Consider the following 67,163-nt stretch of genomic DNA (forward strand, 5'->3'; position numbering starts at 1 on the left):
CTGCAGAGACGCAGCCCACGGATGCCCTTCCCTGCCCGAACAGAGCCGCAAGGTGGCGACAGCTGGTGGGGGCCTGCTGCCCAGGGTGCCCTGCTCCCCCCACAGCGCCAGCCCCGGGCGCTGTTCAGCGGGGCTCCGGGCAGTCGGGGGAGCGCTGGGTCTGAGGGGCCCCGCTCAGCACCAGGGACCCCCAGCGGGTGACAGCCCCGGGCACAGGGGTGGCACCGCCGTTAAAGGCTGAATTTATGCTGCTAAATCACCCATCACCTGCTGGTCCACCTTCCACCATGGTAATTTATTTCTAGTGTTGGCATCTCCCCTCCCCCATTGACCCACCCCCAGCCCACTGGCTCCCCCCAGCCACCCTTCTCCAGTGCACACCTGGGGGGGCTCTTAGGGGGCGAATCCCCTTTGCCCTGGGGGGGGGGAATCCCGGCGGAGCCGCAAAGGGCAGTTTTGCACTTTGTCCCTGTTAATTTATAGCCACCTGCTGCCCCCCATGTATTTATTGGCCCTCGGCGCCAGCCGGGCCCGGGGGTCGGAGGCGGGACGAGGGCCCCGGCCTGGAGGCTTTGTTTGAACTGTGGAGAGGAAATAAAAAAGTTGAATTCGTCCCGGGGGCGGGGAGCCCGGTGTCAGCCTCGTGTGTGAGCATGGGGGGGCTCAGCGCCGCCTGCCCCAGCACCAACTGGGGGGAGCCGAGCCTGGGCCGCCCCCGCCTGGGCTGAAGGGATCTGCCATGGTGGACGTGCGGAGAGGCTGGGGATCCGGGCCCCACACGGCCCCTGCTGGGGGGTCGGCCCAGGGCCCTTCAGCCTGAGCGGCTGTGCCACCAGGCCCCTTAGGGCCCGTCCTGCCAGGGGACGCGGCTGCCCAGGCTTCCTCCGCGGCCCATTGGCTGGCCCAGGGGCGCCCCCTCCTGGCTCAGCACGATGCTGCTGCCCTTGCCCCTGAGGCCCCAACCCCACGGGGGCCGAGCTCTGCCCCCTGCTGGGGGGGTTACGCTCAATGGGGCTGACGCCCAGCCCAGCAGGCCGACCAAGCCAGTGCCCCCGAGTGGGGACGATGGGGCTTTACCCACAGGCCAAATGAGGCCTGGTGGAGGTTGGGCCTGGGTGTGGGGAACAGGCCAGCAAGGGGCACTTGCCCCCCCCATGCACAGCGAGGCAGAGGGCTGGGGGGTGGGGTGGGCAACAGGACTCAGGGCCAGGCCCATGGGCAGCGGGCACCAGCCAAGAGCTGAGTGACAGCGGAACAGGCCAGGTGCACACACTGAGCCATCCCCCATGCCCGGCCACCCCAATATACCCCCCCCATGCACCTGCAATAGCCACCCCCCACACCCAGCCACCCCAATATACCCCTCCCCATGCACCTGCAATAGCCACCCTCCCACCAGGCACCCGCTCACCTCCCCCCCGCGCACGTCCACTCACCCATCCCCCCCCACGTGCACCCACTCACCAGCCCCCCATCCCATGCACCCATCCCCCCAGCACCCACCCACCCATCCCCCTCGCCCCACATGCACCTACTCACCCCCCTATACACCCATCCCCCTCGCCCCACATGCAGCCACTCACCCATCTCCCCTCCCCCCGCAGCCATCGCAATGCAGCCCAGCTGGGACGGCCCACGCTGCCAGCCCCACGCAGGGAGCTGACGCTGGGGAAGAACTGGGCTAGCAGGGGGCTGTGGGTCAGGAGGGGCACCGGCAGGGCTGGGATAGCCAGGGGCTGCAGGTTGGGAGTGAGGGGCACCAGCAGGGCTGGGCTGGGAGGGGCACCGGCAGCACTGGAGGAGGGGAGGGGGCCCAGGACAGACGTTGCCCAGAGCCGTTTCACCCAGGGGCCTGGCCGAACTCCAGCTCCGCTCAAGGCCCCCATGGCTTCAAACGCACCCAGACATTTTCACTGTCATTTTCACCGGCAGGTCATGTCGCTCTGTGAGTTACAGCAGCTGCCGTCTCCCACCCCAGAGGTGGCTGCACCTCAGTGGCCGGGGAAGAGAACCCTACGTATTTTCCTACCACTTGTGTCTAGCCAGCGATGGGCCCGGTGGGGCCCGGTCTTGGTTGCTGTGTGGTGCCCGGCCTGACGGGGCCCTGATCTCGGTCACTGTGTGTCTGGGCAGCGCCCGGCCTGACGCGGCCCTGATCTCGGTCACTGTGTGTCTGGGCAGCGCCCGGCCTGACGGGGCCCTGATCTCGATCACTGTGTCTGGGCAGCGCCCGGCCTGACGGGGCCCTGATCTCGATTGCTGTGTGTCTGGGCAGCGCCTGGCCTGACGGGGCCCTGATCTCGGTCACTGTGTGTCTGGCCAGCGCCCAGCTCGACGGGGCCCTGATCTCAGTCACTGTGTCTGTTTAGTATCCAGCCCAAGGGGCCCTGCTCCTGGTTGGCACCTGGCTTACAAAGGGAATTATTTTACATAGCCAGGTGGTCAGCTGGGCCCAGCCGGCCCCGCCTTGGTACCACGAGAGGAGCTGGGGCTGGCCCTGGCCCTGTCCTAGCCCCATGGGCAGCGCAGTCACAGCTGCAGGCGCAGACAGAGCGGAGGCAGGGGGCAGTGCTGTGAAAATTGTTTCTTTAGTATAAATAAGAACTTGCAGAACCGCAGCTCCATAACTTAGACATTCAGCCACAAGGGGAACAGGCGGCAGAGGGGTCCCACTCCCTGCGGGCCCTGCCTCCCACGTGGGGGGGGACAAGGGGCATCAGCTGCTGGGGGGCATCCAGTGGGCAGGCGCCCCAGGGCCAGCAGTAGTAGGGCCACACGGTGCCCGCACAGAGCCCCAGAGGGCTGCCAGTGGGGGAGGGGGCTGCAGGGCGCAGGTGAGTGGCCATGGGGGGGGACACACCAAAGCTAATACTGTTCTTTGTGCTGCCCAGGCTCTCCCAGTGCCCAGGCTGGGTGTACGGCGAGCAGGGGCGAGGACAAGCCAAGCCGCACAGATTCACAGGGTGTTTGGTTCAGCTCCCGGGGGGGTCGGGGTCACCTGCTTCAGTGGTGGGGAGTTCCCCAGGCCCGGCCCAGCGAAAGGTGCATCTCCTCCCAGCCTTCCCACAGCGGGGAGTCCCCACAACGTTCCCCCCCCCCCCCCCGTGATTCTACATGAGCCCAGGGGGGCCATTCCTGGGGACAGGAACTCAGCAGAGCACACAGGCAACCCCAGCTGGAGCTCGGGGCCAAGGCTTTAGAGTCAGGGGGCTAGTCGTAGCCAGGCAGCGCCGTGAGCACCCCCAGCTCCAGGGAGGCCAGCGAGAGTCAAGGTGCGTGGCAGTGCCCTTGCCCGTGGGGAGGCCGGCTCCCCGCTCTGCCCCGGCACAGCGCAGATGCCCAGAGCGGGTACAACGCAGGGTGTTGGCACAGCAGCCTGGGAGTTTCTCCAGCTCTTTGGAGGTCACTCACACGGAGGGGAGGAGGCGACATTTGCCAACCTGCTGCCCTCTGGGCACCTTTCCACTCAGCCCTGCCGCCTCGGGGCCCAGGGATCAGTAGTAGCAGCCGGCGCAGAAGCCCTGCGGGGTGAGGACAGACAGACAGACAGACAGGCAGGCTCCCCTCACCTCAGCCACCAGAGCGAGGGCTGGCTCAGGGCAAAGCCCAGCTTGCCCGCAAGGGATCTGGGAGAGCGGCACATGGTGCCAGGGACGCCGGCGGTAGCTTGTGGCCACGTGGGGGCAGGGTACCAGGTCTCCAGGACTGTGTATGCTCCAGGGTGGGCGTGCCTTGGGAGAGGAAGAGCAGGTAGTGCCGGCCTGTAGGGGCCCTTCTGACCACTCCAGAGTGTTCTGGGGAAACTGAGGCAGCAGAAAGCACACACCCCCGCCCCCCCGCAGCCCTGGGCAGCTCCAGCACTCCAGGCTGTTGTGCAAAGTGAGGGCTTTGGGGAGACCGGCTCTGCTCCCATCACTCCAGGGCTGAAGTTCCACAAAGCTTTAAACAGGGGGCTATTAATACGTTAAGGGAGGGGGTGGGCCGGGCCAGCGGAGGGGCCTGTGCTCTGTAGACGGGGATCTATATATTAAACCTCTGTTAGCGGCTCACAACCATGGGAAGCGTCTGGTCACACAGTGTCAATTAGCGTTAAATAACGAGGGCCCGGAGTCTGGGCAGTGCCAGGCAGCCAAGCTGGCACCGAGTCGGGGGCGGGCGCTCCCCGGGTTATACCACAGTGCCGCTGGGCGAGCTGCCGTTCTGAGAGGTGAGGGTCTGAAAGGGAAGGGGAAGATGGTTAGAACAGGGGGGGACAGACACACCCCACAACAACAGACAGGGACGAAAGGCCACAAAGGGGGCAAACCCAGCCCCACAAGTCAGGACTTTGCACCTCCCCAGTCCCAGGACTCCAGGCCGATGCCCTGTCGCCAGGGACTGAAACCTGGGCACGGACCAGGGCCCAGCCCGGCAAAGGGATCGAGGTCCCAAACTCCACCCAGACTAACGGCAACTAGGCACCAAACCACCCTGGAGGATCTGGGCCCAACCTTTTTGCAGCGGCCAGAGCCAGAGGGGCCCGGTCCCTGTGCCTGATTCCTGGCCCAGAAGAGCAGACATCTGCCAGCCCAGCCCATCACAGACCCGCTCCCCTTCCCCCCACCCTCCAACGTGGGGGCGGTGGCCAGGTGAACAAACTTTGTTTGTTCCAGCTGTGAGCTCTTTGGGGTGGGGACTGTCTGTCCCTGCACCCCACAGAACCCCCCTGTACACACACACACCCCGATCTCTGTCTGGGTCTACACAGCACCCGGCACAATGCTGCCCCTCCCCCTCCGAACATCCACCTCAAAGAGCTTTATGAAGGTCAGTGTCATTAGCCCCACTGCACAGGTGGGGAAACTGAGGCACAGGCACCCAGCAGCAAAACCCAGAGCCCCCATCCAGGGGTGTATCCATCGAAGGCGGCGGGGGCCGTGCAGGCAGCAGCGCGGCCCTGACGCAGGGGGCAGAACCTCCGTTGCTGGAGACGACAGGTGGGACCGAGAGAGCCCCGCTCCCCTCGCCGAGCCCCGGAGCAGCTGTCAGGGCTGGCGACGCGTATCAGCTCCCATTGCTTGCCTTAGTTCGCGAGCCCATCTGGAGTCCCGGCACAGCTAGGGACCGGCCGGCCGCAGGGGGGTGGGGCGCTACGAGGTGTGGGGCTGGATGGAAACGTCCAGCAGAAGAGCTTTGCCTCTGGAAGGCAAAGCCCCCCCCTCCGGTCCCAGACACCCCAAAGCCACTGGAAGCGCCTCTACCGGGGAGGCAGCGGACGCGCCAGCAGCTGTGGCATCTGGGTGAAATCAGGGCTGAGTTGGCAGCTGTGAAGCCCTTGTTGTATTCCCAGGGCAGGGCTCACCAGCCCCCCTCCCCATCCTGCTAAGGGGGCTCAGTCCCCCAGGCTGCCCTGCGCACCCAAAGCTTTCTAGCCACAGGCTCCTGTTGGCACAAGATGTGGGGAGAAGCCAACGACCCCACAGCACCGAGGGGCCAGGCGGCTCCAGAGAGAAGCGGCTGCAGCCCATGGGATTCAGAGCGCTAATGGGAGTCCACACGACACCCCCCGCCTGCCTGATTCAGAGCCGGCGACTGTCTCCTGGACACAGGGCGCCAGGCTCCGGGGGGGGGGGGGGTGGGTCCCAAGGCTCGGGCTGGGGGATGACAAGGAACTGCTTAAGAACTTCAAGAAGGGCAGCTGAGGGGCCGGGTGCCCCTGGGATCACGCAGCCCCGATGCCCTCACTTACAGCGGGCAGAGCTGGGCCGCACAGGCGGGTCCTGCTGGGTTTTAAGCGCATCACTCACCGGTCCTGTTTCGTGGCAAAGCTGGTGACGGGCCAGCAGCCTGGTGTGTGAACCCTTCGCTCGCAGGCTACAACCGCCATGGAGATGGGTGGAAAGGGGCAGCCCCTCCCACACCAGCAGCAGGACCCAGAGGGGAACACGCTACGCCAGGCTGACTTCCACACGACTGGAGCTAGCGGGCTCACGCCCAGCACTGCGCAGGCTGCGGCTCCGGCAGTGATTTGGGCCGGCCAGGAGGTCGGGAGGGCCTGAGTCTCCGCCGGGGCTGCAACCTCCACACGGCGCGAGTGTCAGTCCGGGCTGGGAGGCTCACTGCCAGCTGCAGTCCGGACGTACCCAAAGGCACGCCCCCCCATTGGTCTCTGCTTCTCTCCCACGCCCGGGACCTGGTTGGTTCTGGACTAGCCGCGTCTCGGGGCCGCTCCTGAAATCGGCTGCAGGGGGCAGCGGGAGGGCTGCGAGGATGGTTTGTCTCAGGCCCGACAGCCTGGGATGCAAGAGAGGGGATATTGCATGGATCGGCTCAGAGCAAGCAGCACAAAGTGTGTGAAGGGGGGGGAGCACCCCAATGGCAGCTCGAGGATGAGCGCTGTAGGCATCCCCGATTTCACACCTCTGTGCTCCAAGGCAGCACTTAAAGGGTGGGGGGAAGGGCGGAGATGTGCCTCTCCAACTGGGGAGACAGGGAAGGGCCAAGTTAACCCCAGGTGCTCAGAAATCAGGAACCTGCCTCCCCAAAATCACAAGATTCGCTTCAAACTCGTGAGATTTTTTTAAATAATCGGAGGGGGGGGAGGGGTCATTAGCCTCCTGGTGTCTGAGCCTTTGGGGGTCCCCTGCTTCACGGTTGCAACTTTTTCTTCCCAACCACAAGGGTGAGAAACTTACTTTTGTTTTTGAAATGTGATTCTCAGGTCACCAGGAGACGCCGGCAGCCGGGGCTTTAAGAGCGGTTTTAAATCAGGACTAACAGACCTGCTCTAGCTCCCGCAGGAGCTAATGCTCCTACGGCCTGTGTTACACAGGAGGTCAGGCTAGATGACAGCGCTGGTCCCTTGTGGCCTCAGAATCTATGAAAAGAGGAGATATGGCGAGAGTTGGCACCACGGAGGGGGCACTGCCTGACGCACAGAAAGGCCTGAGAAGACTGCAGAAGAGGGAGGTTCATATTACACCTGAGAATGGGGGGGTAGGACCTTCCCCAGCAGGCTGGGGAAGGCAGAGGGCCCCACTTGTTGGCATGCAAGAAAAGCAGGAAGCGAAACTGACTAGACACAGAGGGAAACTGACCAGTGTTAGCTGCAGAGCTAGGTGATAGGCAAAAAGCCAGCCAACCCAGGGGAGCTGGCATAGGTGAGGCAGGGAAGTCGATTGGTGATGGGGCTAGGGCGACATGCGGCAGATCTCAGAAACCTGCACCCGAAAAGTCATGAAGCTCGTCACCCCGCCCCCCTGCTCCCTCATCAAAAGATCCCTGCCAAGCACGAGTGAAATCACAGCCCTGCCGGGGCTCGATTTGCAGAGAGCTGTGTCTGCCGATGTCCTCCAGACCCCAAGACACACGCAGAGGGGGCGTCACTGCTCTGATAGAACAGGGCATGGAGGAAAGCAGCAGCGAGCGGGAGGGCTGAAGGTGAGAGAAGTGGAAGCCAAAAGTCTCTCCCAGCGCCCCACGGCTGGAGAGCCTTTGGACAGAGGGTCTCAAAGCGGGTGGCACCCAGCACTCCAAAACAGAGTCAATCCAGAGGCAGATGAAGTGATTTGCACCCAGGGTTGGAAACCAAACCAGCAAGTCAGCGGCAGAGACAGGAGTCACCCGGAGCTGCAGCATCCCTAGAGCTAAGTCTGAGACTTGCTAACAGCTGATTTTGCTAAGAGCTCTAAAATCCACTTGCTCACTCGGTCTGTCTGGAAGATGACTGGGCCCCGTGCAGGGGACGTGCCCAACAGAATCCCCTGGATGAAGGCCGGGGGAGCAGCATCCGGGGTGGTCTGGGCAGCATAGGCGAGTCCAGCCCCGGCGTAGCTGGTGGCCATAAGCCAGTCCTAAATATGACTATTCCCCTAGTGAGGACACGCTCAGACAGCTTCCTGCTGCCCCGTGTGCAGCGTCCCCACCTCACTGGGTACCGTCGGGAAGGGCAGAGTGGAGGGGTGGAGAGCAGAGTTCGAGCTGGGGGGCCGAGCTGGCCCGTTGGCAGAGGTTTATGTCTAGGCACTCGGCCTGTAGCAGCAGCCAGCCGCGCTCTGGGTGAAAAAGTTTGGGGCAGTGAATAGCTAGAGCCAGATGCTCAGTCCCTGTTCCAGTAGCCAGTCCCCACTCACCTCCCAGAGCCGGGACTAGACCCCAGGGGTCCCGACACCTGGTCCCTCCCAGCAGAGACTGCCGGTCCCCGCTCCCCTCCTGACCCGGGACTAGACCCCAGGGGTCCCGACACCTGGTCCCTCCCAGCAGAGACTGCCGGTCCCCGCTCGGGAGCCGGGACTAGACCCCAGGGGTCCTGACACCTGGCCCCTCCCCGCAGTGACGTCCGGTCCCCGCTCCCGTCCCAGAGCCGGGACTAGACCCCAGGGGTCCCGACCCCACTCCCTAATTTCTTAGCTGCTGCGCCAAATGCCCTCCTGAGTACAACAGCCTTTCCCACTTCCCTCCCCTATGCCCCACCTCTGCTCAGAGCGCTGCCCCTGGGTGGTCCCCCAGCCATTCCCCACGGGCTGCAGGGCTCCAGTGGCTTTGGAGGAGCCTGACAGAGGGGAAGCAGAAGCCTTGGCCGCTCTGGGATCAGTACGTGCAGGCCTCCCACTTCCCAGGGCAGCCCTGCAATCCCCGGCAGCTGTACTTACGGCTTTGCCGGGCCTGGCCCAGGTGCAGATGAGCCCCTCCTGGCAGGCGGTGATGATGCAGTCCTCCAGGAAGAGCAGCACCGTCAGCCGCTCGTGGGCGATCTTCTTGCAGACCAGGGGCTCCAGCAGGGGCACTTCGTTGATGCGGGGGCAGAGGGCCGTGCCCAGGACCTTGGCCGTGTCCAGCTTGCTCCGGGGCGCCCCGTTGAGCTTGTCGTTGCTCTTGCTGATGTTGCCCAGGCTGTGGTAGCGCTTGTGCTCCTTCTCAGCGGTCTTGTCCCGGCGCTCCTGCAGGGTGAGCGTGGCGAACTTGCCGATGCTGAAGGGCACGGCGCTGTCCGTCACGTGGCTCTTGGCGGCACCGGTGACGGCCGGGTGGGGCAGGCTGTTGGAGCGCGAGAGCGAGCGGGGCAGGATGGACCCGCCGCTGCTGCCCCCCGGCTCCCCAGCCAGGTTGCTCCCACCGCTCACCGAGGAGGGGATGCCGGTGCTGAAGGTGTTGGTGAGAGTCCGGGCCCGGGAGAGCGGGTGGTGGGGGTACAGCACGTCCTCCGTCAGGTCCCACAGGCAGAACTGAGTGTCCTGCCCGGCCGAGCCGAAGCGGTAGGTCACCGAGGGGGAGCTCTTGGCGCTGTGCTTGGAGAGGCGGGACAGAGTGCTGCTAGTCCGCACCCGGCCAAAGTGGGCTGGCTCCTGGGGCTCCTCGTCGCTGCCGCTCAGCTCCGGCGGCTCCTCCTCCTCCACGCTGCTGGTGTAGGGGTCGAAGGCCACCGCGTTGACCCAGGACTTGTGCCCGTGCCCCCTGGCGATGACCCGGCCCTCGGCAAAGGACCAGACAGTCACCAGGTCGTCCTCGCCGCCGGTGACGATGTAGCGCCCGTCGGGGCTCCAGCAGACGCACAGCAGCCCCCCGAAGTAGCTCTTCATCATGCCCTGCAGCAGCATGGAGTCGAAGTGGAAGACGCGGAGGCAGCCGTCCTGGCTGACGCAGGCCAGGTAGCGGCCGTCGGGCGAGAAGGCGAACTCGTTGAGGGCCCCCTCGCCCACCGCCCACTTCACCAGCGGGTTGCGGGCGCTTTTGCTCTTGCAGGCGTAGACGGCAAAGCCCTCGCCCTGCTTGAGGAGGGTGTACTGGGGTGAGGTGGAGCCACAAGGGTGCTCCACGTTGTACAGGTACAGGTGCCCACTGGCGTGGGAGGCCAGGAAGAGGCTCTCTGTCTCCGGGATCCACTTCAGGTAGGTCACCTTCGTCTTGTCGATGAGCCGCTGGGGCAATGGGAAACAGAGAGCAGGGATCAGACTGAGAAGACCTTCCCCAGGGCAGAGAGGGGAATTCAGGTCTGGGGCTGGTCCAGTCCTTGACTGTTCCACTGGGGCTGGTTGGGACAGTGGCTTGTGCCGTGGCCTGCTGGGCCCTAGACTGAGAACTCCCCCAACTTGTTGCATACAGACCAAGGGACAGATGGCAACTGCGTCCCACACTGGGCTGGACCTGAACCAGGAACCTCCAGGGCCTGTAGCCTGCTCCCAGCCCTCTGCCTCACCATTAACCCTTCCCCGCGCAAACCGCAGCCTCGTTTGAAAACCCCTGCAGCTAAAAAAGAAACAGCTACGGCAGGAAGCCTTTAGCAGGCCCAGGCCGCAGCAGGGGAGTGTTTTGCTAGCTGAGAGTCAGGCACAAACCCCCACAGCAAAGTACATCACCCATGCAAACAAGAGCAGCTGTGAAGTCCCGCTCTGGTCGCTGCTGCTACCGGGGTTATTTCAGGTAACGGACAGAACGTTAACGCCCTCAGAGGATGGTTTATAATGACAGGCTCCCCATGAGCGCCCGGTGACCCCTAGAAACACACAGGGCTCAGTAACCAATCAGAGGGAAGAGAACTGCCTAACAGAGCCTCCCCCAAACTCTGGCCCAGCCAGACCCTGCTTAGCTTGTGAAATGTGACATGGTGCCAGGAGCGTGGGAAACCTTGCACTGCTGTCTGGCGTCCCCTAGCGGCCAATCTGGAGACTAGCACAGCGGGGCTCTGAACAGGATGGTGGGGAGTCACAAGACCCATCGGCTCCGGGGGGGCTGAATGAAATCCTGCCCGGGTTAATGAGGGAGCAAAAGGCTCGTTAGCAGCGGGGATCTCACCTCCTCATTGAACAACTTGCTGGTGTCCTTCTTGATGAGATCCAGGTACTGGACCTGGCCGGCGGAGAAGCCCACCAGCAGCGAAATGCTGTCAGTGGCGGCCGTGAACTGGTTGAAGTCATGGCAGGTGGGCTGCGTGCCTTTGTAGATGCGCTTGTCGATGGGCTTGTTCAGATCGAGGGACTGGAATTCAACAACACCAGGAGGGGTGAGAAGCCGCTGGCTTTGAAAGAGGAAATGTCAGTTACATCCCCCCCGTAACCCTACACGCTTTGCAGGAGTGGATCTCGAGCAGGGGTTCGGGGCCACCTGGGGGACCGCTAGCAGATTTTAGGGGATCCACCAAGCAGGGCCAGCCTTAGACTCACTGGGGCCCAGAACAGAAAGCTGAAGCCCTGGGCTCTGAGCCCCGCCACCTGAAGCCTCAGCAACTTAGCTTTGCTACCCCCTAACGGCAGCCCGGACTTTTATATGCAGAAAAAGTTGTTGTGGCATAGGTGGGCTGTGGAGTTTTTATAGCATGTTGGGCTGGGGGGGGAGGGGGGGAAGAGGGCCTCAGAAAGAAAAAGGTTGAGAATCCGTGATCTAGAGAGCAACTGGGACCCTGAACCATACAGGATCCAGCACACTGCATGGAGAACACGCTGCGAGGTGCTGGCAGGAACAGGGGATATCGCTGTTGCTCTTGTTCAGGGTAGGATCCCCCAGGGAAGCAACTGAAATCAATAACCGTTCAGGACAGCTAATCCCCTCCCTCCTGCAGCGCCCTACTGCCAAGGGACTCAGAGGGTGGACAGACATTGTTTACTGAGGCCCAGCCACTACCTCCCGGGTCAGTACCATCCGGCTGATTTTACAGATGAGGAAATTCAGGCAAAGAAGGGAAGTGATTTTTCTCAGTGTCAAGAAGTGACAGAGCCAGTAACAGAACCCAGAAATCCCAACGCTCAGCCCCTTCCTGCTCTAACCACTAGGCCCCTCTCCCCTCCCAGAGCTGGGGGATGGAACCCAGGAATCCCAATTCTCGGCTTCTTCCTGCTCTAAGCACTAGACCCCGCTTTCCTGCCCAATCATGACCACTTTTGACGTGCCTGCGACAGGGATTACGACCAGCTTTGCCTAACTTTAACACACGTCCCCTTCCCAGTCAGCCGTTCAGTCTGCCTTAAGCGGCCAATTGCTCTCACGCCATTTCCATCTGCATCTCCAGTGATGTTATCACATTGCAGTAAAGATTCGAACAGTTGCCTAACTGCTTACACAACCCCTAGAGAGGACCCCAATTACATCTAACCCCCAGAAGGCCTCTCCACAACACTTCCCGGCACCCTCTTCAACCCACACAAGATCCCAAACAAGCCTTTTAAAGAAGGCCAAACCTTTCCCCTTTCAAGCAGCTCTGCTTTCCCTTCCCCTCTCCCGGGAGAACCGAGAGAGAACTGGCACAGCGAGGGCTCTGACGTGGAAGAGCGCCAGCCATGTAAGTGCCAGTCTCCACACAGCCTCCCTCAGTTGCCCTAGGGATAGATCGAGAACCTCAGTGCTCCCAATTTCAGCTAAGATGCTAAATTCAGGTGTACAGTCATCTTGTCTGTCTGAAGCACCATGCTCGCCCACCGTCCTGTGTGAGCAGCTGGAGACCGCCCATTAACACACGCTGCAAACACCCACAAGGATGCTGCATCATTGAACGTACTTTGATTGTGGGGAAGCAGTTTTTCTCCGACAATTGGTCAGGCTCAGTAACTGATACCACAGTCTGGCCCCAACCGCCAAGATCTCTCTGGGAACGGGCGCAGTTCCCTCACATCTCCAACACCCTTACGGTCAACTAAAAGCTCAGAGGTCTAAAGTCAGCACCTCCCCCACCCCCGCCTGCAGTTTGCATCCCAATTGCTGCTGCACAAATATTTGCACTGGAGCGTATGTCAGAGAAGCGCAGTAGAAAGAATCACCGCAAGAATATCACCACTGCTAAATCTTGTGGCAACGGGGGGGACTGCAGAGCAGCGAAGCGGGACCCAGCACGGTTCGGCTGCCTGGCACCCAGCACCAACACAGAATTCGGCAGGGGTTGATTGTGTAGCTTGTTTGTGCAGCTGTTTGAAAGCAACAGCATGGGGCGGAGGCCCAAAGCGAACAGGACAGATGCCTGTGGCTGCCATGTTTGGCCTTCACTGGAGCTAAACAGCTCACTCTGTCCTAAACTCTTTCTGCCTGCATCCCTCACAGCGCACGAGCACTGGGGCCTCCAAGCACCCCCGCAGTGGAGGCGCTTCCCGCTGGCTGGAAGCCGACCCCACAACTCCCAACTGCTCTTCTGCAGGAGCTTATCCCCCTCGCCTTCCCCGGGGAAGGACCTCCCGACCCCCCCCAACCCTCCTCAGGATTCCTGGTTCCATCCCGCTCCTCTTTCTCAGGGGTTTCCCTCCAGCCTCAAGGTCCCCCTTCCAGATTCCCTCTTCACTTCGGGGGTCCCTGCGGCTCTCACTTCTGGAGGGAACCGACTCCCTTCCCTGGGGATTTGCTGATTCCAGCCCGAGTTACCAACCCCCCCCCACTCTCCCCATTACCGACTTGCTCACCTCAGGCCTCTCAGATCCCCCCAACTTGCCTGCACCCCGTGACCTAATTGCTCCCCCAATCCTTGTACCTGTTCCCCACCCACCCACCCACCCCCAGGTCCCCCTGGCATCCGCTTCCTCCCCTGCCCCTCCCTCTCCTTGACCCCTTCTTCCACCCGCCAAGAGATCGCTTCCCAGCCCCCTCTGCTCTGGGCATAACCCCACTGCCCCCCAACCCCCCGTTACCCCCTCCCCCTGGTCCTCCCTTCCCCCCCACTTCCCCAGGCCCCTCCTTCCCCGCCCCCCCATACCCTGCCCATGGGGGTGCTCCCGTCCTGCCCCCCAACACCCCGTTACCCCCTCATCCACCCTCCCCCGGGTCCTCCCTTCCCCCCACTTCCCCGTCCCCCCCGTACCCTGCCCATGGGGGTGCTCCCGTCCTGCCCCCCAACCCCCCGTTAACACCGCGCCCCCCCCCCTCACCCGCCGGCTGGCGCGGCCGCCGGGGCCCGGCCCGCAGCCCGAGTAGAAGAAGAGCTCCCGGCCCAGGTTGCAGCAGAGGCGGCTGCGCTCGGCGGGCTCGCCCGGCTCGGCGGGCTCGGGCCCCGGCCCCTCGGGCAGCAGCAGCCGCACCAGCGAGAGCCGCACCGGGGGCAGCGCGGCGGGGCCGGGCGGGGGCGCGGCCGGGGGCCCGGGCGGGGAGGGGCCCCCGGGGGGCGGCGCGGCGGGGCCCCCCCGGCTGCGGGGCTCGGGCCCCGGCGGCGCCAGGAGCCGGTAGGAGCCTTCGCGGGTCCGGAACTGGCTCTTCAGCTCGGGGAGCAGCGGGGGGGGCCCGTCCGGAGCCGCGACCGCCGCCGCCATCTTCCCGCCGGAAGCCACCTCTGACCCCGCCCCCGGAAGCGGGGCCGTAGCAACGCGGACGGGGCCCGTAGCAACCGTACACGGGCTCCGCCCCTGCCATGATCCTCCCTAGGCTCCGCCCCCAGCGGCCTTCCGCCAGACTCCACCCCTTAGCGACCCCCGACCGGGCTCCGCCCCCTCCCTAAGCTCCGCCCCTTGGCAACCTCCCCCCAGACTCCACCAGCCCCCCCCTCATCCCCCCCCACTGCCTCCTCCCCAGGCCACACCTACTGCCCCCCCATCCCTCACCCCCCCCACTGCCCCTCCCCCATTCCTCACCCCCGACAGGCCCCACCCACCCTCCCTGCCCCTCCCTAATCCCTCATCCACCCTCCCTCACGTCCCACCAGCTGCCACTCACCCCCACCTACCCTTCCTCATGCCCTACCAGGCCCCACCCACTGCCCCCTCCCCCACCTTCCCCAGGCCACACCCACTGCCCCTCCCTACTCCCTCATCCACCCTCCCTCACCCCCCACCAGCTGCCATCCACCCTCACCCCCCACCAGGCACCACCCTCTGCCCCCTTCCCGCCACACCCACTGCCCCTCCCTGATCCCTCATCTACCCTCCCTCACACCCCACCAGGCCCCACCCCCCTCTCTCACCCCCTTTCTCTCCTGGGGGAGATTGCTCTGGAGGGTCCGGGAGATGAACCCAGCTGGAGGGAGGGACGCGCCCCACGCACACAAGGAGGCAGAAGGGCCCAGGAACAGCGATTCTTTATTTAACCCAGATCCAGGCTGTTAGCTGTGCAGTTTCTGCTCCTCCCCACCCTCCCCCCAGAGTATCTTTGCCCTGCAGGGGCTGGCACTGCCCCGCCCCATCAGCTCTCTGCTTTCTGCTCCTGCTCCGCCCCAGGCTCTGGCAGCTCCTCCGGCTGGCTGACGGGCTGGGGTCCGCCGGGCACCGGCTCCTCCGGCGTGAGGCTCTCTGGCTTGCTCTCGGCTCCCTCGTCAGCGGTGCTGCTGGCTCCCGCCTCCTTGCTCTTCGCTTCCTGGTGTGGGGCAGGGAAAGGGGGCAGACGAGACGCCTCATGAATGGAGATACCCCAGCCCCACAGCCGGACAGACCAAGGGACCCATTGTTGAGCTGGCTTCTAGCTTTAACTGCTACCCCGACCCTAAAGAGGGGATCACGTCATCCCCACCTGGGATCTCTTCAACCGCCCCTCACTTATCCTGGGGCACTCCCCACCCCCCCCCCTCCAAGATCGCTACATCAGCCTCGGTTTCCCAGCCTCAGGCAGGAAGGGGAGGGGCCAAAGGCACTGGGCAGGCCCTTGGCTCCATCCTTTGGCCAATGAGACCAGTGGGGCTGGAGCAGCCCTGCCCCCAGGGCAGGGTCAGTGGCTGCACAGGGGTTCGGTGGGGGAGCCACATTGACCACCATGGGGCAGGGCCCCTGATGCTGCAGTGTTTGGAGAGGGCCCCCTCGTGGCCAGAACAGCTCTCCGTACCCGCCTCTGTGCTAGGGGACACTGGGGGCCAAGAAGTAGTAGGAAGCTTTGAGGCCAGCGAGGGGTTAATGGGACCCTGGCTGGGTGCAGCCCTGACTCCACAGACGAGCTCTGCCAAGCGCCCGTCCGCCCCCAGAACGTACCTTCGCAGGTAGGGGCCCCTCCACGCTGGAGTCCAACAGGGACCCGTCTCCGCCTGAACCCTCCTCTTCCTCCTGCATGCTGATGAAGATGGTGGGCGTTTCCACCTCGGGACCCTCCTCCCGGAAGTCCATGGGCTCCTCGGCGGGCAGCGGTGCCAGGGCGTGGGCAGGGCGCGGCTGGCTGGCCGGCTGCTTCAGTTTCTGCTCCTCCTCCAGCTGGCGTTTGAGGGCCTTCTCCTGGGCCAGCCGCAGAGCGATCATGTCTTGGGACATGCGTGGGAGGAGGGGCACCGGTTCCAGCTCCTCCTGCCCGGGGACAAAGCACGGTCAGCCAGGGAAGGGACCCCTCCCCATCCCGTCGAGTCGGGGTAGCAAAGGACTCCCCTCAGAGAGGCTGGGCTGGAGACCCCGCTCCCCTGGGCCTCTGCAGCAGAGCATTAGCCACGGGGCTGGTCTGAGAGTCCCCCCCGCAGCACCTCCCTGAGCGCATGGCTCTGTTCTGTGCCTTCGGGTACCGGCTTACTCCCTCCCCGGCCCGGTTCCCAGCCCAGGCGTCTCCGCTCACCTCCTCCAGCGGCTGGGAGTCTTTCACCTCCACTTCCTGCTTGCTGCTGGCTTCCAGGATGGTCATGGTGGAGTTGGGGACATGCGCTTGCTGTGCGGGGTGGGGAGGGGAAAGAGGGACCGGGTGAATGAGGCATGCGGGAGCACGGGTCCAGGCGCCCAGTGCCCGCTGCCCTGGGTCCGGAGCTCCAGCCTCTCCCCTGCCCTGGGAACGGCCAGCTCCCAACTAGAGAGAGAACTGGCCGGCCCGTAAGGACCTACCCTGGGACGGGGGCAGTCACTAGTCGCAGCAGGTGAGTTTAAAGCCTGAGCAAGGGCTGACAGCTGCACCTGGGGGGCTGGGGAGCGGTGTCCCCTAGGGGAGAGCTGGGAGCCCCACTGCTGGGGGGACACCGCCAAACAGGGGCAGAGCCCAGCACACTAGGGAGCAAACTTTCATCAGGCTCCAGGGGGGGCAGGAGGGTGATGGTGGGGGCACTGGAGCCTTGAGGGAAGAGGGTGAGAACAAACCCTAAAGGAAGCTGGGGCCCTGCAGTCTGTCCCTAATTATTAAAGGGAAGGGCAGCTGCCTACCCCACCATCACTTGTGTGCCCTCCCCTGCGCCTCCCCCACCCAGATTACACTCAGCCCCCGATCTCCTGCCCGACTCCCCCCTGCCCTCCAGGGGGCAGGCCAGTACCTGGTGCGGGGTGAAGGAGCGGACGTGGGCCAGCAGGGGCTCCCGCAGCTCGGGGCACTTCTCGAAGACGGCGCTGAGCTGCTGCGGAGGGAGCTGCAGGATGACCTGGAAGGACTGGGGCTTGGTGCGCTGGCAGCATTTGATGAAGCCCTCCCACACTTTAGGGTACTTCCAAACCTGGGAGGGTGAAGGGGGAGGGTTAAGAGAGGGGCCTTTCCACTATGCCCTCCCCCACACACCCACACGTGGGCACAAGGGGCAGTCAATTCAACCAGCCCTCCACGTGCCAGCGGGTCACCCTGGCTCTGGCCAGGGCTTTGCTGGGGCATGAGCCAGGCGTCCCTCTGCTGGGAAGCAGCCAGCCACCAGCTGGGGAGATGCCCACCCAGAGGCAGTGCTGAAAGCCAGGGCAACTGGCGGAGGAGCAAGGTGCACCTGGAGCGGGGCAGAGGCCTGGCGGTGTCACATGCACCTCTGGAGCCCGCACCCGAGGGGGAGCAGGGTTGAGAAATGGAGATCTGGGCTGTCTGGGGGGACAGGTGAAGAGCTGCCCCTCCCTCAGCTACTTCGGAAAAATCACTTTCCTTGGTGCTAGGATGCGGCCACCTCTGGGGAGGAACCTGGCGGCTGATCAACAGCCAGATGCCACCAGTGCATGGCAGTTTAGGACAGGAAGTGCAGACTAAGTGCAAGGAGTAGGACTGAGGGAGGCCGAAGAAAGGAGAGGGGGAATGGGCCAGGACAGTGGACTGAACAGAAGCCAGCGACGGGATCTTAGGGGGACGGCTCAGCCGGGAGATGACAATGCCAGCTCCAGAGCACCCTCGCTCCAGTACACTGGCTTAACAGGGCCTCAGCAAGAAGAGCGCCCTCTAGTGGATCATCCCCCCCCCCCCCCCACTCATAGACTCGTAGACTTTAAAGTCAGAAGGGACCATTATGATCTTCTAGTCTGACCTCCTGCACAACGCAGGCCACAGAATCTCACCCACCCTCTCCCGTATCAAACCCCTGACCTATGTCTGAGCTACTGAAGTCCTCAAATCAAGACTTCAAGGTGCAAGAATCTTCCAGCAAGTGACCTGTGCCCCACGCTGCAAAGGAAGGCGAAAACCCCCCAGGGCCTCTGCCAATCTGCCCTGGGGAAAATTCCTTCCCGACCCCAAATATGGCGATCAGCTAAACCCTGAGCATGTGGGCAAGACTCACCAGCCAGGCACCCAGGAAAGAATTCTCTGTAGTAACTCAGATCCCACCCTATCCGGTGTCCCATCACAGGCCATCGGGCATATTTACCGCTAACAGTCAAAGATCAATTAATTGCCAAAATTAGGCTATCCCATCATACCATCCCCTCCATAAACTCCTTCGAAGCCCTGGGATTTCCGGGGCTAACCCAACCCAGCTTAGCTTGTGCCGGGGTCCCAGCGCTAGGCTGCCTGGCCGGGCCGCAGGAGGCGCCGCAGGGCCGGGTTCCCACCTGCTTCATGATGAGGCGGGACAGGACGTTCATGACGAAGCCGCCTAGGCGTGGGTACATGGTCAGCGACTGGATGACCGTTCTCATGAGCAGCATGGGCAGGGGGCTCTGCTCCATCAGCTGCTGCATCACCACGGCCAGCACCTCTGACGTGTAGACGTTCCTCTCCCCGAAACACAGGTTGGTGGCTGTGGGAGGAAGAGATGACGTCAGCCGAGGCCGCCGGGGATTTGGGGGTGTGGCTGAGACACACGGAGCGGCAGGGCTCCGGCACCCCCTTACCTTTGATGATGGATTTCATGTCGCACTTGGCGGAGTCAATGTTGTGCAGGGCGATGAGCAGCTCCCCAGGGTTCAGGGGGGACACGGCCGAATTCCCTTCGCCTGCACAGGGCAAAGAGGGGGAGGCTGAGCGGGGAGGCCGGGCTGTCTGTGCAGACCCACTAGTGGGAGGCTTGTGCTGGGTGGCCTAGGGCCCTGCTGCCCAGATCGGTTTCTCCCCCAGGCTCCCCACAAGAGACACGAGATGGGGCCCCTGAAACTTCCCAGGTTCAGGCTTCTCCCTGGCTGGGCCGTGAAGCTCCTACCCCCGCCTGGAATGGACGTGGGAGGACTGACACCCCAATTGTCCTCCCACTCAGTGTCATGGCACCATTGCCCCCCGGGGTCCGTCGGCACCAGCCCATCTCCCAGCATCACGTCGGCAGCTGGCCCCTCGGCTCGGCACCTACCGTGCTGCGTCCCCAAGAGGCGGTTGAACACCTCCTTCACCACGATGGGGTTCAGCTTGATGAGCTTGGGCAGAGCCTGGATCACCTCTTTCTGGGGGAGGGAGAGGGAGAGGAAGAGCTTGGCAGATATCGGTTATGCCACACAACCCTCCGGCCTATTTAACACAGGGGAGACTGAGGCACGGCAAGGGGACAGGACGGACTCGGGGTCACACTGAGCCAGTGACAAAGCCAGGATCGGAACCCAGGTGTCCTGGCTCCCAGCCTCCCCATCCCCTTCGTTCTTATCACTAGACCCCACTCCCCCCACTCCCAATGGAACCCAGGAGTCCTGGCTCCCAGCCCTTCACCCCACTCTAACCACTAGACCCCAGGAGTCCTGGCTCCCAGCCCCCCACCCTGCTCTAACCTCTAGACCCCAGGAGCCCTGGCTCCCAGCTCCCTCCACCCATCTAATCACTAGATGCTCCCCCACCTCCCTCCCCAAGGATGGAACCCAGGAGTCATGGCTCCCAGCCCCCTACCCTGCTCTAACCACTAGACCCCACTCCCAATGGAACCCAGGAGTCCTGGCTCCCACCCCCCTCCCTGGTCTGTCCATTAGACCCCACCCCCCACTCTAACCACTCGAGCCCACTGCCTCCCATAAGAACAGTCTCCCCTAGGCAGTGGCTGTCCAGCCACTACCCCCACTCCGGCCGTGGCAGTAGCTGGGCCAGGCAAGACGCCAGGAGCCCTGCCTGGCTCAGCAGCGCCCGCCAGGCCCCACGGGGTCCTACCTTCTCCAGGCCGTTGAGGACGGGGATGAGGAACCGGACATCCGGGAGTCGCTTGTGGTAGAGATCGCGAACTCGCTTCACCAGCTCGGGAGACGGGGGCACTGCGAGAGCAAGGGCAGGTCAGCGCCGGGGGAGGGGCTGGAGAGCAGCCGGGGGAGCCCAGCGCTGGGGTGTGTGTGTGTGTGTGTGAAGAACGCTTGGGGAAGCAACATTCCCATTTGAGGGGAAACTGAGGCACAGGGCAGGACAGCCAGCCAGGGAGAAAAGCCAACAGCCCTGCTCTAGCCCTCCGAATGCCCACCCATCTAGAGGGCAGTGCCTGCTGGGGGGGGGGTAACGGTGGCAGTGTGGGGCGGGGCACTGATACCTTTATCCGTCAGGCTGTGCAGGCACCGAGTCACCAGGGTCTCAGCCCCTTTGGGGCAGTTCTCCACCAGCAGCAGCAGCTCCGGGGAGTTCATCCCCATCCCACGGATCTGGGCAAGGAGGGGGAGAGAAGGAAGACGCAGCCTCAGAGGAGAATCACCACGGATCGCGGGGGAAAGGAACCAACCGTGCCGAGTCAGCACGCGCAACACGGCCGTGCCCCACCCCCCCAGCCAGTGGAGCGCAGCCAAGTACCCCAAACCCCCACACTCCTGGGACCCCAGCAGCCGGCTAACCCGATCCGTGCAGCGCGGCCAGGTAACGCTCTTCGTTTGTACCTTCCCCGCCAGAGGCTGGAGTCTGCACGGGACGCTCCTGCTTTAGGTTCTGTTCAGAAAAGGCAACGTGGAGTGGACAGAGGCTGCAAGCAGATCACAGACCCCAGGCGGGCTGCCCACCAGAGATGGCTCTGAGCCATGGTCAGGAGCAGTCTGGAATGGCCAGCATGGATTTGTCAAGACCATTGCCTCCTCCAACAGGGGTACTGATCTCACAGGTAGGGGAAAGCAGACAGGATGCAGCTTGATTTTCGTCAGGTTTGACAGTCCCACCTGACAGTCTCAGAAGCAAACTAGGGAAACGCGCTTGACATGGAATTGCTATAAAGTGGGGGCACAAAGCGCCGCTATCAATGGTTCGCTGCCCAACTGAGAGGACGTATCTATCGGGGTCCCACAGGAGTCGGTCTTGGGGCCGCTACCCTTCAGTATTTTCATTGCTGAGCCAGAGAACAGAGTGGGATTATAAAACCTGCAACTGACACCGAGCTGGGAGGGGTGCAAGCGCTTTGGAGGAGAGGGTTAGAATTCAACTAGAGGAAATTCCATCAAGACAAGTGCAAAGTACTGCACCTAGGAAGGAAAAATCAAACTCACAGCTACAAAATGGGGAATGACTAGGGGGTCGTACTGCTGAGAAGGAGCTGGGCAGTGGAGCGGATCGCACATTGAACATGAGCCAAGAATTTGATGCAGCCGTGAAAAAGGCGAACATTGTTCTGGGTGTATTCACCAGAAGCGTCGCAGGAAAGACACGGGGCGTAACTGCCCTGCTGTACTCGGCACCGGGGAAGGCCCCAGCTGGAGAACGGGGTCCAGTTCTGGAAAGAGGTGGACAGACTGGAGGGAGTCCAGAGAAGAGCAAGAGAAACGATCCAAGGTTTCGAAAACCTGGCCAAGGAGGAAAGCTTAAAAAAAAAATTGGGCACGTTTAGCCTTGAGAAAGGAGCAGGGAGTGGAGAACAGTTGTCAAATTCGTTAAGGGCTGTATACAGAGGACGGGGATCGATCGTTCTACCTTCAGTGGACATGGAGAACAAGAAGCAATGGGCTTAATCTGCAGCGAGGGAGAGTGAGGTGAGATATTAGGACTTTCCAACTCTCAGGGGAGTTCGGCTCTGGAACAGGGTTCCCAGGGAGGCTGTGGGACCCCCGTCCAGAGAGGATTTTAAGATCAGGCTGGACGAACCCGTCAGGGCTGGTCTAGGCTTACTTGGCCCGGCCTCAGCGTAGGGGGCTGGGCTTGATGAGTTCCTGAGGCCCCTTCCAGCTGGGGATTTCTGGACTCCAGAACAGCTGATCAACCCAGTTTTAAGACAACTGTCAATCATCCATTAACCCTTTATTTCTAACCTGAACCTTAATAGAAAGTGGGACCCATCTGCCTGGATCATTATTAGGTGTATTACGGTAGCGCCTGGGAACCACAGTCGCAGCCAGGACCCCATTGTGCGAGGCACTGTACTTTTGCTTTGCTATTAGGTGTATTACGGGCGCATCTAGGAGTCCCGGTCATGGAGCAGCCCCCCATGGTGCTAGGGGCTGTACAAACAGCATGAAGATGGCCCGTGCCCCAAGAGCCTAGCTTGGAATTCAGTCTCCAGCCCTGCTTTGGGGTCGGCCTTGCAGTGGCCACAGTTCTCTGTCCCACCTGCACAGACAGCCCTGTACCGCTGCAGGGGGTCCCCGCAGAGCCTTTCCCGCCGTGCTCACCGGCTGCTCGATGACCCGCAGCACGGTGCGCTTGATGTCAGCGATGGCCTCCGTGTAGACCGACGCCAGCTCGTGGATCAGCTTGTGGTTCTGCGGCAGCAGGGCCAGGTACAGGTACAGACACTGCTTCACCGTCTCCTCGGTCCAGGGAGCAGCCACCTCTGCACGACAAGGGAGGGAGATCGGTCGCGGGGCTGCCAGCGAACGACCGCAGCGGGAGAACCAGGGGAAGCGCAGCGGCCGCCCCGACCTCCGGAGCCAGCCTGCACCCAGGGCGACAGTCCAGCAGGGAACCGAGGGATGGGCTCAGACTGCAGGAAGGGGCCAGCTGCTGGCCCCATTAACTCTAAGGAGGGTCTCTCGGATCCGCGGCTGTGGAAGCACCAGACGGCTACCAGCACAGCGGGGTTGGAGCGCTAACCACGGCAACGCCGGCTCGTGGGCAGAACCCAGCCATGGGCCTGAGATGCCCTGGAATTCCCCACGGCTACGAGCACAGGTCTCCTTCCTCTGATCACCGAGCAGGGAACAGTCACCAGCACCAGGCTGGGGGATCCCCACACGACTAGTGCCGCAGCCCAGCGCTGTAGGGGAGATCTGACCCACCAACTAGCGACAGGGAGAGCAGCCCATGTTCACTGGTCGTCCCCACCCCCCGCATGGCCCCGCCTTGTTACCTGTGTCCTTGTCGGCACCGAAAAGCACAGACGGGGGGTTGGGGTGCACCAGGAGCTGTAGGTAGTTCAGCGCAAACTTCTCCACGTACTCCCGCAGCTGGTCCTTCTCATACATGCGCTTGATGAAGAGGATCGCCTGCTGGCGGACCTGCGGGGCAGACGCGGCGTGTGAGGGGAGTGCCCACTCAGCACTGAGGGGCGGCCACCTCTGGGGCAGGGGGCAGCTGAAGACAGCTACACAGCAATGCCACACGAGCGCTCCAGGCGGGGAATCGTGGCTAGCTGCTGGGGACAGACTGGGATCTGGCTAGGACGCCACTGGGAACCCTCCGTCTCGCTCAGGACACCGGGGGAGCAGTGAGGAGCTGAGTTACGGGTCTCACTGGCAGGATTCCGGAGACTTCGCGGCCAGGGCGGCGGGTCCTTGGCCTGAGGCAGTATCTGGGGGAACGAGCCGGGCTGAATGAATGCACAGAGGGGCTGGACAATACCACAGGACACCGGCCTCCGGCTGCCTGACGCACCTTGTCCTTCTCATGGGAGCTGAGGTCCAGCAGCACGTGCAGATACTGGAACTGCCTGGACGGGCGCTTGAAGATCAGGTCCCGGAGGGTGGACATACCCAGGTAGGTGCGGCTCTGCGACAGACGACCCCAGTGAGCAGATGGTCCCCCAGGGGCTCGGCTCGGCACCCCCCACCCCCCCCGCACAGGCTTGGGACTCGGCTCCATGCATTCAGCCAGAGCAGCTTGATCTAATGCGGACAGGCAAGTGCCAGGCGAGGGACGCGGGCAGTGGGGCGGGAACCACAGGACCCTGCCCGTAGATACTGGGTGCACACACCATGTGATGGGGAGATGCCAGTCTCGCCCTGCCCCCCTGTAAGAGGGATCAGTGGGGTCGGTTAGAATCTTCTTGGGCAAGGACGGTGCCTCTTTAATAGCCGCTCTCCCCTCCCTGCTCCTCGAACCCACCTCATCCTCGCAGTACTTGCGGATCACCTCCAGGGCGCTTTCTGTGATGAGCGGGGCTTCCAGCACCACCTTGGTGAAGATCCTGCAGGGGGCACACACAGACCATCACCACTGGGCTGCAGCCCCCAGGTTCCCTTTGAAAAGGGGCCCTTCCCCTGCCCCTGAGATGCAGCCACCTCTGGGGTGGGCCAGGGCTGGAAAAGGGAGAGAACCCCTGCCCCATGACATTATCCAGGATGCTTAGGACAGGAAGTGCAGGCAGATGTCTCCAGCTGAGAGTGCCGGCTCCAGAGCCCTTGCGCCCCCCTGCTGGGATGGAGTGAGGATGCTCACTGCTGCGTGATGGGGACATCTGCCCCCTGGAAACCCTTCCTAGCATGGCGGGGCAGGCCAGGCTGGCAGTCCCACGCACGGCAGGGAGCTGGTCCCAGCAGGAGCGTTAGTTACGCTGCAGGAATCCCGGCTGGTCACGCTGATGGAGCCCTAGCTGCCGCAGACACCGCTGGGAGGAAGCTCGCAGCGCTGGAGCCCGAGCTAGGCACTGCTGGGAGGAAGCTCACAGCACTGACATCCCAGCAGGGTCGCAGCTCATGGGACAGGCTAAGCTTACCCCAAGCGTGTGTCCCTGACCCAGGCTAGTCTGGGTCCAGACCAGTGACCCAGGCCGGGAAGACTCGGCCTCTCAGCTCCTCCCCCACAGCGGGGCCACTCACCCATCCTTCTGGTCTGGCTTCTCCTGCAGGCCGGAGAGCAGGCCGATGAGGCACTCGTCGTAGCTGTCCAGGGAGCCGGACGGGTACGTGCTCAGGTAGGCGTTGTACTCCTGGTACAGCCAGGCGAAGGCCAGGTCCAGCCGGTTGCGGATGTCGTCCAGGATGAAGGCCAAGACCTCGCTCTTCAGGGGCATGTCGAAGTGGGTCACCAGGGACGAGAGGATCTTGACACGGGCCTGGGGACGAGAGAAGGGGAGGGTCAGGCACGGACGGTACCCAGGCCCTGCCCCGTTGCGGCCGAGCCGGTGCCTACCTGGGCCGCCCCGCTGCAGGCGACGGCTCTCTCTGAACACAGGATCCGCTTCACGGCTCCCAGCTTCAGCTTCTCCATCTGCACGTCCGTCAGCGGCTTGATCGCGTCGCTCAGGCGGAAAACCTTCTTGCGCCCGCCGGCGCCTGCCAGCCTGGAGCGGGGAGTTAGAGCGCGGCTCAGCGCCGGAGGCGGGCATGGTTTGTAACGCTCTCACAAACCACCCACGCCTCAGATTACCCGTTCGGCTTGGCAGCACTACCCACTGAGCAAAGCAGGAAGGGCCCAGGCGTCTGGGCAGTGGGAACGTGCCATCAAGAACTGGCTGGACTCAACATACGTCATGGGGGATTGGGAAAAATCAGCACCTGAGTGTTAACGGCAGCAGGACCAGGAATTCAACAGGGCTTGGCAGCCAGAGGACTATGGACTGGAGGGGGCAGAGAGGTGTGTTAACAATGGGGACATAGAGAGATCCCGTGAGGGGCCCCACAGGAGCCTGGCATGGCTCCCGCCAGGACAAAGTGCCATAACCTCCATGCCTCTTCGCTGACCTAAAGCCCTCCCAATGGTATTGGTGGTTCACAGTCAAACTGGAAGGGCACGTGGAGTGGAGTCCTGCAGGGATCGGTTCTGGGTCCGGTTCTGTTCCATATCTTCATCAGTGATTTAGATAACGGCATAGAGAGGACACTTATAAAGTTTGCGGACGATACCAAGCTGGGAGGGGTTGCAAGTGCTTTGGAGGAGAGGATTAAAATTCAAAATGATCTGGACAAACTGGAGAAATGGTCTGAAGGAAATAGGATGAAATTCAATAAGGACAAATGCAAAGTGCTTCACTTAGGAAGGAACAATCAGTTGCACACATACAAAATGGGAAATGAGGGCCTAGGAAGGAGTACTGCGGAAAGGGATCTGGGGCCAGAGAGTCAACAGTGTAACGCTGTTGCAAAAAAAGCGAACATTATTCTGGGATGTATTAGCAGGAGTGTTGTAAGCAAGACACGAGAAGTCATTCTTCTGCTCTACTCCGCGCTGATTACGCCTCAACTGGAGTATTGTGTCCAGTTCTGGGCAACACATTTCAGGGAAGATGTGGACAAATTGGAGAGTCCAGAGAAGAGTCACAAAAATGATGAAAGGTCTAGAAAACATGACCTATGAGGGAAGACTGAATGAACTGGGTTTGTTTAGTCTGGAGAAGAGAAGACTGAGCGGGGACATAACAGTTTCAAGTACATAAAAGGTTGTTACAAGGAGGAGGGTGAAAATTGTTCTCGTTAACCTCTCAGAATAAGACAAGAAGCAATGGGCTTGAATTGCAGCCCGGGCGGTTTAGGTCAGACATTAGGAACAAGTTCCTGTCGGGGTAGCTAAGCCCAGGGCGGGTTGGAATCTCAGTCCCTGGAGGTTTTTAAGACGAACAGCTGGCAGGGGCGGGCGAGTTATTACGTGGTCCTAGTTGCCCTCTCGAGGTCCCTCCCGGGCCTGCGATTCTATGATGCTCTGGTGCAGGGACTCAGAGCTCGCTCTTCGGCAGCACCCCCTGCTGCCCGCCGGGAGCTCTGCCCAGCCGGTCTGACGGGCAGACTCCTGCTCAGAGAGGTTTTACCCCATCGGGGATCAGTGCCTGTTAGTATCTGCAGCGCCGTCAGGCAGCCCTGGAAAGGGCGCGACCTCTTGGGGTACCTCCCGGGAGACTATAAACCCCGGGCTCAGCACAGACCCTGAGCGCCCGCCCCCGAAAAGGCCTCACCTGGGCTGGGTGGCCGGGATGATGGGCTCCGGACGCCGCTTGGCTTGGGGGGCCTCTTGCTCCAGGAGGATAGTGACGCAGCCCTGTGCCCCCAGCACGGAGATGGCCTGGCCCTGGGACAGCGAGGACAGGCGCCGTTTGATCAGCACGCTCTCGGGCTTCACCAGCTTCTCCTCCTTCGGCTCCTCCTTCAGCAGCTTGGTGTGCTCCACGCCTGGGGGACGGGGAGAGGAGCCTGTGCCAAGGAGCCGGCTCACTCACGGTGCCCACGCGAGGCCAGGCAGAGCCATTCGGCCCCCGGGCACCAGCCCCAAGGGAAGGAGAGTGGAGCCGGGAAACAAGAGCTTCAGCTACCCTCAGCTCTGCCGACGCCCCTCAATCCCAATTCACAGCCCCCTGCCAGCCTAGCCCCCCCCCCAACTCTGCCTGTGCCCCTCACTCCCGACCTGCAGCCCCCTGCTAGCCCAGCCCTCCGGTTCCATGCCCCCAGCTCTACCGGTGCCCCTCACTCCCGACCCGCAGCCCCCTGCTAGCCCAGCCCTGGGTTCCCCCCACAGCTCAGCCAGTGCCCCTCACTCCTGACCCACAGCCCCCTGCTAGCCCAGCCCTGGGTTCCCCCCACAGCTCAGCCAGTGCCCCTCACTCCTGACCCACAGCCCCCTGCTAGCCCAGCCCTGGGTTCCCCCCACAGCTCAGCCAGTGGTCCTCAATCCCGACCTTCAGCCCCCCCACCCTCTGGAAAGCACTCACCCCCAGCAGGCAGCAAGGCATCTTGTGGACGGGGAGGGCTCCTGAAGGCTGGGGAAGCAGGGGAGGTGGCACGAGTCTGAGATCTCCCCGACGTTAGCTACCCTTCCCCCAGAGCTCTACCTGTGCTACAAGGGAGCCCCCCACTTCCCCCCAGCAGACGTACCTGGCCCAAGCCCTGCGGCCGTCATCTGGGTGGCCATCAGGCGGGCGAGATGCTTGATCTGGGCGTCTGTGCCGGCCGACTCCACGGGGGTGTAGGTGGCTTGGAAAGAGGCGGGCATGGTGTCGGGCAGGTACACCATGCTGATCAGCACCTGGGGCAGGACAGGCAGGACATGGCCGTGACGCAGCCCGCCGGGGGACACCCTGCAGAGGGCTCTGCTCTTACGGGCCCCAGGCCCTGCACTCTAGGCCCAGCCCCCCCCCCCCAGCCAGCCAGCCGAGGCCAAGAGCTGTTTCCAGCAGCGAGGCCTCCCCAGCTTCCCACCAGGCCAGCAGGTTAGAGACCACACTGCAGGGAGAGCGCCCCCCGACAGCGTGTCTAAGCGTGGAGAGGGGGTGTGTGCATTTCAGGGGGCCCGGGGACCCGCCAGCACCAAGCCAGGGCCTAACCTCACCCACCAGATTGGCCACGTTGTCCGGCGTCAGCAGGGGCTGCAGGAACTCGGCCGTGATGTCCGTGTCCGAATGGGTGCTGGTCTGGGCAGAGGGCTTGGGCGGTGGCGCGGCCGCTTGCTCCAGGTCCTTATCCTCATCATCCTCCCCGAGAGCTGGCTCTGTGCCGGAGAGCCTGGGGTTAGAGTCGAGGGGCACTGCCAGCCCCAGACAGCCAGGGCTGGCGCCATCCCCATCCCAGGCCCAGCAGCGGAGGGCAGGCTCCTGGCAGATGCCGTGTGCACACAGAGCTACACCTTCCCAGCAGCCCCTGGGACCGGCACCTTAGGGTCCAAAGCTGGTAAGGCCCCAGCAGAAGGGAGGCAGCTTCCGCCCCACATGCTGCCCCCTGCCAACCTTACCCAGCCCTGGGGAGGGATTTCACTGCCTTAGAAACGACTGGCTGCTCCGCGCCTCTGGATCCCTGACTTTGCTGTGCAGGCTGCACCCCGGGGCCCAATTCAGATGACGTCTGGGATGCCAGTGCTCCCATGCCCTCACAGTGCCCCCTGCTGGGACTGGAGTAGCTGGGAGCTCCCCCCACAGCGCCCCCTGCTGGGACTGGAGTAGCTGGGAGCTCCCACCACAGCGCCCCCTGCTGGGGGAGGCTGGGACTGGAGTAACTGAGCTGTTCCCTCGATCACCTCCCTCTGGGAACTGGGACAAGCTCTCACCTGCCTGCACCCGATCTCCCAAGGCACCCCACCCCCAGGAATGCTGGCTGCTAAATGGGGCCTGCCAGCAGAGCGAGGCCCGCCCCGCCCCCCTCACCCATCTTCATCTTCTTCAGGGCCGGGTCGCTCTCGTCCCGCGGGCGCTTGCGCGGCTCCTTCAGGCTGGGCATGCTGCGGGTGATCTCGGCCTGCTGGGTGCCCAGGTCCACCAGCAGGGTGGTGATCTGCGCCTGGAACTCGAAGGACGAGGGGTGCTTCAGCACGCTCAGCAGGTGCAGCTTCAGGTTCTTGCGGACGCTGCTCACCTGGGACTTAGCCAGTGTCGGCGGCAGGTTGGCTGGCAGGAGGGCGACATGGAAGGGGCGTCAGGTACGCGGGAGGGGGGCTGCCCTAGAAGGGACCCGCTGTAGGACGGAGGCTTGGGCTAAGCCTGGGGTCTGGCTTTGGGTAGGGAGTGGGGTGCAAGGCGAGGGAGGGGCTGAGGGTCAGGACTCCTGGGTTCTCGTCCTGGCTCTGGGTAGGGAGTGGGGTGCAGGGCGAGGGAGGGGCTGAGCATCAGGACTCCTGGGTTCTCGTCCTGGCTCTGGGTAGGGAGTGGGGTGCAGGGCGAGGGAGGGGCTGAGCGTCAGGACTCCTGGGTTCTCGTCCTGGCTCTGGGTAGGGAGTGGGGTGCAGGGCGAGGGAGGGGCTGAGCGTCAGGACTCCTGGGTTCTCGTCCTGGCTCTGGGTAGGGAGTAGGGGCTTTGCGACCAGGGGCTGCTAACAGGGAGTTTCACAAGGGAGTTCTCCAGGTGAAGGAGGAGCAATACAGCACCCTTTTGGGTCTGTTTGTTTGTTTTGGTTGTTTGAAGGACCGTGTGCTGTGGCTGGCAGTTGGAAGGTTTGAAAGCTAGAAGCCTCTGGTAAGTGGCTGAGCCTTCATCAGTGGGCGGGGCATTCATACAGGCCAGGGCTTTATAAAGCAGCGCACAAGCGACCAGGGAGCTTTGCGACCAGGGGCTGCTAACAGGGAGTTTCACAAGGGAGTTTGGAAGGGGAGCAGGAAGGGGGCGAGGGTCCCTTGCTGGTTCCATCCGTTTACTCTTGATTCCCCTTAATACCTATAAAGCAACTACATTCATAACTTTTTGCTTAAACAACCCTTTCAGCTGACAGGGGGCTGCAGACGGGAGTTTGACAGAGGGAGGCTTACGATGGTTAGGAAGACCCGCAACACCTGTGCCAGCACTGCTACTGTCTCCTCCACCTGTGCCTGTAGCCAGACAGAGCGCCTGAGCATGGATGCCTCTACCCAGATCCTGGTGTGGTTTTGCAAAGACTGTAACTTGCAATTTCCACTTACTGATATCCAGGCTGGGGGGACCATCCAATGTGAGAGGTGCCTGCTGGTGGAATCTCTCAGGCAGCAGGTGGGAGAGCTACAGGAGGAGGTGGCTAGGTTGAGGAGCATCCGTATCCACGAGCAATTCCTCGACAGTGTCCATGTGGAGACAGCTGAGGTAGCTGTCCCAGTACACAGGACTGCTGATACACCACTGGTGGAGGAGGAGATGGCTCAGGGTGGACGCTGGCAGCTGGTTACTTCTGGCAGCAGGCAGTGCTCCACCCTTGCTCCGAACCCTCCTGCCGTGGTTATAGGTAACCGTTATGCTCTTCTTGATACAGGAAAGAAGGAATCACTCCCTACAGTAAAGGAGGAGAAGCCTCGTACCCCTAAGGCTGGAGAGTCTGCTGCCACCACTGCGAATAGGAAACGTAGGGTAGTGGTGGTCGGAGACTCTCTGCTGAGGGGGACGGAGGCGCCCATCTGTCGCCCTGACATTTCATCTCGGGAGGTATGCTGCCTGCCGGGGGCCCGTATCAGAGACGTTACGGAGGCATTGTCGAGGATTATCCAGCCCTCTGACTACTACCCCATGCTACTCATCCATGTGGGCACAAATGATACTGCGCGGTGTGACACTGAGCGGATCAAGAGTGACTACAGGGCTCTGGGAGTACGGGTGAAGGAGTTTGGAGCGCAGGTGGTATTCTCTTCAATTCTTCCTGTCAAAGGTAGGGGCCCGGGCAGAGACAGATGCATCATGGAGGTGAATGCCTGGCTGCGAAGATGGTGTCGCCAGGAGGGCTTTGGCTTCCTAGACCACGGGATGCTATTTGAGGAAGGACTGCTAGGCAGAGATGGCGTTCACCTTTCGAGGAGAGGAAAGACCCTATTCGGCCACAGACTGGCTAACCTAGTGAGGAGGGCTTTAAACTAGGTTCGACGGGGACAGGTGAGCAAAGCCCACAGGTAAGTGGGGAACATGGAGACCGGGGAGATGGGTCGGAAACAAGAGGGAGTATGGGCTATACTGGCAGAGAGAAAGGAGAGTCAGGACAAAACTGGGAGGAAAGATCAAACAAGTATCTTAGATGCCTATATACAAATGCGAGAAGTATGGGCAATAAGCAGGAAGAACTGGAAGTGCTAATAAATAAATACAACTATGACATTGTTGGCATCACTGAAACTTGGTGGGATAATACACATGATTGGAATGTTGGTGTGGATGGGTACAGCTTGCTCAGGAAGGATAGACAGGGGAAAAAGGGAGGAGGTGTTGCCTTATATATTAAAAATGTACACACTTGGACTGAGGTAGAGATGGACATAGGAGACGGAAGTGTTGAGAGTCTCTGGGTTAGGCTTAAAGGGGCAAAAAACAAGGGAGATGTCATGCTAGGAGTCTACTACAGGCCACCTAACCAGGGGGAAGAGGTGGATGAGGCTTTTTTCAAGCAACTAACAAAATCATCCAAAGCCCAAGAATTGGTGGTGATGGGGGACTTCAACTATCCGGATATATGTTGGGAAAATAACACAGCGGGGCACAGACTATCCAACAAATTCTTGGACTGCATTGGAGACAACTTTTTATTTCAGAAGGTTGAAAAAGCTACTAGGGGGGAAGCTGTTCTAGACTTGATTTTAACAAATAGGGAGGAACTCGTTGAGAATGTGAAAGTAGAAGGCAGCCTGGGTGAAAGTGATCATGAAATCATAGAGTTTGCAATTCTAACGAAGGGTAGAAGGGAGAACAGCAAAATAGAGACAATGGATTTCAGGAAGGCAGATTTTGGGAAGCTCAGAGAGCTGATAGGTAAGGTCCCATGGGAATCAAGACTGAGGGGAAAAACAACTGAGGAGAGTTGGCAGTTTTTCAAAGGGACACTATTAAGGGCCCAAAAGCAAGCTATTCCGCTGGTTAGGAAAGATAGAAAATGTGGCAAAAGACCACCTTGGCTTAACCATGAGATCTTGCACGATCTAAAAAATAAAAAGGAGTCATATAAAAAATGGAAACTAGGACAGATTACAAAGGAGGAATATAGGCAAACAACACAGGAATGCAGGGGCAAGATTAGAAAGGCAAAGGCCCAAAATGAGCTCAAACTAGCTACGGGAATAAAAGGAAACAAGAAGACTTTTTATCAATACATTAGAAGCAAGAGGAAGACCAAAGACAGGGTAGGCCCACTGCTTAGTGAAGAGGGAGAAACAGTAACAGGAAACTTGGAAATGGCAGAGATGCTTAATGACTTCTTTGTTTCGGTCTTCACCGAGAAGTCTGAAGCAATGCCTAACATAGTGAATGCTAATGGGAAGGGGGTAGGTTTAGCGGATAAAATAAAAAAAGAACAAGTTAAAAATCACTTAGAAAAGTTAGATGCCTGCAAGTCACCCGGGCCTGATGAAATGCATCCTAGAATACTCAAGGAGCTAATAGAGGAGGTATCTGAGCCTCTAGCTATTATCTTTGGAAAGTCATGGGAGACGGGAGAGATTCCAGAAGACTGGAAAAGGGCAAATATAGTGCCCATCTATAAAAAGGGAAATAAAAACAACCCAGGTAACTACAGACCAGTTAGTTTAACTTCTGTGCCAGGGAAGATAATGGAGCAAGTAATTAAGGAAATCATCTGCAAACACTTGGAAGGTGGTAAGGTGATAGGGAACAGCCAGCATGGATTTGTGAAGAACAAATCATGTCAAACCAATCTGATAGCTTTCTTTGATAGAATAACGAGCCTTGTGGATAAGGGTGAAGCTGTGGATGTGGTATACCTAGACTTTAGTAAGGCATTTGATACGGTCTCGCATGATATTCTTATCGATAAACTAGGCAAATACAAATTAGATGGGGCTACTATAAGGTGGGTGCATAACTGGCTGGATAACCGTACTCAGAGAGTTGTTATTAATGGTTCCCAATCCTGCTGGAAAGGCGTAACGAGTGGGGTTCCGCAGGGGTCTGTTTTGGGACCGGCTCTGTTCAATATCTTCATCAACGACTTAGATATTGGCATAGAAAGTACGCTTATTAAGTTTGCGGATGATACCAAACTGGGAGGGATTGCAACTACTTTGGAGGACAGGGTCATAATTCAAAATGATCTGGACAAATTGGAGAAATGGTCTGAGTTAAACAGGATGAAGTTTAACAAAGACAAATGCAAAGTGCTCCACTTAGGAAGGAAAAATCAATTTCACCCATACAGAATGGGAAAAGACTGTCTAGGAAGGAGTACGGCAGAAAGGGATCTAGGGGTTATAGTGGACCACAAGCTAAATATGAGTCAACAGTGTGATGCTGTTGCAAAAAAAGCAAACATGATTCTGGGATGCATTAACAGGTGTGTTGTGAGCAAGACACGAGAAGTCATTCTTCCGCTCTACTCTGCTCTGGTTAGGCCTCAGCTGGAGTATTGTGTCCAGTTCTGGGCGCCGCATTTTAAAAAAGATGTGGAGAAATTGGAAAGGGTCCAAAGAAGAGCAACAAGAATGATTAAAGGTCTTGAGAACATGACCTATGAAGGAAGGCTGAAAGAACTGGGTTTGTTTAGTTTGGAGAAGAGAAGACTGAGAGGGGACATGATAGCAGTTTACAGGTATCTAAAAGGGTGTCATGAGGAGGAGGGAGAGAACTTGTTCACCTTAGCCTCTAAGGATAGAACCAGAAACAATGGGTTTAAACTGCAGCAAGGGAGGTCTAGGTTGGACATTAGGAAAAAGTTCCTAACTGTCAGGGTGGTTAAACACTGGAATAAATTGCCTAGGGAGGTTGTGGAATCTCCGTCTCTGGAGATATTTAAGAGTAGGTTAGATAAATGTCTATCAGGGATGGTCTAGACAGTATTTGGTCCTGCCATGCGGGCAGGGGACTGGACTCGATGACCTCTCGAGGTCCCTTCCAGTCCTATAATCTATGATTCTATGATTCTAGGGTGCAGGGCGAGGGAGGGGCCCAGGGTCAGGACTCCTGGGTAGGGAGTGGGGTGCAAAGGGTGGGAGGGGCAGGACTCCTGGGTTCTATTCCTGGACAGGGAGTGGGGGGTGCGGCTGGGAGCCAGGACAAGCATTGGGATTTCGTTCATTAACACACACAAAGCCCTTTGGGCTCCCCAGCTGAGGCCCCAGAGAGGCCAAGTGCCGGGCCCAGCAGCTCAGGCCAGGGAGGGGGTCTCCGAGGCGGAGCCCGGCCTGGCGGGGCCAGCGCTTACCGTGCAGGGTCTCGTAGGCCTGGATCACCTCGGCCATGAACATGGGCCGCTGGCGGGCGATGGAGGCCAGGGAGCCCAGCGCCGCCGTGAGGTTGATGCTGGAGATGGCCGGGTGCACCATGAACTTCAGCAGCTGCTCCAGGGCCGCCTTGCCCTCCTCCCACAGCACATCTGAAAGGCAGGAGCCGGCGGGGTCATGGCACGGCCACAAGCCACGGGCCACGTGGGGGAAGGCAGGTTAGGGGTGGGGGAAGGCTGTTGGGGTGAGGGGGCCGCGTGCCAGCAGCACCCCCCGGCTGCCTTGGCAGCGGGTCACCCGACCCGGCTCCTAGAGCCCGGCTGGGCCCCCACTCACTGTGTTTGATGTAGGGGTGGTCCTTGGGGATGCGGTCGAGGCTGATGTCGTTCTCGTGGCGCTTGGGCACGTCCGAGTCGGGCATGCGGGGCGACAGCGTGATGATCAGCCCCTCCACGAACTTGATGGCGTGGGTGCGGATGCCGTCGTTGTCCGAGTCCAGCAGCAGGATGATATCGCTGGCCATGGCCGACACCATCTCCCAGCAGGCCTCCTGCAGGTCGTTGATGACCTTGGACTTCACCATCCACTGCCGGGAGCCAGAAGGGAGGGGTGAGCGCCGAGGCCGGCCACCGAGCACTGACGAGGCCAGCTGCCGAGCACAGCACCCCCTGCGGGGAGAGGCCGGGCCTGGAGTAGCCAGGTGCTCTCCCCACACCCAGTGCCCCATCCCATTCTCCACAGCGCCTCCTGCTGGAGTAGCCAGGAGCTCCACCCCCAGCCAGCGCCCTGCAGTGCCCCCTGCTGGGAGAGGCCAGGGCTGCAGTAACCGGGAGCTCCCCCGACAGCCAGCGCCCCCTGCTGGGAGAGCCGTGGGCTGCGCAGGCTGGCTGAGGGGCACTCACCTGCAGCGCCACCTTGTAGAGCTGGGTCATGGCGAGGATGGCCTTCTTCACCACGTTGACATTCTCGTCCTTCAGCAGCATGTTCAGGTTGGCGATGAGCTTCAGCAGCAGCTCGATGTCCCGTTTGCTGGGGACAGGGGGGAGGGGGGGGGAGAGACAGCAAACTCAGGGGGGAGACAGACAGCGCTGGCTGGAGGTGGGGCAAGCAGCTACCGCAGCAACCAGACCCTCATCCTGGACCAGAGCAATTGGCTTCTACGGAAACCTCACCCCTTGTACAGGTGGGGAAACTGAGGCAGGGGAGGGACTTGCCAAGGTCACACAGGGAGTCAATGGCAGATCAAGGCGTAGAACCCAGGAGTTCTGGTTCCCAGCCCCCCTGCCCTCACCACTTGACTCCATTCTCCTCCCACAGCTGGGAATAGAACCCAGGAGTCCTGACTTTTCGCAGCCCTCGTTGTAACCCACCAGGCCCTGCTCACAACAGGGATCTTAGCTGGAGACAAGGGATAAGCGCCTGCCCTGCCCCGGACGCCACCCCCAGGCAAAAGCCCAGTCCCTCCGGTCCGTAGGTAGCCAACTTCCCTTCTGCAGGCTGCTGCTGGGACGCTCCTATGCTGGCTGAAGGGAGCTCCGAGACTCAGTCCCTCCCAGCAGGGGATGCTGTAGGGAGCGGGATGGGAGAGTCCCAGCGGTTGCTGCCTGTGGGGCGTGGGGCAGGAGCTGGCTGGCTGGGGCTCCCAACTAGGTGCCGTACAGATCTGTAGCACCCTGAGGGCTTGGAAGCTCTAGGAGAAGGAGAATTACACCCAGTGGCTCTGGGAGGCAGCAGCAAATCCGTCCTTACCAGGCCTCTTCTATGAAGCCGATGACAAACTTCCGCACCTCGATGGATTTGTCTGCCTGGAAGGCGATGATCTCCTGCAGCCGGAGAGGCAGGCGGTCAGGGCCGGCCCCAGCTGCCCACCAGGCAGCAGAGCTGGCCGAGAGGGGGAAGGGGGCCAGGGCAGGGCAGGGAGGCGGCTGCGGAAAGCTTTAGGTGAGGCCCAGGTGAGAATATTCACACGCCACGGGCCAGCGTTTGACACTGAGCAGTCTACGCTGCCAGCCAGCCCTGGCACTGCCCAGGACACAGCAGGCTTGAGGGGCGTCTGGGGCTCCAGCTTGAAACCCAGGCAGCCTTTAGGCAGCCGCTCATACCTCAAACCCCCCCACCACCATAGCCCCGCTGAGCGGGCAGTTAATGCTCTGTGTCAATCCGAGGAGTTCTCCACCTCACTCAGCCGTCCGGGGGGGGAGGGGAGGGGGGGTAAGTGAAGGGCCTGCAGCGCCAGCGGTACTGCACCGGCCCTTGCCATGGGCACAAGGAGAGTCAGGAAAGGCAGTTTTCAGAGGAGTCCCCGGCACCCCAACGTGGCGCCCAGGGCTACTCACATCCAGGAAGTTATCCAGCAGCGTGGGGTCCTTGTTTATAATTAGCTCCTGGACCTGTGGGGAAAGCGGAACGGCAGGGGGTGAGACCCAGGCAGATGGAGGGGTTTGCAGCATCAGCCATCGCCTCTCGGCCTCCCCCCAGCGCAGCACCCTGCCCCATGGACCCAGCCGCTGTCCAGCGTTTCTGCAACACCAAGGAGCTCCACACAGAGCCAAGTGAGCCCAGCAGCAGGTCCTGTCCCTGCAAGGTGCCAGGTGGAATCAGAGAATCTTGGGGAAGCCAGAGAGAGGCCAATGGCTAGAGAGATGGGGAAGGTGTGGGTCCTTAGGAGAAGGCCGGGGAGGAATCTGGGGGGCATGAAAGAAAAGCGGATGCTATTTGACCCTGGCCCTGCTGGCTACACCTTCGACAGGCAGGCACGGGGCCTCGTGCCCCTGTACAGCTCTTCCCAGCTCCCTGCATTCCAGCCCGCTGTCATCCCACTGCTGCAGGGAGGAGCAGCTCACCTGTTTGAGGAGGTTGATTTTAGAGTCGTTGCTGATCAGGGCAGCTTGGTTTAACAGATCCACCACCTGCAGAGAGAGGAGGCACAAAGGAATCGAAGACTGGCCTGGCTCCGAGGAATCTTTCGCAAGACAGAGCAAACCGACAAAGGAGGCAACACCCAAGGGCCAAGCTAGGCTGGGAGCTTAGGACAGTCCTAAGTTAACCGCTCATGCGGCACAAAGCAGCACCGGAAGCAGAGATGGCAACGAAGTTAGAAGTCCTGCCCGGTACAGAGGGGCGACACACGGGTAGCTCGGGAGGGGTACACGACGAAAGGTGACAGCTGCCATGGTGACGGACACCCACCTCACTAGCATTATGGTAGTGCCTAGAGCCCCTGAGATCAGGTGCTCATTGTGCTAGGCTACCCACACCAGTCTAGTTTCCCTCCAGCGTGGATGCCACTGTACCAGTGTAAAGGTGCTTATATTGGTATGGGGAAGGGGAATTCTAGGATAAGGCACTTTGATGCCAGAGTAACTGAGTCCACGCCAGGGTTGCACCAGTGCAATATACCAGGAAAAGTAACCCATCCCGCCCCTGCGTTAGTGACCCTGGGATAAAAGCCGTGCAGACAAGACAGGCAAAAGGCGGGAGGGGAACCAGGCCCAGGGAGAGGAAGGGATGTGCCAAAGTTCACCCAGTGGGGAGGCGGCAAAGCCGGGATAGATGCCAGGTCTGCCAAGTCCCAGACTGGTGCCCTGCCCCCGGACTACGCTGCCTCGCAAGAACCAGACAGAGCCAATAAACACACTGTACAGAAGGATCACTGAGGGGCATGTCATGTGGCCCCAACATTTAGCCCTTCACGATACGCTTCAAAACTGGACTGTAATTAGCAAGAGGTGAACAGACTGTAACCTGTTCCACAAACCCCGGTGCCAGCCACTCCCCCTGCCCTGGGGTTGGAATAGAGTCGGCGCTCCCTACAGGGAAAGGCCTTATCCCAGTCCCAACACCCAGGAGCCAGCCGCTCCCCCTGCTCTGGGAGTGGTGACCCCTAGAGGGGAAAGGCCCTGTATCCCATTCCCCCAACCCCTGGGCTGCTAGTGTGCAAGACCCGATGCCAGATCAGAGCCACCTCTCTTGTCCCTGGTCTAGGGCTAAAAGGGACCAGGGCCTGACTCCCAGCCCACTTGACCGTTCAGCCTTCACTGACTGTTCCCCGCACCACGCACCCTCTCCGAGGTGGTCATGCTGTCTGTGCCGCTGCCCTCCTCCTGGGTGAAGAACTGGGAGGCGATGCTCATGCGGGCATTGCTGCCCTCCCCTGCGCGACTGGCCATGGCGACGGGGGCACCCGGCGCGTGAGCCGTTCCCAGCCGAGAGCGGGTCGATGCCCCTGCCAAGGTGTCTGTGCCCAGGGCTGGATGGGTGAGAGGGCAGCTCCGTCTCTCCGGCCCAGGGGCTCTCTGCTCCGGCTGCTAACGAGGAGACTAATTAGCACCCTGCCCCACACAATCCCTAGCCCCCCCCCAGGGAAGCCCAGGCCACCCCACTGCCCCAGTCTAACATCCTCCCACCCAGATACCCCCAGCCCCTCCCTGGCACCACCCAGGCCTGGATGCCCTGTCACCCCACAGGAACCCCAGCCTGCCCCACTGCCCCCATGGGATACCTATCTGCCCCCTGCTCCCCCCAGCCCAGCCCAGCCCCCATTAGCACCACCCCAGGCCTCCCCCAGGGATCACATCACCCCAGGGCAGCCCCCTTTAGCCCCCCCGCCAGCCCCCTCCCCTCTGGCCACCCCCCTCGCAACCTCCCCAGGCCAGGCCACCCCCCTCGCAACCCCCCCAGGCCACCCCCCTCCCCTCTGGCCGCCCCCCTCGTAACCCCCCCAGGCCAGCCCCCTCCCCTCTGGCCAGCCCCCTCGCAACCCCCCCAGGCCAGGCCACCCCCCTCGCAACCCCCCCAGGCCACCCCCCTCCCCTCTGGCCGCCCCCCTCGTAACCCCCCCAAGGCAGCCCCCCCTCGCAACTCACCCCTTGTAACCCCCCGCCCTCCCGTCGGCCCCCTCGTAACCCCCCCTCCCGCTGGCCCCCCTAGCAACCCCCCTTTCCCGCGCTCACTCACTCGCCCGCCCGCCCCAAGCCGCGGCCCCTCACGCTCCGCGCGGCCCCCTCCCGGCCGCCATCTTTCCCCGGCCCGGGCGGTGCGCACTGCGCAGGCGCGCGCGCCGCAAGGCCGCCTGGGTCATGTAGTTCTGTTGAGTGGCGGGGCGGGGCGGGGCCGCCGCGAGGCGGTGCTGGGTAACCGAGTCTGCCAGCTCCGTCCTGCCCTTTGACCCATGAACCCAGCCACAGCGCCCTCCCCTCGGTGCCCTTTGACCCTTGGCCCCACTGCCCTGATCACAGCACTCTCCCTTTGATGCCCTTTGACCCCTGACCCCAATCTCAGCAGCCTCCCCAATGGGTGACCAGATCGCGTGGGGGGGGACCGGGGGGCAGCCACAGGCTCACAGCCCCCCCCGGAGCCATGGGGGAGGGGGGCGCACAACCCTAGGAAGCTGCCATGGGGCAGGCGCTTTCCCTGCAGCTCCCATTGGCCCCGTTCCCGGCCAATGGGAGCTGCGGAGCTGGTGCTCATGGCGGGGGCAGCGCGCGGAGCCCCCCTAGGGTGCCCAGACAGCAAATGTGAAAAATCGGGACCGGGGTGGGGGGTAATAGGAGCCTATATAAGAAAAAGACCCAAAAATCAGGATCAGAGGGGTAGCCGTGTTAGTCTGGATCTGTAAAAAGCAACAAAGAGTCCCGTGGCACCTTATAGACGAACAGACGTATTGGAGCATAAGCTTTCGCGTCTGACAAAGTGGGTATTCACCCATGAAAGCTTATGCTCCAATACGTCTGTTCGTCTATAAGGTGCCACAGGACTCTTTGTTGCCTTTTAAAAATCAGGACTGTCCCTATAAAATCGGGACATCTGGTTACCCTAAGTCCCCCTGGCCGCCCCTGTGCCTTGGAGCCAGAGGGAGATGTGGCCCCTTCTGGGGAGCTGTGTGCAGCCGGGTAGGGAGCCGATCAGCTCCGCAACAACCGGACGCCTGGCGACCCTACACTATCGGAACTAATGGTGTCCCGATCGGACATTGGTTGGGACGCCGGAGAAAGAGTTAAATATCGGGACAGTCCGATTTTATCAGGACGTCTGGTCACCCTACTCCCCAATGCCCTTTGACCCCTGACCCCACAGCCCCAATCCCAGTCATCTCCCTCTCTCCCATCCCATTGGACATAGATGGCCTTGACCTTTTTCCTCCAGCTTTGCACCCAGCTCCCAGGCAGGGCTCCGGCCCCCTCCCAATGCGCGGGCGGCCCCATCAGGCCCAACCTGTATGGGGGTGGGAGGTTGTTTGGTTCTTCGGCTCATGTCCTTCCACCACAACCACGGCCTTTGACACGGCCCGGCGCGTAGCCCTGGCGAAATCTTACACGGTGTGTGACTCCTCTGGGAGCCAACAGCTGGTCCGTGGGTCGCCATAGTCCCCTGAGTCTGGCTTGCTGGAATAGCAGGGTGACTTTCAAGCTGCCGGCTCCAGGTCAACTTGTCATAATCATTCCATTGTGCTTGCGGCCTCTCTCCTGACATCCGGGGCAGCCATTCCGGCAGGCACATAAAGGCTGTTCACACTGGTGGGTTCTAGCCATCCTATGATCCCATTCAGCGCAGGGTCCAGTTTCTGTACGTGGGCCGATCTTCCCACACCGGACGGGGGTATTCAGCCATTGAATAGCGAAGTGCGAGCGCAGTGGTTTGCAGCTGGGCTGGTTCCCCAATTTGAATTGGCACGCTTCCTGGGTATGTTGTACCAGGTGCTAGCGTGACGTTCTTGACATGAACTGGGACCGTATAGTATCGGGGGTAGCCATGTTAGTCTGTATCCACAAAACCAACAAGGAGTCCGGTGGCACCTTAAAGACTAACAAGGAGTAATTTTCACTCCATGCATCTGAAGAACTGGGTTTTTTATCCACAAAAGTTTATGCCCAAATAAATCTGTTAGTCTTTAAGGTGCCACCGGACTCCTTGTTATTTTTGGGACCGTATAGATCATTGGTGAAACCAAGGTCTTGTAGTGGCACCAAATCTTGTATAAAAAGGGTCAAATAAGGTATCTAAGACAAGGTTATGGTTTGCTGGTTATAATTATGCTATATGTGTGCATGTATTATTTGGGATATTTAAAGTTATAAGTATTGGCTCTATACTGTCTGTATTTCAAACTTGTGCTATGCTTCTGGGTGACACCCCAGACAATTTGGCGTCAGCACTGCCTAGCCTGCTTGATGGCCCATTAGGGACCATCAGCCATACAACTGACCCATTGAGAGAAAGCAGATACACCTTGTGACTCAGCAAGGCATGCAGGGACCTGCCTATGGACAGAATTCTAAGGTTTTTCTATGCCATGTGCTGGATGGTGTGTCCTTGGGACAAAGAAAGCAGAAACCACATGGCAAGAGACTATAAAAGGCAAGATTATCTCCATCTTGTCTTCAATCCTGCTTCTTGCCTCTGGAGGGACTTTGCTACAAACTGAAGCTCTGACCAAAGAATGGAATGACCCATCCCAGCTGTGGATGTACTCCAGAGACTTGATTTAAACCTGCAGTTTATTCCATCACTGCTACAAGCCTGAATCAAGAACTTTGCCATTACTGTATGTAATTGATTCCATTTCTAGCTCTCATCTAGATCTTTTTCCTTTTATGAATAAACCTTTAGATTTTAGATTCTAAAGGATTGGCAACAGCGTGATTTGTGGGTAAGATCTGATTGGTATATTGACCTGGGTCTGGGGCTTGGTCCTTTGGGATCGAGAGAACCTTTTTTCTTTTACCGGGGTATTGGTTTTCATAACTATTCGTCCCCATAACAGTGGCACTGGTGGTGATACTGGGAAACTGGAGTGTCTAAGGGAATTGCTTGTGTGACTTATGGTTAGCCAGTGGGGTAAAAACGAACTCTTCTTTGTTAGGCTAGTTTGGTTTGCCTTAGAAGTGGAGAAACCCCCAGCCTTGGGCTGTAACTTCCCTGCTCTAAGCCATTTGTCCTGAATTGGCACTCTCAGTTGGGTCCCGCTTTGCCTTTTCCCTTCTCCATGTGTGCCTCGAAGGAGAGAGTGCAGGCTAGCGTCACTCCAAGGTAGACAGGAGTCCAGCAGTGGGTGTGACAGTGGGCAAGCGATACCCCATTCCAGATGTTAAGTTGTCTACCGGCCTCACCGCTGCACAGACAGAAGAGACTCACTTGTGTTCTGGCTGGGTTGGCACGCAACTGGTTCTTGGTATAATAGACTGAGAGCCCGGACAGCACTGATGTCAGCGCTGCTTCGGTCTGGCATAGATAAAGCTTCGTGTGCCGAGATGGATCGGTTGATCATTCGGGTGGATGTCGAGGAGTACTGGCGAGAGAACGCTCCCTTGTGGTCGGCTGGTTTTCTGTTGCCCTCCATCGGCTCCACTTCCCGTATAGTTTAGGGTTACCATTCGTCCGGATTTACCCGGACATGTCCTCCTTTTGTGTGCTAAAAATAGCGTCCGGGGGGAATTTGTAAAGCACTCACAATGTCCGGGATTTCCCCCTCCCCCGGCAGAGCAGAGCGAGCGGCTGGGAGGGCTGCAGGAAAGTCCCGGGCTGGACTCCGGAGCAGCTTCCTCCTCCCACCCCCCCCCCCCCCTGCATTCTGAGCCGGCCGGCAGCTCCTCCTCCTGCAGCCCGCTCCGGCAACCCTGTGCAGGGCCAGGGACCGGGTTTTGTGTTGTGCAGGGGAGCTCAGCCATGTGTCCGGCTGGCACAGAGCCCAACACCCTGTTCTGAGCAGCAGGGTAAGGGGGGGCAGGAGAAGGGGCAGGGAGGTTCTGGAGGGGGCAGTCAAGAAACGGGGGGGGGCTTTTGGAGGGGAGTGGAGAAAGTTTTGGGCAGTCAGGGTACAGGTAGGGGGTAGGGTCCTGGTGGGCAGTTGGGGGGGGGGTCTTAGGAGGGGGCAGTTAGGGGACAAGGAACAGGGAGTCTTAGGTAGGGGGTGGGGTTCTGGAGGGCAGTTAGGAGCAGGGGTCCCAGGAGGGGGCAGTCAGGGGACAAGGAGCGGGGGGTAGGGGGCTGGGAGTTCTGGGGGGGAGCTGTCAGGGGGCAGGAGTGGGGAGAGGGATCGGAGCAGTCAGGGGACAGGGAGCAGAGGGGTTTAGATGGGTTGGGAGTTCTGGGGGGGGCTGTCAGGGGGTGGGGAGTGGTTGGATGGGGCGTGGGAGTCCCAGGGGTCTGTCTGGGGGTGGGGGTGTGGATAAGGGTTGGGGCAGTCAGGGGACAAGAGGCAAGGAGGCTTAGATAGGGAGTGGAGTCCCGGGGGGCAGTTAGGGGCAGGGGTCCCAGGAGGGGGCAGTCAGGGGACAAGGAACGGGGGGAGGGTTGGGGGTTCTGGGGGGGCGGGAAGTGGGAGGGGCAGGGGCGGGGCTAGGGCGGGGCTCCTCCCGTCCTCTTTTTTGCTTGTTGAAATATGGTAACCCTAGTATAGTTCGACGTAAAGACGTTGGGTCTCTAGCGGAGACCGTATCATTCAGGCGAGGCACTGATCTTTCGTTATGTTGTTAGCGAGGAGCCTTCGGTGATTCGCTGTGTCATGTCCTGCTGCTAAGTCGACAAACATGGCGCCTGTTACCAGACCCGTTTCAAAGCCATCTGTGATGTATTCAGTGATGTTCAGCGCTTGACCAGTGCGTGACTTGCCTGGGTAGAATCCAGCTTGCTCTGGGATTATATGTTTTTCAATGAATTATGATAGGTGGTTTAGGATGAGAGGCACTCACAGTTTTTAGAGGTGACATAGGAGTGATATAGATCTGACATTCTTCGGCTCCGTTGCATCCTTCCCCGGCTTCAGGAGAGCCACAACCTGTGTTTGTTGCCAGATCTCGGGTACTTTGTATGTGACTGAGCATGTGTTAAACAACTTAAGTAACTAGTTTTTATTGCTGGCCGGCACATTTTATTTGTTCAGTACAAATGTCGTTAAGAGTGGCGTCTTTGCCATTCTTGAGGGTGTTAATTCTGGAAGTTAATTCAGTTATTGTATACTGTGCCCCCAAAGTTATAAGGCTGTTTGGTGAAAAGAACAGAGTAAAGGGGTTTTGTCACAAAGGGGCAGAGTTAAGGTTGAGGTGTGCATTGTTCATATTTTCCAATAAAACAGGAAGTAGAGGCAGAGTTAAGGTTATTTGATGAGATGGGAAGGGAGGTGGATTTAAGGCTGGTTGACTCAATACAGCACAAAGCTAAGGTTGATCTGGTGCAGTTACCTGCGTATATCTGCTACTTGCCATTGTTTTGGTGAAAGTATCATGGGAGGGGATGAAGTTAAGATTGCTTGACCCTGGGGTGGAGTTAAGGTTAATCTGGTGTCCTCAACTGTACATTTTTTTTATAATTTTCTAATTTTATTTTTTTTTAACCAGAAACTTCCACTTTAATTTCCCCTGAATTTCCCGCTGTGGAGATGTTGGTGATTACAGAGTACAGTAAACATTCCTCTCTGGATGATTTGGGATTTTTTTTTTTTTAATCACAGACGTGATAGATATTCCCCCCCGGGGTTTAAAGCAGTTTGTAGCCTGAGAATCTTGTCCACATGTTAGATAGGCTTTGCAGCCAGTCTCTACCCCATGCATGTCCGACGCTTCCCGGGGATACCCAGCATTACGGGACACCTCGCCACCACCTGCCCTTAGCGTGAGGAAACCTTATTTGTGCCTGCCAGGGGTCAGTTCCCTGATTCCACCAGCTCGAAAGCTTGGTGCCTTCCACCAACGGAAGTTGGTCCAATAAAAGATATTACCTCACTCACCTTGTGTCTAGCACTTAGATATGTCTTAGCGAAAACAGGTGTACGTTTCTTGAACGCAGAATAGAGATTTGAGAAGAAGCAAGCAGAATTAATGGAAACAAACGGGTACGTATAAAATCAAATCATAGCCCCCATTCTCGAGTCTGCACGTAACAAGCCGCTCTTGTTAAACCGCCGGACCAGCTGGAATCCTCCGTTCAGAAGACAAGCTAGGGGTAGGATAGTGGGGTGTACCTCTGCACCCCCGGATGTAGTTCCAACAATTCGTTGTCTTCACTGGTAAACTGGGCAGCTTGTTTTTTCCTTTGCAGACTTTGCCCTCACTCGATTCGCACTTTGCTCAGCCCGTACGCCGGCGCTCACGGTGAAGCACTCCGCGCGCAAGCTACGTGCAGCCAGGCAGACAGATAAGCGTCTCCTGCCTGAAAGAAATTTGTTCATCGCCTTCTGGGGACCGGCCCCAACACACAGCCCTTGCGAGCGTGATTTTCAGCGCAGACGCGTAACTCCCTGCGCATTAGCCGCACGCTGGTTTCGCGGTGATTATGGCGCCTGGCGTGACGCAGGCTTTGAGACGAGATCTCACACGACACCCTCTGAGGAACTATGTAGAGACCAGCCCAGGGAACCCCGTGATCTGCGGCCAGCCGGCACCAGCAGCTCCCTGGGTCACAGCACGTGGGACGACTCGGAGATTCTCAAGCCAGAAGGGATCAATCTGATCATCCTGCCTGAGGCCTTCCTGGCCAGGGTGAGGGAATCTAGCTCTGGAGGTTAAGCTAGAGAGGCACTTTGATAGAGAGACGCCCAGTTGTGATTTAAAGAACTTTTTGCAGTTTTGCTGTTGCTTTCTCTGCCCTGGGTGGATTGGGTGTTTGCTCCAACCTTCCCACTCCCCAGCGTTTCTTCAACTCAGCCCCCTCGACCCCCGCCCACCCTTCCCTTCTCTTTGCAGTTAGCTTATCCCTTCTGAACTAAACCCACCCCACCCAAATTAAGATGCTGTTTGCTGCCATTCCATTGTTCAGGACTCCTGGGTTCTATCCCTGGCTCTGGGAGGGGAGTGGTGTCTATTGGTTAGAGCAGAGGGACTGGGAGCCAGGATGCCTGGGTTCTATTCCCAACTCTGGGAGGGGAGTGGAGGTCTAGTGGGTTAGAGCAGGGGGCTGGGAACCAGGATGCCTGGGTTCTGTTCCCAACTCTGGGAGGGGAGTGGGGTCTAGTGGGTTAGAGCAGGGGGCTGGGAACCAGGATGCCTGGGTTCTATTCCCAACTCTGGGAGGGGAGTGGGGTCTAGTGGGTTAGAGCAGGGGGCTGGGAACCAGGATGCCTGGGTTCTGTTCCCAACTCTGGGAGGGGAGTGGGGTCTAGTGGGTTAGAGCAGGGGGCTGGGAACCAGGATGCCTGGTTCTGTTCCCAGCTCTGGGAGGGGAGTGGGGTCTAGTTGTTAGAGCAGGGGGGCTGGGAGCCAGGACTCCTGGGTTCTCCCCCCCAGCTCTGGGAGGGGAGTGGGGTCTAGTGGGTTAGAGCAGGGGGGCTGGGAGCCAGGACTCCTGGGTTCTGTCTAATGGTTAATTCCCCTCCCTTTGAAAAATGTGCACTTTATTTCTAGCCTGATTTTCTCTCCTTTAAGTTCCCAGCCATCCAATCTTGCTCTGCCTTTGTCTGCTGGATTAGGGAGCCCTCTGCTCTGAGCAAATCTCTCCCTGCGGAGGGGCCGAGAGGCTGTGCCTGCGTCAGTCGGTCTCCCAGGAGCCCCGTTGTATAATGGGAAGGGTGGGGGGCGATTGGGTTACGGGCGCCCCAGCGTTCCCCGCCGGGGATTAGAGGTCGAGCAGGTAATTAGTTAATTGTGGCCCCTCGGCTCGCAGACTCTTTTGTGCTTCTTCTGGTGCCTTAATCCCGAAACCAGCAGCTGGATCAAGCGTTCTCCTGACAACGGCCGGGGCACCGGGGAACCAGCAGGGTAACAGGAGCCTTTGGGGAGAGATGAAGCCAAAGGCAGGTAACCAGCCAGGGGAGGGCAGGTGGGAACTGGAGGGGGAGACACACTGGCCCCAGGGCAGGGGGCCTCTGCTGGGAACCCGAGCTCTGGGGTTCAGGTTGGAGCGGGGGCAGAGGGGTAATGAGTGTACAGTTCTCAGCCCATTCTCACGGGGGAAAGAAAGCTTGTCACATTACCACCCCCCGCCCCACATGCCAGCCGATGAACCCAGGGCTGGGCTGGCAGGGGAATGCAGGTCGGGAGTGAGGGGCACCGGCAGAGCTGTGTGGGGGGAGCCCAGGGCTAGAAACGCATAGGGGGTTGTGAGCGGGGATATGGGATCCTCCTTCGCTTTCGGTTCCAACCAGCAGTGTGGTGTTGCTGCGTCTTTTAAATAGCTGCTGCGCTTCACCCCAGAGGTGGCTGCATCTCAGCGCCGGACGAGGGATCCCTGAAACCCATCCATAATTCACGGCAAGGCTCGACTCTCATTAGCGCTGAGATGCCAGCAGCCCCCTTCCCCATGGGCTGTCACAGGCCCCCTCACTGGGGGAGCGTCCAGCTGTGAGGTTTGGGGGGGAACCACATTCCCTGTGGGCTCAGGCCCAGCGTTCCCAGGACTGGGAACCCACGCTGGGAACCCAGTGTCCCTGGCCCCTCCTCTCCCCTCGCTGCTGCCAGGTGATCCTATCGCCCTGATTGGTCCCAGGTAAATCCCGCTAAAGCTCCTCTCACTAGCGCTCTGCCCTTAAATAGGGGCCGGGGCTTCAGCCAGTGCTGCTAGAGCGCCCTCCCCCCGCTGGCCCTCCAGGGCTTTGCCCCCCACTCCCCCAACTGACCTCCCTGCCCCCAGGGCTCTGCTCCCCCTGCCTCCCACCCCCCCAGCTGGCCCCCAATCTTCCAGGGCTCTGCCCCCCACTCCCCCGGCTAACCTCCCTGCCCCCCAGGGCTCTGCTGCCCCTGCCCCCCACTCCTCTGGCTGGGCCCTGCCCCCCAGGGCTCTGCTTCCCCTGCCCCAATTCCCTTGGCTGGCCCTCCTGCCCCCAGTGGACACTCCTGTGGCCCCCAGATCTCTACTCTCCCCCCTTCCTTCTCCTGGGCTCTGCCGTCCCCTAGTCCTATTCGCAGGAGCCATGGGTAGTTTCAGCAGCCTGGAGGGCAGTGCGCAGCTTGGGGTGCTCACCTCCTGGCCCCTCCTCCTCAGACAGGGGGTCCCCGGCTTTGCCCCCCCAGCAGGACCCCTGGATCCAGCCCTAGGCTTCCCCCCAGCCCGGCCAGCCCAGCCCCCACGGCGGGTGGCCGACTTCTCCATCTGCTCCCTCCTGGCCCTGGGCAGCTCGGAGGGGCCGGGGGAAGGGGGCCGCCAGGAGGAGCTGGGCGAGGGGGCTGCGGCATGGGGGTCGACCCCGCCGGGGTACGCCTGGATCCACTGCTCCCGCTTCAAGCCGCCTCGTCTGGCAAGTAAGATTCCCCCCCCCTTCCCGCGCCCTTGGGGTGAGCCCCACTGTGGCCCGGGCCCCTGACTGAGCCCTGCAGCCACCTGTGAATGGCAGTGCCGCGAGGCACTGGGCATGGCCGGGACGGTGGCGGTTCACCCCCGGCTCCCCCAGATGCCCCCAAGCAGCTTGAGTGAGCAGGATCTCAGCCCCTCCCGCAACAGGCTGGGGCCTGACCTGCCCGCCAGGGGAGAGCGCCCCCTACTGAGCCCCGCACTGCTCCCTGCAGCACAGCGCCCCCTAGCGCCACACTGGGGCCTGACCTGCCCGCCAGGGGAGAGCGCCCCCTACTGAACCCCACACTGCTCCCTGCAGCACAGTGCATCCTAGCGCCCCATTGGGGCCTGCCAGGGGAGAGCGCCTCCTGCTGAACCCCCACTGCTCCCTGCAGCACAGCGCCCCCTAGCGCCCCACTGGGGCCTGCCCTGCCCGCCAGGGGAGAGCGCCCCCTACTGAGCCCCGCACTGCTCCCTGCAGCACAGCGCCCCCTAGCGCCACACTGGGGCCTGCCCTGCCCGCCAGGGGAGAGCGCCCCCTACTGAGCCCCGCACTGCTCCCTGCAGCACAGCGCCCCCTAGCGCCCCACTGGGGCCTGCCAGGGGAGAGCGCCCCCTGCTGAGCCCCCCACCGCTCCCTGCAGCACAGCGCCCCCTAGCGCCACACTGGGGCTGTGGCTTCCAGAAGGAAATGAGTGGGGCTGGTATTAACAACAAGGGGGGGCTGGCGGCCCTGGTCCTTCCTCTCCGGGTGCTGTGCCCCCCCCGCTTCACCTCCTCTCTCTCCCCTCCCAGCAGAGGCGAAGCGGGGGGGCAGCTCCGGCCGGGCCTCCCGCAGCCCCCGCGTCCCGTTCTCCGCGGCCCAGATCGGCGTCCTGGAGAGCAGCTACCGGCAGACACGCTACCTGAGCAGCGGGCAGGTGGGGGAGCTGGCGGCACTGCTGGGGCTCAGCGAGACCCAGGTAGGAGGCTCTGGCCCCGGGAGCTCGGCGGGAAATTAACCCCAGACGGATCCTCTCAGTTATCAGCACCTGTTAGAGCGAGGGGCAGTGCCCACCGGCGAGGGGGATCCCCTGGCAGTGGGCGCCCTGGGGCAACCAGCTCGTCGGCGAGGGGGATCCCCCAGCAAGGGACACCAGAGGGGCAGACGGCCTGTCGGTGACGGGGATCCCCCAACAGGGGGCGCCCAGGGGCAGCCAGCCTGTCCGTGATCCCTGCCGGAGTATCTTGGTGACTCGAAGTCCCCAGCTTTCCTGCTCCCACGGCGCCCCCTGCTGGGGGGGTCTCCATCGGCCCGAGTGAGCCTCTGGGGATCAGGGCACCTGGGCTGAATTCCCAGCTGTGTCCCTAGCTCTGTGCCTCAGTTTCCCTGTCTGTGCGCTGGGGCCGATGGCACCCAGGGAGGTGTCCGGTCCGTCTGTGGGCCACATTCGCGGTGACTGTTGCTATTGTTTGTTCCAAGGTGAAAATCTGGTTCCAGAACCGGCGGGCACGGGAAAGGCGGGACTGCCTGAAGGAGCAGCCAACCAGCAGCACTGCCCTGGAGGGGGCGGAGCCGGCCCATGCTGCCCCCCTCAGACGGGCGCCAATGCCAGGGCGGGGCGGTGCCAAGACGCTGCCCCCTTGAGCCGCCGCAGCCTCAGGCGTCTCATCACAACAGGGCCATTTCTGGTGCAAAGAGGCCTGGAGTTGCCATTTTGGGGGGCCCCTGGATTGGGGGCGATGGTCCCCCTATGGGCTGTGCACCTCCTCCACCCTGTTGTTACAGGGCACCCATCAAACTCCAGTCCCCCCCCCCCCCGCAACTGCAAACCGGTCCCCCTCCCACCCTAAATCTTCAGCCAGAATTTGACTCCCCAGCTGGGATGTGTACCCCAAACTCTGACTGCGCTCAGGGGGCGGGGGCAGGACTGACACCCGCAGACACAGGAGTCATCCGGCCCGGCTGCTTGGTGCCTCCTGTGTGCAATGAATTGGGGGGGGCCTCAGCCTGGCCCCTTCCCCCAACTCTCTTTCAAAACCAGCCGCACAATTAGCACTCCAGGCCAGGGCTTCCTGCTGGCCCACCCTGGGGCCCCTCTACCTTGGAGCGCCCCCTGCTGGGCCCCGTCCCCAGCGCTGACCCGAACCTCCGTTCAAGGGCAAAGGATGACTGTGCAGAACATGGAGGGAGGGGAGGCAGGATGTTTCCACCCCAGCCCGATCCCTGCCTCTGACCTTCAGCCTCCACCAAGTCTTCAGCCAGTGACAACGTTTTGGCTTGAGCTGAAGGGATTCAGACTGAGCAGGCGATACCCTCCCCCGCCACCCCCCCACCCGTGACTGTCCCGTGTCTGTGACACACAAGGAATCAGATTCTGATCTCAGCCACCCCGGGGTCAATCCGGAGTCACCCCGACTTGCAATGGGGTCAGGACTGAATTCAGATCTCAACTCCCCCCAGATCAATCTAGAGTCACCCCAATTGCAATGAGGACAGGGACGGATTCAGATCTCAGCTCCCCCCAGATCAATCTAGAGTCACCCTGATTGCAATGAGGACAGGGACGGATTCAGATCTCAGCCCCCCTGGGGTCAATCCAGAATCACTCCGACTGCAATGGGGACAGGGCTGACTTCAGATCTCAGCCCCCCCGGGGTCAATCCGGAGTCATCCCCGACTGCAATGGGGACAGGGCTGAATTCAGATCTCAGCCTCCCCCCCCCCCCGCCCCAGGTCAATCTGGAGTCACCCCAACTGCAATGGGGACAGGGCTGGAGTCTGATGTCAGAAATAGCCATGTAGATCTGGGCTCAATCCACTGAAGAAAATGGAGTCACTCTGGTTTGACACAGAGACCAGAATCCGTCTTTCTGCCAAATCCAGCTCTGCTCTGGGGTGTGATTGCCAAGGGCAGCCTGATTGGGGAGGAGCTGCCCCCAATCCTGGGATATCTGCTGGGGGGGTTGTGCCCTGTGTCACGGGGGGACAATAAACCCCCTTTGATCCCAGAACTGGGCTCTCACGTGGCGGTTTCCTTGTGTCCCTGCTTGGGTCCATCCGGGGGACTGGGGGCAGAGGGGGTGTTGCCAGGAGCGCTGCCAGCTTTTCTGCCGCCCTAGGCGGCGGAAGGTCCCGCCCCGAAATGCCGCCCCCCACAGAGGCGGTGGAAGGTCCCACCACCGAAATACCGCCGCGGTCGCCGCCCCCCAAATTGTAGCACCCTAGGCAACCACCTAGGTAGCCTAATGGGTTGCACCAGCCCTGGGTGTTGCCCGGGGGGCCGGGGCAGTGTCTTGTGCTCCCCCCACCCCTGGCTGTGCCCCGTTAGGCAGGGCTGGCATGGGCTGTCGGTGCAGAGCAGGCTAGAGGGGGCCGAGGCCATGGGGTTGCATTGGGGGCCAAGGGCAGGGGCAGGGAGGGGGCTGCGCTGCCTGGGGGTTCGGTGATGGCAGCGCTGGCCAAAGGGCACAGGGGGCTGGGCCACTTCACGCCCCCCCTGTGAGCCAGTGTATCCCTCCCCACCGAGCTGCTGTGTGTCTCCCCCCCCCCCCGGTGAGCAAGTGTGTCCCCCCAACCTCCCCGCGGTGAGCTAGTTTGTCCCTCCCCACCAAGCTGCTGTGTCTCCCCCCATCAGTGAGCCAGTGTGTCCCCCTGACCTCCCCGCTGTGAACCAATGTTGCCCCGCCTCCCCCCTGCAGCCCCCAGGCCCTTCCAGTCTCTGCTTCACCCCAGCCCCAGGCGGTCTCAGCCAGGATGGAGCCCCCCCTGCCCCCCGCCCACAGCCCACCCCCCTCACTGCCCAATAAACCCTGGGGAGCTGTGATCCCCTCTTGGTCAGGGCTGGCTGGATCCCACACCCAGTGCCCAGGCCCCCAGCACCCCATCACTCCTGGCCGTTGTGCTCCTGGGGAACCTCAGCAGGATGGGGGAGGGGATTCAGAGTTGCCCCTCCCCCCGACATGTCCCAGCCCCCTCCAACCACCTGCCCCGGCATGGGCAGCAGCAACATGGGGCGCAGTCCCAGCTGGAGTCAGCGAGTATCTGCTCTAACCATTAGACCCTGCTCCTGTCCCAGTGCTGGGGAGAGAACCCAGGAGTCCTGGCGCCCAGCCTCCCTGCTCTAACCACTAGACCCACTTCCCTCCCAGTGCTGGGCAGAGAACCCAGGAGTCCTGGGAGCCCAGCCTCCCTGCTCTAACCACTAGACCCACTTCCCTCCCAGTGCTGGGCAGAGAACCCAGGAGTCCTGGTGCCCAGCCTCCCTGCTCTAACCACTAGACCAGGGGTGGGGAAACTTTTTGGCCTGAGGGCCACATCGGGTTTCTGAAATTGTATGGAGGGCCAGTTAGGGGAGGCTGTGCCTCCCCAGACAGCCAGGCGTGGCCCGGCCCCCGCCCCATATCTGACCCCCACACACACACTTCTTGCCCCCTGATGGCCCCCCCGGGACTCCTGCCCCATCCAACCACCCCCCTGTTCCCTGTTCCCTGATGGCCTCCCCGGGACCCCTGCCCCATCCATCCCTCCCTGTACCCTGACTCCCCCCTGCTGCCCCATCCAACCCTTCCTCTCATTCCTGACTGCCCCCCGGGACCCCTGCCCCATCCAACCACCCCTTCTCCCTGACCGCCTCTGGAACCCCTGCCCCTGACTGCCCCCCACTGCCCCATCCAACCCCCCCTCTCCTTCCTGATTGCTCCCCCAGGACCCCTGCCCCCATTCAACCCCCCTGTTCCACACCCTCTGACTGCCCCGACCCCTATCCACATCCCTGACCACCACCCCCGAACTCCCCTGCCCTCTATCCAACCCCTGCTGCTCCCTGCCCCCTTACCGTGCTGCCTGGCGCACCGGTGGCTGGCGGCGCTACAGCTGCACCGCCCAGAGCACCAGGACAGGCAGCCGCGCCGCCCGGCTGAAGCCAGGCCAGCCACGCCACCGTGCAGCACAGAGCACCGGGTCAGGCAGCCGCGCCGCCCGGCTGGAGCCAGGCCAGCCACGCCACCGTGCAGCACAGAGCACCAGGACAGGCAGCCGCACCACCCGGCTGGAGCCAGGCCAGCCACGCCACCGTGCAGCACAGAGCACCGGGTCAGGCAGCCGCGCCGCCCGGCTGGAGCCAGGCCAGCCACGCCACCGTGCAGCACAGAGCACCGGGACAGGCAGCCGCGCCGCCCGGCTGGAGCCAGGCCAGCCACGCCACTGTGCAGCACAGAGCACCGGGTCAGGCAGCCGCGCCGCCCGGCTGGAGCCAGGCCAGCCACGCCACCGTGCAGCACAGAGCACCGGGTCAGGCCGAGGCTCTGCAGTTGCGCGGCCCGGCAAGAGCTCACAGCCAGAGCATTGCGCCGGCGTCACAGTGAGCTGAGGCTGCGGGGGAGGGAGAACAGCAGGGGAGGGGCCAGGAGCTCAGGGGCCGGGCAGGAGGGTCCCGCGGGCTGGATCTGGCCCCCAGCCATAGTTTGCCCACCTCTGCACTAGATCCACTCCCCTCCCAGAGCTGAGGACAGAACCCAGGCGTCCTGGCTCCCAGCCCCCCTGCTCTAACCACTAGATCCCACTCCCCTCCCATAGCTGGGGATAGAACCCAGAAGTCCTGGCTCCCAGCCCCCCTGCTCTAACCACTAGACCCCACTCCCAGGAGCGTTGCCAGGGTTTGTGCCGCCCTAGGCGGCAGCGCTCCTCCTCTGAGCATTCAGGGGGCCTGGAGTCTTCGGCGGTGGGGGTCCTTCCGCTCCGCGTCTTCGGGGCACTTTGGCGGCGGGTCCCAGAGCAAGTGAAGATCCGGAGCGGAAGGCCCCCCCCCCCGCCGCCAAATTTCCGCTGAGGGGGGCAAAATGCCACCTCCCAAATCCTGCCGCCCTAGGCAACCACCTAGGGTTGCCTAGTGGAAGCGCCGGCCCTGCCCACTCCCCTCCCAGAGCTGGTGGAAGAACCCAGGCGTCCTGGTAGAACAACAGATGTAAAACCCACAGCCATATCCCCACGGCTACGACGCCTCCCTCCCCCCGCCAGCAAGGCACCGCTCCAGCTCCATGGGTCCTACCCATGCCTAGCCCAACGTGTGGTGTGCCTCAGGCAGTGCACCCAGAAACCAAACAACCCCTGCGCTCTCCAGTGAACTCCCCCAGGCTAATAAACAGCCGGACCCCTGCCCCTGGGGGTGAGCACTGTCCACACAGCGATCATCTGCCCTCTCCGGCCTCGGCCTCAAATAAACCTTCAACACCTTCTAACACCCGGCCTGGGAGCTCCGGCCTGGGCTGCACTCCAGCGTTCGGGCGACGTAAACTGCCTTATGACGTCAGCGGCCACACTACGGCCTTGTCCCGCCGATGTCAGCGCCCTACCACACTGATAACTGCCCCGCCACGAGAGGCGTAGGGCTTCCGTCGGCGTTAGCGCCACGCAGCGTCTGTGTAGACAGGGCCTCGCTTACGTGGCTGGCGTTCTTGTCAATAGCACGGCTCCGCGTCCGACATTGACAAGAAAACTTTTCACTGCTCGGGCTGTCACCCCGCAGCGGGTGGGGGGCTCCAGCTAGAGCCCGGCTACCCCCCGGGTTCCCAGCTCCCAGCCGGGCTGTGCAGGCCCAGCTCCCCACTCCCCGCCAGGAGCCTGGGTGCTGCCCGGCCTCTCGGCTCCCCACTGGAAGCCTGGCAGGCGCCCAGCAATCGGTAACCCACCAACCCCTCTTTGTGTCCTGTTACTGCAGGGGCATTAATGGGCCACTCTGCCTTGAATGGGCCCTTGAAATCTATGTTCACTCCTTACGCTAAACCGTCTGGTCTACCTTGTATGTAGCTAGGACGCTCTAAGCCCTTCTCCCAGCCCTGGTGTGGCTTCAGAGCTTCTCGCCAACAGAGGTTGGGCCAATAAAAGATATACTGTACCTCCCACACCTTGTCTGTGTCTGTCTGATCCAGTGGTTCTCAGCCTTTCCAGACGACCGTACCCCTTTCAGGAGTCGGATTTGTCTGGCCTACCCCCAAGTTTCACCTCACTTAAAAACAACTTGCTAACAAAATCAGACCTAAAAGTGTCCCAGCCACACAGTTACTGACCAGTCGCTGACTTTCTCGTCTAATTATAAAATAAATTGATTGGAATATAAATATTGTACTTACATTTCAGTGCGTAGTACATAGAGCGGTACAAATTAGTCATTGTCTGTATGAAATTGTACTGACTTCGCTCGTGCTGTTTATGTAGCCTGTTGTAAAACTAGGCAAATATCTAGATGAGTTGATGTACCCCTGGAAGGCCTCTGTGTACCCCCAGGGGGACGCGTACCCCTGGTTGAGAACCACTGATATCCTGGGACTGACACAGATACAACAACACTGCACACACACACACACACACACACGCAGAGCATCCCCTTCCCCCCCAGCAGGGGACATCTGGGACAGGGACACACACCCATACTCACACTCAGAGCAGAGCTCGTCCCCCCAGCAGAGGGCAGCAGGGACACACATGCAGAGTGAGTCTCTCTCACACACACAGAACGTGTGCACACACAGAACGTGTGCACACAATCACACACACACCTACCCCCCCCCACAGAGCAGGGGTCGTTCCCCCACCCCCCGCAACCCCATCAGAGGGCAGCAGACACACACACACACACACACACACACACACACACACACAGACTCAGTCACACACATACGCACAAAGCATGCAGGTACACACACACACACACACACACACACAGATCAGGGCTCCTCCTCTCCAGCAGGGGGCAGCAGGGACACGTGTGCGTGAACACAGAGTCAGTCTCACACACACATAATCTCACACACAGCGCGTGCACACAATCACACGCGTGCACACGCACCCCACCCCGTGCCCTGGTCAGTCCCCACCCCCCTCAGCTGTCTCCTCTTTCCCAATGGCTCGGCTCCTGGCGCTGACCCCTGCACGGCTCCCCTGGCCGAAGGCAAACACGGAGCCCACGTCCCCTGGGCTGGGAGGCCAAAGTCCATCCCCGGCCTCCTAATCAGTCACTCACCTCTAGGGAGTAGGGGAAAGGTGCCTCCTGCCAGATAAGATCCCTCCCTCGGGAGGGTGAGTGGGGGGGGACCCAAGGGCTGAACCAACTCCTATTTTAGCTTCTTCAAGCAATCTTCTAAAGTGACGGCCGTGGGGGGCAGCATGGTGCGCAGGGGGGAGTTTTCCCCGGGTGAGCTGAGCACGTTGGGATCTTTGCTGGCCTCTCCCCAGGAGGGAATGAGTGTGAGGACACAGTTCCCTCCTGACTCCACCAGGGGGCGATAGCCCATTGCAGGGCAGGAGCCTTTGGTGACAGCTGCTGAGCCGGTGCACGTGGCCAGGTGGGGCCCATCCGCTAACCCGCCTGATGCATTTAACAGCCCAGCCTGGCGCTAGTGCCCGTCTGGCTAGAGCTGGATCCCCCCGAGTGCTAGGCCCCGATCCAGCCGGGCGCCCGTTTCTCCCCACTCTCAGCCCTTTCAGTGCAGGAAAGTGAAGAGTTAACCGGGGCAGCGACGTGTTATCGCAGGGGCGGGTCCCCACAGCGATCCCACCGCTGCCACCGTCTGTTCCCTTATCTCGCCATGTCCTTGGCCCGCACCTGTCAGTGCGGTGCCGACGGCGTTAACCATTAACCAGGACTTCCTGTTTGCCGCCAAACGCAGCAGGACCGAACAGGGGAACGAGAAAGAGAAAAAGGAGAAGAAAGGCCAACGCAAAGCTGGTGGGGGGCGCTTATCAGGGTGGCACCTGCTGGCATCACTGGCCCAGCGACTGGCTTCCATAACGCCCTGTAATAGGGCTTGGAGACATGGACACAATGCTGCCAGCTGGAGACTGGTGGCAAGCAAATAGAAAGGTGTCAGAGGCAGAGATACAGGGAACAGGCAGCGTGTCCTTGTGGTTAGAGTGCTGGCTGGGACTCAGGAGTCCAGGGGTCAGTTCCCTGCTCGCCCCAGACTCCTCCCCACCTGTGGCAGACTCATCCGCCCTTCCTATGGCTCTCTGTTTAGACTGGAAGCTCTTTGGGGCAGGGCCTGTCTCTCGCTGGGTGTCTGTGCAGCGCCTGGCATGGAAGGGCCCCGATATCAGTCAGGGAGCTCCTCAAGCCAAGGTGCTTGTGCCACACAGACTGAATTAACAGGTTGTTATTATTACTCGTATTATGGTAATGGTTAGAGACCTCACTCGACATCAGGGCCCCGTCGTGCCAGGTGCTGCCCAGACACACAGTGAGCGAGATCAGGGCCCCGTCGCGCCGGGTGCTGCCCAGACACACAGTGACCGAGATCAAGGCCCCATCAGGCTGGGCGCTGCCCAGACACACGGCGACCGAGATCAGGGCCCCGTCGCGTCGGGCGCTGCACAGACACACGGCAACCAAGATCGGGGCCCCGTCGTGTCGGGTGCTGCACAGACACACAGCGACCGAGATCACGGCTCCGTCACGCCGGGCGCTGCCCAGACACACAGTGACCGAGATCAGGCCCCGTCGTGTTGGGCACTGCACAGACACACGGCGACAGATCACGGCTCCGTCACGCCGGGCGCTGCACAGACACACGGCGACCGAGATCGGGGACCCGTCGCGTCGGGCGCTGCACAGACACACGGCGACCGAGATCACGGCTCCGTCACGCTGGGCGCTGCCCAGACACACGGCGACCGAGATCAGGGCCCCGTCGTGCCGGGCGCTGCCCAGACATCACAAGAGATGGTCCCTGCCCTGTGGAACTCACCATCTAACTAGTCTAAGGGTGGCAGGAGAGACAGGAGGGGGATATAATATACCCAGGCTCACACAGTAAGTTAGGGGTGGTGCTGGGGATAGAACCCAGGGGTCCTGGGCCAGTGCTCTATTCACTAGCCCCGACTGCCTTTCCATGGAAGTCCTGCCTGTGGCTGCCGCCAGTCTGGCCCCAGGAACTCACACCTGGCCCCCTGCGTGTGAGAGCACAAGCGGCCGCGTGGCCCAGTGTGGGCGGTGGTGTCCCAGCCCTCCTGGTCAGCCGGCAGCAGGTCCATGAGACACTGGGCTGCTGTGTCCATGCAAATCCCCCCCGGCGATAAGAGGGGCGGAGCAGCCAGCGCGTGGCACAAAAGCAGAACTGCCCGTGGCTGGCGTCCAAGGCTCGCCCGAGCTGGCCGGGGCAGGGGGGCGCCAGAGCGTGCTCCACTTAGGGGCTGAATCCACCCAGGAGCAAGTCTGCATTTCTACAGTCCTGTCTCTGGCCAAAGCCCTCTGAGGACGCTCGCTAACCCCTCCCACCACTGCCAAGTGTGTGGGGGGGTGGGGTTGTGGGTCAGGGCGATCCACTCTGCTTCAGAGAGGGGAAACTGAGGAATGGAGAGCACCATTAGGCCACCCAGCCAATGAGCCACAGAACTGCGCATGGAACCCAGGCGTCCTGCTTCCGAATCCCTTCTGCTCTAACCACTAGACTTCACTGCCCTTCCAGAGCCCGGAACAGAACCCAGGAGTCCTGATGCCTAGCCACCCCCACGCAAACCACAGGCTGCCACAGCTGGTTACAGAACCTGGCTCCTAAGCCCCTCCAACCACTAGACCCCACTCCTGTCCCAGAGTCCGGGCTGCCAGCCTGTTCTGGGAACAGGAGAGCTGACCGCACAGTGCTCCACCCAGCCCTCTTGTGACTAAGCACTCACCCAGGGCCCTGGGCAGGGCGTGCTGGGGCAGGTCCCATGGCACAGAGCCACTTAACCCTTTCGGAGAGTGGAGCCCTGGGGCCAGGCCTCCTGGCGAAACGCGAAGGGGACCTGGAGCGTCCCAGCTGAGAATCCCAGTGGCTGGTGCCCAGAGCCAGTCCCACGCGACGACTTGTGTGTGGAACGAGTCTGCTGGGTCTCAGCCCAGCTCCAAATAATCCCCATCAGCAGCGGGGGCCCCTGTGCCAGCCTCCAGCCTGGGCAGTCCCCTGCCAGCCCTCAGGCAGGGCTGGGGTCCCACAGAAAGGCAGTGGGGGCTGGTTTCCCCATACCTCCAGCTACAACCCTCAGCCCCCCTTGGCTGTGAGAGAGCCCTCCCCGGGAGGGGTGGGGCTGCCGGGAAAGCCCTGGACGGGATCTTAGGAGCACTGGGTGCCAGATTCTCTGTTTAGGCCCAGCTCCCCACCCACTGAAGCCAATGGGAGTTAGGCACCTAAACCCTTTTGGAGATCTGGGTGTCAGCTTCCCCATCTGTCCCATGGGGATCGTGGTCCTCGCTCGCCTGTTCTGGGGCAGGAGCTGTTTCACTCCAGGTGTGTGTTCAGTGGCTAGTGCTTAGCAGCCAGGCTCCCATGGGAGCTAGGCACCTCCCTGAGGAGCTGTGATTCACACACAAACAGGTACAGGCACCTGCCAAGGGAGCAGCGATGCTACGAAAGGGCTCTGTGCCCTCTTTCGCCGGACCTATTTTTCTCTCTCGTTATTTTTTCTGCTTGCGTTTGCCATTCGCTCCCCAGGGCTTGTCTGCTTTGAGCTGTAAATAAACCCTATACGCGAGCTAGGTATTAATTACGCTTCCGATTACCCTGCTTCCCCCACAAGACTGTCCGGATAACTGGAGAACTGGCATGAGAGACGCCACGCCGCCGAACTGCCAACCATTGAGACGGGAAGGACTCTATTCAGTTGTAGTTAGTCTGCTTGACAACTCTGTTCTTTAACTCAAAGGCCAGAGAAATGCTTTGGAGAAAAACGCTCTTTGTGAAAGATTCAACCAATCTCCCACTGCTCATTCCTCGGCCCTCCCTGGCTGGAAAACCAGGGAAGGAACAGACTTGACCGTCCTGATATTTCCTAGCAAATATCCATCACACGTCAGCAAGAAGTTAAAAAAAAATTAAAGGCGTCAAAAGGCTACAACTCTGATTTTCTTTCTCGCTGCAAGTCAATAGCATGGAATTATATTAACATCCGCCTCCAACCCTTTCTCTGGCTTGTCTACTTAAACCATAAATTCTTCCGGGCAGAGACTATCTCTATCTAATAGACCCCACTCCTCTCCCAATGCTGGGAAGAGAACCCAGGCGTCCTGATGGTCAGGCCTCATTGTGCAAACCACTAGACTCCACTTCTCTCCTAGGTCGGAGGAGTGTTTTCCATGCCCCCGGGTGGTCTTTGTAACGACAAGACGCAGTCAATCTTCTCCTCGGGGGGAGGTGCTTTCCTGATTCCCTCGTGTTCCCCAGCACCCGCATGCCCAGGCCGCGGTTGTGTTGCGTCCTCACTGCTCAGTGCGAGGGACCGACCGCACGGGGGCGTCCAATATCCTTGGGCTAAATCTTCCGCCAGCGTCCTGAGCAGAGAGATCCGACCCCTCGGTGCAGGGGGAAATAAACACCCGACAAGCCCAGGCTAACACCTGGCCATGAGCAGCCGGGAACCTGTGTCCCCCACCTCTCAAGGGGACCTGCCCTGGGAAACAAAACGGAGATCGTACCCTGGGTTGTTGGGTTTTTTAATCTTTAGGGTGGCTCACAAAGCCCCAAGGGGGCCCCCCTCTGTGCTTGTTCTGCCCTATTCATTAGTCAGGCCTCATCTGACTTGATTTTCCTGGAAGTCTCCCCGGAGGACTGGAGAACTGAGTCGGACTGTGGCGTTCCAGACCCGGAAGGGGGTCTTACACCGGCTGATTGCAACTGGGTGCGTTATATAAGTGTGTCCAGTTCCAGGGAGGTCCAGACCGTGTGTCTCAGGGGCTGGTGCGTTAAAACCTGCGAGTTAAGTAACCAGAGAACGGGAGGGCCCAGGCGTTCTGCTGCAGGAGACAGTTTGGCTTGGGGGTCCGACCGCAGGAGCCTAGAAGGAGAAGCAAATTGGGCGGGGGCTCAGAGACAGACAGGCGTCCGAGCTCCACACCCAGCTGGGCGCTGTGCATGCCGCCCGCCGGCCAGAGAACCAGGGCCCCGTCGCTATTTCTGGAAATAAACAACTCACCCCTCAGCTTCTCCCCTGGCATGTCGGCTCCCTGCTCAGCCTAAGGGACAACAGCCCTGTGGCTAATGAGTTAGCTCCTGCTCCCAACTCACGCTAGCTCCCTGGCAGTAACAGGGCTTTCCATCCATAGCTGGCCCCATTGTACAGATGGGGAAACTGAGGCACGGGGGAAGGTGGCTCACCCAGCGGGGAGGGGAGGTGCTGGGAATAGAACTCCGGTTGAGATGTGGGTGGTGCCGCAGCCCCTGAAAGGAGCCCAGATTGCCACCCTGGATGGGCCAGGGTGGTGAATGCCCATGGCTCCCACTGGCATTCAGGGTGTTCAGCAGCACTGAGCAGCCGCTCCCCCTCCCACCGCGGGGGAGCCCCCAGAATAAAGTGACACCCAATCACAAGGGGGGGGCAGTTTTGGTCTTAAAAAACAAACAAACCGCTCTGTGCCTCAGTTTCCCCATCTGTGATGGCGGGATAATGGGGCCTGCCCACACAGTGCAGGGCTGAGCAGTGCCCGCTCAGTGCTCAGTGCCATTGTGGCGGTGCCGGCGCTCGGGCGGAGCTGGGCAGGGACTCAGCCTTCACTGTTTGGTCTGGCCGGAGTGAGGGAAGGGCAGGGCCTCTCCCGCTCACTAACCTTTGCTCCAGGTGTGCTGGCTCGGGGCGGGGGGAGGCTGCGGGCCAGGCGCAGAGCGGTCCCAGCCGGCTCTCGCAAAGGAACGGGGCTTCTGCGTCTCTGCCTGGAAACAACAGCCTGGCTGGGTGGGAAGCACATGATGGACGGAGGGGCAGGTGCACTCGTAGCAGTGGGGGCAGGGTAAGCGGGGGGGGAGGGGGTTCCTGCCAATCCGATCACATGGGGGAGTCGCTGGGGAAATCACCTTTCCAACACAGAGAGCTCAGAACGAGCAGCAGGAGAGAGGGCAGCACCCCGTCTAGTGGTTAGAGCAGGGGGGCTGGGAATCAGGACTCCTGGGTTCTATCCCCAACTCCGGGAGGCGTGTGGTGTCTAGTGGTTAGAGCAGTGGAGGCTGGGAATCAGGACTCCTGGGTCCTATTCCCAGGTCTGGGAGGGGAGTGGGATGTAGTGGTTAGAGCTGGGAGTCAGGACACCTGGGTTCTAATGCCAGCTCCACCTTGCTGTGACTGTGGGAAGGTCACTCCCCCAGACTGGGCCTCAACCCCCCTCCCTGTGAAATACTCACAAGGATCCCAGGGGATTGGGAAGGGCGTGTTAATGTCTCACTGAAGATGGAAAGCATCACATTAAAGTCAACTATTTATTTATTATTATTATTTACAGAAAGCCTCCGACTGCCTCTTGAAATGACAACTATACATTTACAGGGAATGCTCTCTCCTGCAATGGGATGCGGCTGCCTCTGGGGTGGGGCGTGGGGACTGTTTATACAGGGACCCCTCACCTGGCACTGAGATGCAGCCACCTCTGGGGTGGGGCATGGAGGCTGTTTATACAGGGACCCCTCACCTGGCGCTGAGATGCAGCCACCTCTGGGGTGGGGTGTGGAGACTGTTTAGACAGAGACCCTTCACCTGGCGCTGAGATGCAGCCACCTCTGGGGTGGGGCATGGAGACTGTTTATACAGAGACCCCTCGCCTGGCACTGAGATGCAGCCACCTCTGGGGTGGGGCATGGAGACTGTTTATACAGGGACCCCTCACCTGGCGCTGAGATGCAGCTGCCTTTGGCGTGGGGTCCAGGGGCTATTTAGCTGCCAGATGCCTGACACACCTGGGCACTAGTGCCAGAATTCACACTTGCAGCCCCTCTGCCGTGCCCACGCCGTGTAGCAGCCTGGCTGGCTGTGGGCAGTGCTCCTGCAGGGAAGGGCTGGTGCCCGAGAGCAGGTAGCGATGGGCAGCTCCTGTCTGCAGCGCCCTGGCCCTTTACAGCATAATGACCGCCTATAAAAGCCCTGGGCAAACAGCTTGTAAATGTCTCCGAGGTGTTTATGGAGAGGCTGGGCTTGTGGGGGTGCGGGGAGGGATGTGACGGGCACAGCAGGATGCAGCCTCCTCGGGGGAGGGAAGGGCTCCTACGCCGCCCCCTGCAAAGCTCTCCGTGTGCTGGGCTCCCCCCAGATCTCCAGCAGGGGCCTGGGGAGATGGGCCCAGATCATTGCTTGGCTGCTGGGCACCGGGACTCTGCAGCCCACACCCATCGGCGGGCCCTGCCTGGGCCGGTTTTGCTGTGGCGGTGGCCGGATCCTGCTCCCGGGAGCTAATTGAAGCCGGGGATCCGCCCCCTGAGCAAACAGCAGCTGCTGATATAAAAGGGTTGATAGCAGGCGGGGAGCTCCCTGCGGCAAAGGGGGCCATCCCACAGCAGGGCTGGAGGCGTGGGGCTGGCGCTGCTCCTGGGGGAAGGTGCAGCCCCTGTTGTGGCCCTGGTGAATTTAGGGCTCGACCAAGGTCCCTTTTCATGGCCCCTTGCAGCCCAGGCTCCTGCATGGGGGGCACAGCCAGGGTCACCCCCACGTGCCCACCACTTTTTACCAAGGTGTCTCAGGCCTGTCCTAGTGGCCCCCAAATCAGGCCCTGCCCCCCGTCACCACACAGCAGCGTTGGTAACGAAATGATCACCCATGTGATCCTAGGAGGGCAGCAGGGGAAGGATAAGATGGCTGCCGCACAGGCCAAGGGCTCATGGGAAATGTCTGAGGTTTGAAAACAAAATGGCCACTTCGCAAGCCAAGAAGTACAGGCGCCGATGGGCGCCTCAAAATACAATGGCTGCCTCACGAGCCAAGGAATCAGGGGAGGGGACTGGGTTTCTGAAAGGAAAATGGCCGTTTTTTGAGCCAAGAGCTATGGGGTGCAGACTGCATTTATTCAGATCAACTGGCCACTGCTCACGCCACAGAATCATGGGAGCTGGCTGGGTTTGTTTAGGTAAATGGCCACCTCGTACGCAAAAAAAACAACATGTCGGCTAACTGGGTTTCCCAAAACAAAATGGCTGCTTCACGAGCCAAGGAATCATGGGGGTTGACTGGGTTTCCCCCCAAAAAAATATGGCCACCCCAGGAGCCAAGGAATCATGGGAGTTGATTGGGTTGCCCAAAACAAAATGGCTGCCCCATGAGGCAAGGAATCATGGGAGCTGACGGGTGTCCTAAAACAAAATGGCTGCTTCAGGACCGAAGGAATCATGGGTGTTAATTGGCTTCCCCAAAACACAATGGCCACCCCATAAGCCAATGAACCCCGGGCGCTGGCTGGGTTTCTACCCAACACTCCTGAGTCAAGGCCCTGGCCTGTCCCTGACTGGGAGGTGGAACCGGCACCACAAGTGTGGGGGGTTTTGGGGGCTCCTCGGGCCCTCCCATCCTGGGGCATGTTTGCCAAAGGGGCTGTTTCCCTACCCAGTTAGCTCCTGTGCCCAGCTCCCGGGGACTGGCCATCCTCCCCTGTCCCCAGCTTGTGTGCCCGAGCGATGGCCCCGCGGGGCGATGGAGGGGGGGCCGGCGCTCGCTGGAGGCAAACAGCTGTTCCTCTCCCATCACCCTCCGCAGGGCGAGGCTGCTCCAGCCCGGCTCATGCTCCCCGGCTGCCGGTTAACCATTAACCCTGCTGCGGTTAGCTCTGGCTGGGGGCGTTGCCAGCACCCACGGGCAGGCTAGGGTCGCCGAACTGCTGGGAGGCGCCCACCACCTTCTTCCTCCCCTGTTCACCCCCAGGCTGGGGAGTTCAAGCCTGTCTCCAGATGGATCATTAGGAAAAGACCTAGGATGGAGATTGGGGGGTAGCTTCCCTCCCCGCAGGCCGCTGTCAGAGACTGGATCCACTCTGGCAGGGCCTGCGTCCCTCTCCCCAGCCCCTTTTTGTGATCACAGGTATGGCCCAGCACCGCCCTCCCCACACCGCGCTCGGTGCTGTACAAACACAGAACAGAGGCTCCCTGCCTCTAAGAGCTACGAGCCGCAGGAGGACGGGCGAAGGGTCAGACTGAGAACCGGTTGAGATATTTAGCCTTCCCCCCCGACTCTTCCTGCCCCCAGCCAGCCAGCTCAGGGGCTGGGCTGTGCCACGGGGCTGGGTGGTGGGCTGTCCCCAAACCCTGCCCTGGCACGGCTGGGGGTGCCAGGGCCCTTTGGGGCCGCCTTCCCCCGACCGAGCGGAAGGAGCTAATTCCATCACGCGTGAAAGGTCCATTGAATCAAAACACGGCAAGTTTAACTCCCCCCGCCCCCAGGCTTGGAAACCCACCTCCCTGGAATCAACTGCTCCCTTCTTTTCCACCCCTTTCCTCCCCCGGCCTCTGCCTGTCTCAGTGTCCCGCTGTCTCACACCTTGGAAGGAAACTGGCAGCTCTGACAGGAGCATCTTTATACTCGCTGCCGTGCCCGCACCCGGCCCACCTTGCCGGAGACAAAGGCCCGTGTGTTCGGAGCCGGCCTGCCCGCCTCGCCCAGCTCTGGCTGCCTGGAAAACACACGAGGCCCGTGTTGATTTAAGAATGTATGGATATATATAAAACTGCTCCCAGCAGCCGGGCCGGGGGACGGATGTTTTCAGGGAAGCCGCGTGAGGATGTGAGGAAGGCAGGATCGGCAGCTTCCCAGCGCTTCGCCCAGCAGAAGGGCCGGTCAGGTGCTTTCTTCACACCCGCTCGTGGCCCCGTCTGCAAGAGCTGAGCCGGCCCGGCGGCCCGTGGCATGCCCAGGGGCGGCCCAACGCCTGGCCTCACGTGGGGCCCGCGGCTGCCGAGCCGAGTGCGACGGCCGCTTCCTGGGAAGGATGGAGCCGAGGAGACTGGAAAGATTTAGTCGTTTAGTTTTCGTAGTGGGGCGTGATACATGGAGCGGCTCCCCAGCAGGCTGCTAGGGGGCGCTGTGCTCCGTCACCCACCCACGCCCCGTTTCTCAGTGCCCATGGCAGGGGCTAGGGGGCGCTGTGTTCCGTCACCCACCCACGCCCCGTTTCTCAGTGCCCATGGCAGGGGCTAGGGGGCGCTGTGCTCCGTCACCCACCCACCCACGCCCCGTTTCTCAGTGCCCATGGCAGGGGCTAGGGGGCGCTGTGCTCCGTCACCCACCCACGCCCCGTTTCTCAGTGCCCATGGCAGGGGCTAGGGGGCGCTGTGCTCCGTCACCCACCCACGCCCCGTTTCTCAGTGCCCATGGCAGGGGCTAGGGGGCGCTGTGCTCCGTCACCCACCCACGCCCCGTTTCTCAGTGCCCATGGCAGGGGCTAGGAGGCGCTGTGCTCCGTCACCCACCCACGCCCCGTTTCTCAGTGCCCATGGCAGGGGCTAGGAGGCGCTGTGCTCCGTCACCCACCCACGCCCCGTTTCTCAGTGCCCATGGCAGGGGCTAGGGGGCGCTGTGCTCCGTCACCCACCCACGCCCCGTTTCTCAGTGCCCATGGCAGGGGCTAGGGGGCGCTGTGCTCCGTCATCCACCCACGCCCCGTTTCTCAGTGCCCATGGCAGGGGCTAGGGGCGCTGTGCTCCGTCACCCACC

The 67,163-nt window shown here is 60.9% G+C and overlaps 4 protein-coding genes across 17 annotated transcripts in view; 2 read left to right on the forward strand and 2 right to left on the reverse strand.

Moving 5' to 3' along the window:
- DMPK (DM1 protein kinase) overlaps positions 1-613 on the forward strand; it is a 43,651-nt gene extending 43,038 nt beyond the window's left edge. For all 4 annotated transcript variants that reach the window (XM_042859269.2, XM_008173993.4, XM_008173996.4 and 1 more), the window contains one exon: positions 1-613. This exon is cut by the window's left edge and continues 1,701 nt beyond it. The gene's annotated coding sequence lies outside the window, so the exon portion shown is untranslated.
- Positions 614-2,572: 1,959 nt separating this feature from the next.
- On the reverse strand, positions 2,573-14,303 carry DMWD (DM1 locus, WD repeat containing). Of its 6 annotated transcripts, XR_010593492.1 has the most exons (6): positions 13,818-14,271; positions 10,771-10,989; positions 8,631-9,896; positions 6,675-6,856; positions 5,787-6,273; positions 2,573-4,215 (listed from the first exon to the last, which is right to left on the reverse strand). XR_010593492.1 is itself a non-coding variant. In XM_065571506.1 (5 exons), exons 1-5 carry the CDS (start codon positions 14,293-14,295, stop codon positions 4,168-4,170), a joined length of 1,743 nt encoding a protein of 580 aa, XP_065427578.1. In that variant the 5' UTR covers positions 14,296-14,303; the 3' UTR covers positions 2,573-4,167. The 6 variants fall into 6 exon arrangements, 4 of the variants coding, with proteins under 4 accessions (XP_065427578.1, XP_065427577.1, XP_065427575.1 ...); XR_010593491.1 differs by lacking the exon at positions 5,787-6,273; XM_065571506.1 differs by lacking the exons at positions 5,787-6,273; positions 6,675-6,856 and having other exon boundaries at positions 10,771-10,993; positions 13,818-13,832; positions 14,105-14,303.
- A 634-nt stretch (positions 14,304-14,937) lies between these two features.
- SYMPK (symplekin scaffold protein) lies at positions 14,938-48,336 on the reverse strand. 5 transcript variants are annotated; one of them, XM_065571500.1, is made up of 27 exons: positions 39,522-48,336; positions 38,623-38,865; positions 37,405-37,470; positions 36,898-36,951; positions 36,311-36,384; positions 35,464-35,590; positions 34,898-35,147; positions 34,543-34,713; positions 29,096-29,335; positions 28,292-28,446; positions 27,834-27,984; positions 26,921-27,155; positions 25,165-25,315; positions 24,852-25,087; positions 24,139-24,220; positions 23,689-23,802; positions 23,165-23,312; positions 22,488-22,648; positions 20,438-20,546; positions 20,071-20,171; positions 19,292-19,382; positions 18,843-18,944; positions 18,561-18,748; positions 17,081-17,257; positions 16,402-16,491; positions 15,837-16,142; positions 14,938-15,231 (listed from the first exon to the last, which is right to left on the reverse strand). In XM_065571500.1, exons 2-27 carry the CDS (start codon positions 38,728-38,730, stop codon positions 15,061-15,063), a joined length of 3,858 nt encoding a protein of 1,285 aa, XP_065427572.1. In that variant the 5' UTR covers positions 38,731-38,865; positions 39,522-48,336; the 3' UTR covers positions 14,938-15,060. The 5 variants fall into 5 exon arrangements, with proteins under 5 accessions (XP_065427572.1, XP_065427573.1, XP_065427574.1 ...); XM_065571501.1 differs by having other exon boundaries at positions 38,623-38,868; XM_065571502.1 differs by having other exon boundaries at positions 26,921-27,134; positions 39,518-48,336.
- A 65-nt stretch (positions 48,337-48,401) lies between these two features.
- On the forward strand, positions 48,402-50,387 carry LOC135976341 (homeobox protein MSX-1-like). 2 transcript variants are annotated; one of them, XM_065571509.1, is made up of 3 exons: positions 48,402-48,729; positions 49,556-49,722; positions 50,223-50,387. In XM_065571509.1, exons 1-3 carry the CDS (start codon positions 48,402-48,404, stop codon positions 50,385-50,387), a joined length of 660 nt encoding a protein of 219 aa, XP_065427581.1. The 2 variants fall into 2 exon arrangements, with proteins under 2 accessions (XP_065427581.1, XP_065427582.1); XM_065571510.1 differs by having other exon boundaries at positions 49,559-49,722.
- The last annotated feature ends 16,776 nt before the right edge of the window (positions 50,388-67,163 follow it).

The sequence above is a fragment of the Chrysemys picta genome, chromosome 17, assembly GCF_011386835.1.
Source record: "Chrysemys picta bellii isolate R12L10 chromosome 17, ASM1138683v2, whole genome shotgun sequence".
Lineage (NCBI taxonomy): Eukaryota > Metazoa > Chordata > Testudines > Emydidae > Chrysemys > Chrysemys picta.

Coding starts and splice junctions, on each gene's coding strand:
- DMWD (XM_065571503.1), bottom strand. CDS start 14,195: ATGGCGGCGGCGGTCGCGGCTCCGGACGGGCCCCCCCCGCTGCTCCCC. Junction 10,990..13,817: donor GCGGCCGCGCCAGCCGGCGG/GTGAGGGGGGGG, acceptor TTTCAAAGCCAG/CGGCTTCTCACCCCTCCTGG. Junction 4,216..8,630: donor GGGCCAGGCCCGGCAAAGCC/GTAAGTACAGCT, acceptor CTTCCCTTTCAG/ACCCTCACCTCTCAGAACGG.
- SYMPK (XM_065571500.1), bottom strand. CDS start 38,730: ATGGCCAGTCGCGCAGGGGAGGGCAGCAATGCCCGCATGAGCATCGCC. Junction 27,156..27,833: donor GGCCGCAGGGCTTGGGCCAG/GTACGTCTGCTG, acceptor TCCTTGGCACAG/GCTCCTCTCCCCGTCCCCCA. Junction 24,221..24,851: donor AAGCCAGACCAGAAGGATGG/GTGAGTGGCCCC, acceptor TGCCCCCTGCAG/GATCTTCACCAAGGTGGTGC.
- LOC135976341 (XM_065571509.1), top strand. CDS start 48,402: ATGGGTAGTTTCAGCAGCCTGGAGGGCAGTGCGCAGCTTGGGGTGCTC. Junction 48,730..49,555: donor CAAGCCGCCTCGTCTGGCAA/GTAAGATTCCCC, acceptor CTCCCCTCCCAG/CAGAGGCGAAGCGGGGGGGC. Junction 49,723..50,222: donor TGGGGCTCAGCGAGACCCAG/GTAGGAGGCTCT, acceptor GTTTGTTCCAAG/GTGAAAATCTGGTTCCAGAA.